At 50.7% G+C, this 72,089-nt stretch overlaps 3 protein-coding genes across 3 annotated transcripts; all 3 read right to left on the reverse strand.

The window, feature by feature from the left end:
* Positions 1–12,160: 12,160 nt before the first annotated feature.
* LOC144737234 (olfactory receptor 8H2-like) lies at positions 12,161–14,364 on the reverse strand. Its single transcript, XM_078619955.1, has 2 exons — positions 13,795–14,364; positions 12,161–12,607 (listed from the first exon to the last, which is right to left on the reverse strand). Exons 1-2 carry the CDS (start codon positions 14,362–14,364, stop codon positions 12,161–12,163), a joined length of 1,017 nt encoding a protein of 338 aa, XP_078476081.1.
* A 42,926-nt stretch (positions 14,365–57,290) lies between these two features.
* LOC144737257 (olfactory receptor 2M3-like) lies at positions 57,291–58,283 on the reverse strand. The gene has a single exon (XM_078619978.1). The coding sequence runs from the start codon at positions 58,281–58,283 to the stop codon at positions 57,291–57,293; it is 993 nt and encodes a 330-aa protein (XP_078476104.1).
* Positions 58,284–69,460: 11,177 nt separating this feature from the next.
* Positions 69,461–70,453, reverse strand: LOC144737267 (olfactory receptor 2M3-like). Its single transcript, XM_078619986.1, has one exon. It carries the CDS (start codon positions 70,451–70,453, stop codon positions 69,461–69,463), a length of 993 nt encoding a protein of 330 aa, XP_078476112.1.
* Between the last annotated feature and the right edge of the window lie 1,636 nt (positions 70,454–72,089).

Consider the following 72,089-nt stretch of genomic DNA (forward strand, 5'->3'; position numbering starts at 1 on the left):
CTGTGACGATCATCAGGCATCGTCAGGGTCGGGATCGAACCCAGAACCTTCCTGTATACCGGTCGAGGAAGTTAACATCTCACCACGGAGTGAGAGAGACACGCAAACTACAAATATACAGCAGGCGTTAGGGTCGAGATCGAACCAACGACCTCCTGTATACTGCGTGAGTCTGTGGGTCTCTGTGTGAGTCTATGGGTCTCTGTGCGAGTCTATGGGTCTCCGTGTGAATCTATGGGTCTCTGTACGATTGTATGTGTCTGGGAGTCTGTGGTTCTCTGTGTGAGTCCGTGGGTCTCTGTGTGAGGCTATGGGTATCTGTGTCAGTCTATATACATTTCGCCGGTGAATGCAAGCAACTGGACAGAATCCTGACAAAAATCGCACCTAACGAAGCTTTTGTTGTTGTTGTTGCTTTGGTTTTTCTTGTTACCGTTGTCACATAACTGTCAACCTAAAAGGTTTACCCCGTATTCGTGTACATGGAAATTGAGTTTTCAGGTCCAAACGGCGTACAGCCGTTCTTCTTTAACACCGTGCAATCCAGAAAACAAGAAAAACAAGTAAAAAAACGCGTGCTTCTCCCTTGTGATGGGACTTTGTAGGATGAATTTTGGGATTTATAAGGGTACGGGGTGACCAATAAGGTCTGAATTGGTCTATATAACGAGAGGCACTGATAAGGGGTTGACAATTGCTGTTGTCACCAGCAACTTGGAATTGTAAATGTCGCGGGTGGGTTTAAACTATCCAAGACGCAATCGGTTCAGTGGGCTGAAGTCGCGACTAAATTGGCCACATGGTTGGATTTTGATTTAAAGCTTTCGTGACAGCAGGAATCCATACTCTTTGATTCTTTCGCTAAAGTCACGTAGGTAAAAAATAAAATAAATCTCGACGTTTCGGGCGCAACACAAGCGTCCATCATTAGGTGGGAAAGCGTGGTCTGCTGCTGAGGCAGAATGTTTAAGACTGTTTGAGAATGTTTAGGACTGTTTGAGTCTGCCTCAGCAACAGACCGTGCTTTCCCACCTGATGACGGATGCTTGTGTTGCGCCCGAAACGTCGAGATTTATTTTATTTTCTACCTACGCGACTTTACCGAAAGAACCAAAGGGTATGGTTGGTTTTACATGACAAACTCCCTCTCCCCTAATTGGTCACGTGTTGGTTTTACTTTAACAAACTCCCCTCTCTCTAATTGGTCACGTGTTGGTTTTACTTTGACAAACTCCCCTCTCTCTAATTGGTCACGTGTTGGTTTTACTTTGACAAACTCCCTCTCTCTAATTGGTCACGTGTTGGTTTTACTTTGACAAACTCCCCTCTCTCTAATTGGTCACGTGTTGGTTTTACTTTGACAAACTCCCTCTCTCTAATTGGTCACGTGTTGGTTTTACTTTGACAAACTCCCCTCTCTCTAATTGGTGACGTGTTGGTTTTACTTTGACAAACTCCCCTCTCTCTAATTGGTGACGTGTTGGTTTTACTTTGACAAACTCCCCTCTCTCTAATTGGTCACGTGTTGGTTTTACTTTAACAAACTCCCCTCTCTCTAATTGGTCACGTGTTGGTTTTACTTTGACAATCTCCCCTCTCTCTAATTGGTCACGTGTTGGTTTTAATTAACAAACTCCCCTCTCTCTAATTGGTCACGTGTTGGTTTTACTTTGACAAACTCCCCTCTCTCTAATTGGTCACGTGTTGGTTTTAATTAACAAACTCCCCTCTCTCTAATTGGTCACGTGTTGGTTTTACTTTGACAATCTCCCCTCTCTCTAATTGGTCACGTGTTGGTTTTACTTTGACAAACTCCCCTCTCTCTAATTGGTCACGTGTTGGTTTTAATTAACAAACTCCCCTCTCTCTAATTGGTGACATGTTGGTTTTACTTTGACAATCTCCCCTCTCTCTAATTGGTCACGTGTTGGTTTTACTTTGACAAACTCCCCTCTCTCTAATTGGTCACGTGTTGGTTTTACTTTGACAATCTCCCTCTCTCTAATTGGTCACGTGTTGGTTTTAATTAACAATCTCCCTCTCTCTAATTGGTCACGTGTTGGTTTTAATTGACAATCTCCCCTCTCTCTAATTGGTGACGTGTTGGTTTTAATTGACAAACTCCCCTCTCTCTAATTGGTCACGTGTTGGTTTTACTTTGACAAACTCCCCTCTCTCTAATTGGTCACGTGTTGGTTTTACTTTGACAATCTCCCTCTCTCTAATTGGTCACGTGTTGGTTTTAATTGACAATCTCCCTCTCTCTAATTGGTCACGTGTTGGTTTTACTTGACAATCTCCCCTCTCTCTAATTGGTCACGTGTTGGTTTTACTTTAACAATCTCCCCTCTCTCTAATTGGTCACGTGTTGGTTTTACTTTAACAAACTCCCTCTCTCTAATTGGTGACATGTTGGTTTTAATTGACAATCTCCCTCTCTCTAATTGGTCACGTGTTGGTTTTACTTTGACAAACTCCCCTCTCTCTAATTGGTCACGTGTTGGTTTTACTTTGACAAACTCCCCTCTCTCTAATTGGTGACATGTTGGTTTTAATTGACAATCTCCCTCTCTCTAATTGGTCACGTGTTGGTTTTACTTTGACAAACTCCCCTCTCTCTAATTGGTCACGTGTTGGAGGGAGGCAAAGACAGATTTCTTTTTTAAATCTCGCTGCGCCCGAGGTGATGTTCGTCGACTTTAGAGAGAGAGAGAGAGAGCGAATCGGTTTGTATGAAGGGGAGGGAGGCAAACACAGGTTCTATTCTTTGTTTCTTTCGGTTAAGTCACGTCTAAAGATAAAATAATAAATTAAAATAATAGCATATTACGACGTTTCGTTGCAATCGAAACGTCGTAATATGCTATTATTTTAATTTATTATTTTATCTTTAGACGTGACTTAACCGAAAGAAACAAAGAATAATTCCTGCAGTCACGAAAGCTCCAAATTTAAGATTAAACACAGGTTTTGTTTGTTGTACACGATAATGAACGCACCAGGAAGTAGGCCTCGGCAAGGTAAGGTAAGTGTACCCTTTTTACCGGGTAAAAGGGTAAAGGTAAAGGTGTCGACATGCCAAGGGGTAAGTGTAAAGGGTAGGATCGTTGCTTTTTACCTTTTACCTTACCTGCTAAAGGGTAAAAGGTAGGGTAGAGTGATTGTATTGTGGTAAGGTAAAAGGTAGGGTAAAGGTAGGCTCGTTGTTTTTACACTTTTACCTTACCTTGCCGAGGCCTACCAGGAAGACACCACACACACACAGACAGGAGTTGGTGGCTCAATGAGACCCAGACAGAAGTTGGTGGGAATCATTGGTACACAGGCAGACGTTGCTAGATTAGTGATACAAAGACAAGTTGGTGGATCATAGAGACACATTCAGAAGTTACTGGATCATAGAGAAATAATACAGTGAGGGAAAAAAGTATTTGATCCCCTGCTGATTTTGTACGTTTGCTCACTGACAAAGAAATGATCAGTCTATAATTTTAATGGTAGGTTTATTTGAACAGTGAGAGACAGAATAACAACATCAACAACAAATCCAGAAAAACGCATGTCAAAAATGTTATAAATTGATTTGCATTTGAATGAGGGAAATAAGTATTTGACCCCCACTCAATCAGAAAGATTTCTGGCTCCAGGTGTCTTTTATACAGATAACGAGCTGAGATTAGGAGCACACTCTTAAAGGGAGTGCTCCTAATCTCAGCTTGTTACCTGTATTAAAGACACCTGTTCACAGAAGCAATCAATCAATCAGATTCCAAACTCTCCACCATGGCCAAGACCAAAGAGCTCTCCAAGGATGTCAGGGGCAAGATTGTAGACCTACACAAGGCTGGAATGGGCTACAAGACCATCGCCAAGCAGCTTGGTGAGAAGGTGACAACATTTGGTGCGATCATTCGCAAATGGAAGAAACACAAAAGAGCTGTCAATCTCCCTCGGCCTGGGGCTCCATGCAAGATCTCACCTCGTGGAGTGGCAATGATCATGAGAACGATAAGGAATCAGCCCAGAACTACACGGGAGGATCTTGTCAATGATCTCAAGGCAGCTTGGACCATAGTCACCAAGAAAACAGTTGGTAACACACTACGCCGTGAAGGATTGAAATCCTGCAGCGCCCGCAAGGTCACCCTGCTCAAGAAAGCACATATACATGCCCGTCTGAAGTTTGCCAATGAACATCTGAATGATTCAGAGGACAACTGGGTGAAAGTGTTGTGGTCAGATGAGACCAAAATGGAGCTCTTGGGCATCAACTCAATTCGCCGTGTTTGGAGGAAGAGGAATGCTGCCTATGACCCCAAGAACACCATCCCCACCGTCAAACATGGAGGTGGAAACATTATGCTTTGGGGGTGTTTTTCTGCTAAGGGGACAGGACAACTTCACTGCATCAAAGGGACGATGGACGGGGTCATGTACCGTCAAATATTGGGTGAGAACCTCCTTCCCTCAGCCAGGGCATTGAAAATGGGTCGTGGATGTGTATTCCAGCATGACAATGACCCAAAACACACGGCCAAGGAAAAGGAGTGGCTCAAGAAGAAGCACATTAAGGTCCTGGAGTGGCCTAGCCAGTCTCCAGACCTTAATCCCATAGAAAATCTGTGGAGGGAGCTGAAGGTTCGAGTTGCCAAACGTCAGCCTCGAAACCTTAATGACTTGGAGAAGATCTGCAAAGAGGAGTGGGACAAAATCCCTCCTGAAATGTGTGCAAACCTGGTGGCCAACTACAAGAAACGGCTGACCTCTGTGATTGCCAACAAGGGTTTTGCCACCAAGTACTAAGTCATGTTTTGCAGAGGGGTCAAATACTTATTTCCCTCATTAAAATGCAAATCAATTTATAACACTTTTGACATGCGCTTTTCTGGATTTTGTTGTTGTTATTCTGTCTCTCACTGTTCAAATACACCTACCATTAAAATTATAGACTGATCATTTCTTTGTCAGTGGGTAAACGTACAAAATCAGCAGGGGATCAAATACTTTTTTCCCTCACTGTAAAGTGTAAGGTCATAGATACAAACATACGTTGTTAGATCATTGAGACACAGGCAGAAGTTGTTTGATCATTGAGACACGGACAGAAGTTGTTAAATCACAGAGACACAGAGAGAAGTCTTTAGATCCTAGAGCCACAGACAAAAATTGGTGTATCATTAAGACCCAGTCAGACTTTGTTAGATCATTGAGACAGACAGAAGTTGGTGGACCATAGAGACACGGACAGACGTTGTTAGATCATTGAGACAGATGAAAGTTGGTGGATAATAGAAACACAGACAGAAGTTGTTGTTGGACCACCACGGATAATGAAATTCCTTACCAGACAACAACAGCCGCAGCAACAACAACAACAACAGCAGCAGCAGTACTCTCTGCTGTTGCTACTGCTGCTGCCTTTTATAAATCTGCCTCCTCCTGCTCCTCCATCCTCATCAACCTCCACCCCCTCCTCCTCCTCATCCCCTTCATTTCCCATCCGCGTCCCGTGAGAGAGAGAGAGAGCGTGAGAGAGGCTCCCTGGGATCAAGGGAGTGGGATGCGTGGGGTCACCTTGGTGGGGTGTGGGGTGGTGGGGGTATGGGGGTGAGAGAGAGAGGGAGGGAGTCTATAGGGGATACTGGGAGATACCACTAAGTGATGATGATGATCCCGAGTGCTGTGCACACCGCCCGCACAGCGGATAATTGCGGCTAATTAGCGTCAATTAGTGGCGTGCAACTGGTCGAGCTATGATGGAGGAGGAGGGAGGGGAGATTGTGAAGGCGGGGAGGGGTAGATCGTAAATTGGTGGTTATTGGGTCCGACCGCTATGTGGGCTGTCCTAGACACCATGCATATAAGTCTGGATGATAGGGAAAAAATAACTAATTCATCTTTCCCTGCTCAATGGACAGGACGTCGAGGGCCTGTGGAATGGCCAGCGATAAGCCCCCAATTTCACACCACTGAGATTTTTTAAAATCTCTGGGGTCACTTGAAGGCGGCACTGGTCAAAGCATAGAACATTAAGAGTGTTGAACGTTTGCGTCCGCGCATTATTGACGCGCGTGACGCCATTACCCCCCGATACCATTTACTGTGCGCTTGCTGACTGAGCATCTCGTCTGGAGTTGTGTATCAGGAACAATGGTGGACACTATTTCGATTTAAAGCTTTCGTGACTGCAGGGATTCATCTTCTTGGTTCTTTCGGTAAAGTCACGTAGAAGGGAAATAATAAAATAATAAAAATAAAACATAATAAAATAATTCTCACGACGTTTCGGCCACAACGCAAGCAGCCGTCCTCAGGTGAAGGTCTGTCGGGGAGACAGCGTCTGAACCTGGTCTTCACTTGAGGACGGCTGCTTGCGTTGTGGCCGAAACGTCGTGAGAATTATTTTATTATGTTTAATTTTTATTATTTTATTATTTCCCTTCTACGTGACTTTACCGAAAGAACCAAGAAGATAAAAAAATCAGTTTAACACGTAGCAGGCTTTCGCGACCAATGTTATTCATAATCAACGTTTTTGGGTTTAGATCGCGTTATTTATAAATGCGTCGTAACCCTCCACCACCCGACACGGCCAATCAGTAAAAATGTGTCACGTTGACAAAAGACAAATAGTTCACTGATTTAGCCCACCGGTGTGTTGAAGCCACAACATTTACAATTTGAGTAGCACGACGTTTCGCTGGTAATTGCATCCAGCTGGCGATTTGCCCGATGATGCTGGATGCAATTACCAGCGAAACGTCGCACTCAAATTGTAAATGTTGTGGTTTCACGCTTCAACACACCGGTGGGCTAAAGCAGTGAACTATTTGTCTTTTGTCAACGTGACACATTTTTACTGATTGGCCGTGTCGGGTGGTGGAGGGTTACGACACACTTACAAATAACGCGATCTAAACCCAAAAACGTTGATTATGAAGAAAAAAAATGGGGGACACATTGCGCACGTTTCTGTGAATACAAGCGTTTTCATTGCCTTTTTAGTTTTCTTTGTTCCTATGATTCCAGAATTATGGGACAATCTGTATATGTATAACTCGCATCATCGGACCTCTTTTCCAGCATCGAAGTGGAACAACTCTGACGACGATGCTTTAAGAGACACTTTTACTTGGACACAGCCACAAATAAAGGACCCTAAGCTCCGTGCCCTGTCTTCCAGCTTGTAACGTCCTCCGAACGTTCACACTCCTCGTCCTCTGTCCCACCTTTTATATTCCTAGGGCCCCTTTTCTCGAACCTTCTTGTCCTTGTTTTTGGTTCTTTCGGTAAAGTCACGTAGAAGGGAAATAATAAAATAAAACAATCAAATTCTCACGCCGTTTCGATTGCAACATAAGCAATCGAAACGTCGTGAGAATTTTATTGTTTCATTTTTATTATTTTATTATTTCCCTTCTACGTGACTTTACCGAAAGAACCAAGAATATGACTCCCTGCAGTCACGAAAGCTTGAAATCTTCTTGTCCTTGTTTTTTTTACCTTCAGCCGATCCCCGTCCTTTGCCTCTGACGGATCATGTCTCTGTTTTCCGATCGATCTCGTTCAAACCATATTCCTCCAATCCAGTGGTGGCTCGTGACATTTCCACGAGGTGGGGCTGTTGCGAGTGACCTCTGAAAAGACGGTGTTCTAAATTAAGAAAAACCTTGTCGTGTTATTTGCCGTCCCGTGAAAGTGATATAAACTGTCTTATCTACCAACGGTGGGCATTTATGAACAATACGACAACAAGACAACAAAGCACTGAAATGATGTCCCCATGACACACCACACAACCCCTTTGACACTTCCAAAAGCCTAGAGTATGTAGGTCGTGACGAATATTTGCACAGTGCCACCTCGCGTTGTGACATCATCATTACAGCCATGGGCGCCTTTTTCACCGTACTGAATGGGTCTCAAACGGCGTGGCTGAAATGCTAGAAGCCAGAGGTCGCAATCGGGTACCCGATACCGAATCTTGATTGGAAGCTTTCGTGACTGCAGGAATCCATAATCATTGGTTCTTTCGGTAAAGTCACGTGGGTAGAAAAAATAATAGATCACGACGTTTCGATCGTTAATTTGGTGTGGTGGGGGGGGGGGCTTTAGGTGGGGTGGGGGGGAAATTAAACTCAGAAAAATCCTCTAACATCTTCAGCTAGCTCGTGCACGACGTCCCTCGGGTGGAGCGGTTCGGTCCGCAAAGTCAAAGTTCAAAGTTCATTTATTAGGTATAGCCCTGTGAGCCATTCGGCTCTTGAATCGGGTGCAACAGCAACAAACCAAAAAACAAAAACATGAACAAAAAAACATCTTAAAGTGACTATGTGCAAACAGAAAATCCAAGAAAAGACAGCAAAATATTGCAGAAAAAATCACCGTACACCAACCCTGTGGAAATATTCCAGTGGGATGCAAGTCAAACAACAACAACAACAACCACAAGACAACTTAGATTAAGGCCATCAGTCTAACTCTGTACTACAACAAACAAACATGGCCAAACCAATTTTTTTTTCGAAAATCACCAAAATAAAGCCATAAAAGCAATGAAACATTTTTCGATTTAAAGCTTTTGTGACTGCAGGGATTCATCTTCTTGGTTCTTTCGGTAAAGTCACGTAGAATGGAAATAATAAAATAATAAAAATAAAACATAATAAAATATTAATTATTTTATTATGTTTTATAAAATAATTTATATTTTATTATGTTTTATAAAATAATTTACATTTTATTATGTTTAATTTTTATTATTTTATTACTTCCATTCTACGTGACTTTACCGACAGAACCAAGAAGAGCAATGAAACAGTGGTCATCGGAACCATGACCGAATTTTCACAATAAACGACGTCAACAACATGTACTACCAAACTCTACAGCCATAGCTGTCTGCATGAGTCACTCCACAACAGCAGGATCATCAGTCGGAGTATCAACATGTTTCAATTCAAGACGCGCACGTGGTCGGTCACTCCAGACTGCAGAAGTCGCAAACGGGTTTTGATTCCATACCCGTAACCGTACCCGGCCGCACCAGGGTCGCAAACGGGTACCCGTACCCCTACCTGGCCGGGTACGGGTAGCCGAGTATCGGGTAGGCTACGGGTATCGGGTACCCGGTTGCGACCTCTGCTCAAGAGTCGGATTGCATCGCACGCGCCTGAGGCTTCCATCAACGGGATGTCTCTCGTGGCGAGCAAATTAAAGCGCTTTGTTCGTCCGCTCCTCCGAGGCTCACGTTACCACCACCGCCGCTGCCTGCTGCCTGCTGTCTTAGCCCTACCTGATGCCCAACAACAGAAACGACATCGCTTGCAATTTTTTTTTAGCACGTGGGGCGCTTTTCCGGCGTCTTTATTTTAACACAATCCCCCTCCCACCTCCCCCCTCCCCACCCGTTGGTTAGTAAAATTAGGGCTCTGGAAAGGGTCACTGCTGCTGTCTGTCAGCTCGATAAGTGTCCGAGATGTTGTCTACCTCGCCGGGCGTGCAGGAGGTCGTGGGTAAAGGTGCTGACTCCCTTATAACCGTGTGTGGACTAATCTCCATCTGTTCCATCTCACTCCGACAGCAGAGTGTGGACTAATCTCCATCTGTTCCATCTCACTCCTACAGCAGAGTGTGGACTAATCTCCATCTGTTCCATCTCACTCCTACAGCAGAGTGTGGACTAATCTCCATCTGTTCCATCTCATTCCTACAGCAGAGTGTGGACTAATCTCCATTTGTTGCATCTCACTCTTACAGCAGAGTGTATGGACTAATCTCCATCTGTTCCATTTTACTCCCATCTACCCGTGGGTGGACTAATCTCCATCTGTTCCATCTCACTCCCTTCTACCCGTGGGTGGACTAATCTCCATCTGTTCTATCTCACTCCTACAGCAGAGTGTGGACTAATCTCCATCTGTTCCATCTCATTCCTACAGCAGAGTGTGGACTAATCTCCATCTGTTCTATCTCACTCCCTTATACCTGTGGGTGGACTAATCTCCATCTGTTCCATCTCACTCCCTTATACCTGTGGGTGGACTAATCTCCATCTGTTCCATCTCACTCTCTTCTATCCGTGGATGGACTAATCTCCATTTGTTCCATCTCACTCCCTTATACCTGTGTGTGGACTAATCTCCATCTGTTCCATCTCACTCCCTTATACCTGTGGGTGGACTAATCTCCATCTGTTCCATCTCACTCCCTTCTACCCGTGGGTGGACTAATCTCCATCTGTTCCATCTCACTCCCTTATACCTGTGGGTGGACTAATCTCCATCTGTTCCATCTCACTTCCTTATACCTGTGGGTGGACTAATCTCCATCTGTTCCATCTCACTCCCTTATACCTGTGGGTGGACTAATTTCCATCTGTTCCATCTCACTCCCTTATACCTGTGGGTGGACTAATCTCCATCTGTTCCATCTCACTCCCTTATACCTGTGGGTGGACTAATTTCCATCTGTTCCATCTCACTCCCTTATACCTGTGGGTGGACTAATCTCCATCTGTTCCATCTCACTATCTTCTACCAGTGGGTGGACTAATCTCCAACCCGACGGAGGCTGCCCTCGACTCGGGCTTCCGTTATCAATAAAAATAATCCACGTCAGGGATGTCGAGTGGCAACGCGGTGCCCCGAACGCCGCCAATACCTTCGACCAATCCGAAATCTCCACTTTGCTCGACAGAACCGCTTTGATATACTACGACAATAATAATAATCATACGCGTGTATATATATAGATCATATAGATGGGTGTGTTTTAATGTGAACACTGAGGAAGCGTACCATACGCGAATCATCGATAATACATCGAATTATGAAATGCGCGTTCACAGAGAACTGAATAAATACGTGAAGTTGACACCGTGACCACAATAGACCGCGTGCTTTGATACAATTGACCACGTGGTTTGATGCAAATGACCACGTGCTTTTATACAGTTGATCACGTGCTTTGATGCAATTGATCACGTGATTTTATGCGAATGATCACGTGCTTTGATACAATTGACCAAGTACTTTGATAATTCAATTCCGTCGATTGCGTGAGAGTGTGTGTGTGTGGTGCAGCAACACCAGTGACGATTATTTGAACCGGTCCTGGGCCTCCCCTAGGTCGACTCAGCCTCAAATGAGTACCTGGTGCGGTGTGTAAACATCGCCACTGGGGAGACAAAGGCGGCCGGGAGTGGTGCTGGTCACTCACTCCCTCATGTACCGTGCCGGCCTTCATAGGTGCTCGCTAACAGCACTTGCCCAAACAGTTTGTTAAGGCTATACGGGGGATCTTTGTTTTTATATCTGTAAATATATTATGTAACACCAGTTGACGATTGTCTGAACCGGTCCTGGGCCTCCCCTAGGTCGGCTCGGCCTCAAATGAGTTCCCGGTGCGATGTGTAAACATCATCGCCACTGGGGGAGACAAAGGCGGTCGGGCGTGGTGCTGGCCACCCACCCACTTTGTCTCAGTTTGTACTGCGTGGGTGAATTGGACGTGTCCTTTGTGCGAGTGAGGTGTGTTTTGTGTATGAGTTCAGGTACTCGTGTGTGTGATGTGTGAGGCATGTATGGTTGGCTACGTGCGGTGCGTGAAGTGTGTGTTGGAGAGAGAAAGGTGAGGGAGCCGCGCGTGTGTGTGCGTGTGTACACACAAGGTGTGTGTACATGTGTGCGACGCCGAGGTGTTAATCCAACGTCGAAGTCGAGCCGTGCCTCTGATGTCACACGATATGAACCTGACGTGTGCAGACGACGCGGTGACGTCACAGTGCAATGGACGATTAATTTGCCCTGCCCCTGGCCCTGCTTGGCCCCGAGCCAGTTTAAGACGTCTTCTTGTGATGCAAAGCGTGCTCATCAGGGTTTGGTTCTGGCACAGCTTAGGCAGACATCCAGTTGAACAAACAACAATCGTACCGTGCTGTCTCGGCTCAGATGTGCCTGTGGGGAGAAAGCAAACAAAGAAAAAACACCCGAACGGTGCTGACTTGGCTCGGATATGCCAGTGGAAAAAAACACCCATACTGTGCTGGCTCGGCTCGGATGTGCCAGTGGGGGGGGGAACACCCAAACCGTGCTAGCTCAGCACGGATGTGCCAGTGGAGAAAAACAACCCACCCGTACCGTGCCGGGTCACGGCACCGCTAGTGCCCTTCGTCGCCTGGCGTCACGGAGTCGCGTCCAAATTTGCAGAACAGGATCCTGAGCATGGCCTTGCGGATCTCTTTGGTCCGCACCCCGTAGATGATGGGGTTGAGCGCCGGCGGGGCGAGGTAGAAGAGCCCTCCGAGGAGTTGGCGAGCGGCGTCCGGGATGGGCAGGTACTTGTCCACGCGATTGTAGGTGACCAGGAAGAGGACGGGAAGGTAGAAGACTGCGAGCACGAGAAGGTGGGTGACGCACGTCTGCATGGCCTTCTGATGGCCCTTGCTGGCCGCCGTGTCCCTGCTCGTTCCGCGGAAGCGGCACTCGTAGATGATGCTCGCGTAAGAGAACGAGACGGCGGCCAGCGACAGGCCCACCGTGGAGGTGGTGAGCACGAGGCCGTACACGTTGTTGGCCGTGCCGTCGCTGCACGCAAAGTTCAGAAGCTGCGCGGGCGGGCGGGCAGATGGGCAGAATCAGAATATGTATTCTACTCGTTCTTAAAGGGCTGGCTGTCTTTGCCAGGCCCAAAAAATAGTTGTTCAGTAAATATAACAATGGATCCCATTTCGATTTAAAGCTTTCGTGACCGCAGAGATTCATCTTCTTGGTTATATCGGTAAAGTCACGTAGAATGGAAGTAATAAAATAATAAAAATAAAAAAACATAATAAAATAATTCTCACGACGTTTCGGCCACAACGCAAGCAGACAGAGTCTTCTCGACAGACCTGTTCTTCACCTGAGGACGGCTGCTTGCGTTGTGGCCAAAACGTCGTGAGAATTATTTTATTATGTTAAATTTTTATTATTTTATTATTTCACTTCTACGTGACTTTACCGAAAGAACCAAGAAGATGAATACCTGCAGTCACGAAAGCTTTAAATCGAAATTTAGTGTTTCCATTGTTTAAGTTGCATGTAGTGTACCATGTACCGTCTGTAATATTTGACAATGAAATCAAGCGTAGCTACTTTTTTTCCTCACTCGCTACAGGTTGCCGATCGCCCGTCCTGGTTACAGCCTTCGGAGCGGTTTCACCGCATAACGTTGGAAGCAGAATTGCGTCGGTGGCGGATAACCGGTCAAGCTTTGCCATTCGGCGCTTTTGCCACCTGGTGGTTGCTCAATGTACCGTGCTGGCACGGCTCGGATGTGCCAGTGGTAAAAAAAAAAACACCCGTACCATGCTGGCACGGCTCGGATGTGCCAGTGGTAGTAAAAAAAAAGACACCCATACCATGCTGGCACAGCTTGATTGTGCCAGTGATAGTAAAAAAAAACACCCGTACCATGCTGGCACGGCTCGAATGTGCCAGTGGTAGTAAAAAAAAAACCACCCGTACCATGCTGGCACGGCTCGGATGTGCCAGTGGTAGTAATAAAAAAACACCCGTACCATCCTGGCACGGCTCGGATGTGCCAGTGGTAGTAAGAAAAAAACACCCGTACCATGCTGGCACGGCTCGAATGTGCCAGTGTAAGAAAAAAAAATACCCGTACCATGCCGGCTTGACTAGGATGTGCCAGTGGAAAAAAATAAAAATCCGAAGTGTGCTGGCTCGGCTCGGAAGTGCCAGTGGAAAGCATCGTTTCCTTTGGGCACACACTCACGCGGACTCCTCCGCTCACCTGCACGTTGTCGCACTGCGCCGCGTACACGGCCTTGGGTCTGTCGCAGTTGTAGAAGTTGAGCCTCGAGGTGAGGATGAGCAGCACGGAGACGAGCAGCGCCGACACGACCACTACGGCCGCGTTGGCCGCGGCCGCACGCCCGTTCGTCACGACCGCGTGGTAGTGCAGCGGCCTGCAGATGGCCGCGTAGCGGTCGAGCGCCATAGCCGTGAGCACGTAGCACTCGAGCGCGCGGTAGAACTGGATGGCGAGCATCTGGGTGATGCACTCGCCCACCGAGATGAAGTTGGGCGCCACCAGGTCGTGCATGATGCGCGGCAGCGTGGCGGAGCAGCCGACGACGTCGCTGATGGCCAGGTTGGCGAGCAGGATGAACATGGGCCTGTGGAGGCGTACGTCGCGGTAGATGGCAGCGCACAGCAGCAGGTTGCCGACGAGCGCCACGGAGTAGAAGAAGAGGACGACAGTGAAGACGAGCGGCCGCGTGCCGGCCGGCTCACGCAGCAGACCGGCGATCAAGATGAGCGTGCTGGAGACGGAAGATGATGAAGATGAGTTCGAGTCCATGGTGGTGGTGATAGAGTTCCACGTACTTAGAGTGGTGGTGGTGAGTGATGGATAAAGAGCAGAGATGCTGGGCGAGGTGGTGGTGGTGGTGATGGTGGTGGTTGGTTGATGGATAAATGTATTATTTTATCTTTATACGTGACTTTACCGAAAGAACCAAAGAGTAATTCCTGCAGTCACGAAAGCTCCAAATTAAGTTTGATTAGCAATGCGTGGTGAGGTGGTGGTGGTGATGATAGGTGGATGGATGGTGGTGATAGTGACGGTAGCGGTCGTTATGGCAACGTTGGTGATGGTGGGATCGTCAGGGGTCTCGTTGGTGGGTGGTGATGGAGATTAGCGAGACGGAGAAAGGTGGTTGCGGTGGTGGTTGTGGTGGTGGTTGTGGTGGTGCTTGTAGTGGTTTTTGTGGGGCAGCTGTCTCTGAGGTGCCCAGACTCACAACACACACTATGATCCTTCGGTCTTCACCACCACTATCATAGTCATCATCGAGGTGCCCAGACTCACAACACACACTATGATCCTTCGGTCTTCACCACCACTATCATAGTCATCATCATCATCATCACCACGGGTCACCTCTCATTGGCTTTCAGAGGGATATTTGGAGAATTCTTCCATTCAATGTCATCCCGAGATGGACATATCTTGTGCACTTTATTCATGTGCCGTGAAGATGGGCAATTGCCCGAAACGTCGCCTAAAAATCCCGTTCCTTTTCAGGTCACGCACCGTGTGATTAATGAAGGGATTGGGTTCTTGACCAACTTGAAAGCTCGCAAAAAAACATCCTCCGAGGTTGGTGAGAAATCTGAATAGAATCAAAAAACCATCATCATCACCATCATCATCATCATCACAATATTTGTTACACGTGGATCACCATCATCATCATTACCATCACAAGATCTGTTACGCGTGGATCACCATCATCATCATCATCATCCCCATCATAAGATCTGTTACACCTGGATCACCATCATCATCATCACCATCATAACGATCACCATCAGAAGATGTTGGTAATTATGATAATGATTTCTGAGCTCAAGATGACGTGGTGAAGGTTGATAATGATTCTCTCAGATCCATCCTTGATGCCTTGGACCCACTTAAATCCGAGGAAATATATACTGATCAATCTGCGCCTTGGTTTCGTGATGGGCTTCACTCCTTGAAGGTAACCGTGCGAAAATTGGAGCGGACTTGAATGAAATCCGGTCTTAGAGTCAATTTGCAGATTTTTAGAAACATCATCAGTCAATTCACGCCTTACACCAGGCTAGGGCGTGTTTCTTCTCAAATCTAATTGCGAACAATGTTCATAACCCAACAGCACTTTTTTGCTGCATTTGATCGGATGATAAAGCCACCATCTCAGCCATCCTCTTCCCAATCCAAAGATAAACGCGATACATTTATCAAATTCTTCTTGGATAGAATGTATAACATCCGACACCGAATTACCCCAATCTTCTTCGCCTGCCCCTATTTCAAAAATTTCCCCGCTATCCCTGAGGACTCTATTATTTTATTTTTTCAAGGTTGCCCTATCAACCATTTCTGGTTTGGTGGCTCAGTCCCGATCCACCTTTTGTTTGCTCGATTCCTTGCCCAACCAAATTAATTCGATAACTTTTCCATTTACTCTGCCCATTTGAAACCAACATTTTTAATCAATCTGTCAACTCTGGAATTGTGCCTTCCACCTTCAAACGTGCAGCTGTCAACCCTCATCGGCCTTGATTCTGAGGTTCCAAATAACATCTCCAACCTACCCTTCCTACCCGCGGTCCTTGAACGCCTGGCTACCTTGCAGTTGAACCACCGTTTGTCCCCTCACGAGTTGGTGGATCCATTCCAGTCTGGGTTCAGAGCCGGACACAGCACACTGAGACAGCTCTGAGTTAAAGCATTGATCCCTGCTGACTATGGCTCACCCAGTATTCTCGCTTTTGCTGGATCCGAGTTCAGCCTTTGACACCGTCGATCGTGACATCTTGGAAAGCATCCATGGGGGTTTCAGGAACTGCTCTTCATTGGTCCAGATCTTATCTAGCTAATCGGGAACAGTTTGAGTCCATGTGAGATTTGAAATCTTCTCCCAGGCACGTGTTCATTTGGCGCTCCTCAGAGTTCAGTTATTGGCCCTATTTTCATTTCCATTCATATGGTCCCACTAGGCAATTTGCTCCGATATCTCGGCCTAAAGTTTCATTGCTATGCGGACGACGCTCAAATGCCTCCATGCTTACTTTGGCGCTGGTTTCCAACGAAAGTTAGTTGCAACAAAACTTCCTCCAATCGAACGGTGTTTCAACGGAGGTGATGCTCAGTGGGTCACCCCGCCAACTTCACAAAGCTGCACCCTTCGACATTACGAGTGACGGTCCCGCAATCAGTTCGGCACAGGGAGTCACACATCTAGTGGGTCATCTGTGATCCCACATTGTCCTTCAAGGCTCTTATTGGAAAAAAAAACATAAATACTTCATTTTTCCATCTTCTGAATATTTCGCGTGTCCGATCTCTTTTCCATGCCTCAGATGCAGAAAAGCTGGCTCATGCCTTCATCTCATCTCGTTATAAACATATTATACGGTCTTAAGAAGGTGCTAATCAATTCGGAGCATGCTCAACATGCAGCGGGCTAGGATGTTAACAAGAACGCTTCCTTCACATCGTATTGCACCCGTTTCGGCCTCCCTGCACTCGCTTCCAGTTTCACATAGAATATAGTTTAAAGTCCCATTGTTAACTTAACAAAGCGGTGAAACCATCTTGCCCCAGCCTATGACATGCTGCACGCTCATATGTCAACCTCAAGGGCCCTAAGATCTGGGCATGATGCTGATCTTCTCTCTGTATTCCCAGGTCAAAGGTTCCGGTCCATGGGTGACCGAGATTTGTCCCCGTGTAGCCCCCGGGCTATGGAATGCTTTTTCACGAGACATCCCTAAGTCTGTGTACATTTTTTTTATTGCACCTTATAACATATTTGTGCGCTTCCGCTTATTTTTTTTGTTAATTGAGTAAACTATTTTTCAAATTGATTTATAATATAACTTTTATGCCGAATGTCTGCTGGTGTTGCTGTGTCGTGTTCTGCGCTTCGAGGTCGTTGATGAAAATCGCTCTATAAATGTAGTAATTATTTTGATTAAGATCTGTAAACGTGAATCACCGCCGTCATCATCACCATCATCACGATCACCATCACAGGTATTGTTACACATGGAACACCATCATCACCATCGTAAGATCTGTAACATGTCAATCACCATCATCATCATCATCACCATCATCACAAGATCTGATGCACGTGGATCACCATGATAAACATCATCACCGTCATCATCACAACATCTGTAACATGTGGATCACCATAATCTCCATCATCATCACAAGATCAGTTACACGTGGATTATCACCATCATCATAACCATCATCACCATCATCATCACAATATATGTAACATGTGGATCACCATCATCATCATCATCACCATCATCATCACCATCACCACAAGATCTGTAACATGTGGATCACCATCATCATCACCATCATGATCACAAGATCTGTTACACGTGGACAACGACCACCATCACCACCACCACCACCACCACCGCAAGATCTCACTCACCCAGCCACTCACCCATTCACTCACCACCTGTGGAACCATTAGGATTCATGCACACAGTCCACATGCCCCCGGCTAAAAGCGTCGGCGTAGTCGCGGTGGGTCACAGCATCGCGCGGTCGCTTGCAGATGCCGCCGCTGCTTCTGCGGCCGTCTGGAACGTTCCTCCCTTCCAATATGGGCAAGCCAGTGGGAGCTGTGTCGTGCCGCTGTTAAGTCACCGTCGTCATCGTCATCTAGATTGACGAAGTAATTTCACTGGAACTCCGATTGGCACGGTTTGGCTTGCACAGGGCTCCAAAGAAGTGCAACACACACACACAGCACGGTTGGCTACGTACGGTGCGAAAGAAGTTCAACACACAATACAAAAAACTACGAGAATGAAAATAATCATAAACGATGATGATTCCTTACCAAGCCAGCAGCATCATCATCATCAGCAGCAGCAGCAGCAGCATCATCATCAGCAGCAGCATCAGCAGCAGCAGCATCATCATCATCAGCAGCAGCAGCAGCTCTGTCTTTTATACTCACCACCTTTTCCTGATCCCCCCCCCCCCTCCTCCCCGAAGCCCAAGTCCCTCGAGTGTCGGGGCCAAGTGAGAGAGCTGATGATGAGTGTGTGTGAGAGTGCGTGTGTGTGTGTGTGGGGGTGTGTGTGTGTGGGGGTGTGTGTGTGTGAGAGTGCGTGTGTGTGTGTGTGGGGGTGTGTGTGTGTGAGGGGGTGGGGGTGTGTGTGTGTGTGTGTGAGGGTATGTGTGTGTGTGTGTGCGTGTGTGTGTGAGAGTGCGTGTGTGTGTGAGGGTGTGTGTGTGGGGGGGTGTGTGTGAGAGTGAGTGTGTGGGTGTGTGAGTGTGGGGGTGTCTGTGTGTGAGTGTGTGAGTGTGTGTACGCGTGTTTGTGTGAGAGTGCGTGTGTGTGTGTGGGTGTGTGTGTGTGTGAGGGGGTGGGTGTGTGTGTGTGTGTGAGGGTATGTGTGTGTGTGGGTGTGTGTGCGTGTGTGTGTGAGAGTGCGTGTGTGTGTGAGGGTGTGTGAGTGGGGGTGTGAGGGTGTGTGTGTGGGGGTGTGTGTGTGAGAGTGCGTGTGTGGGTATGTGTGGGTGTGTGTGTGTGGGGGGGTGTGTGTGAGTGTGTGTACACGTGTGCGTGTGTGTGTGAGAGTGCGTGTGTGTGTGGGGGTGTGTGTGTGTGAGTGTGTGGGGGTGTGTGTGTGTGAGGGTATGTGTGTGTGTGTGCGTGTGTGTGTGAGAGTGCGTGTGTGTGTGTGGGTGTGTGAGGGTGTGTGTGTGGAGGTGTGAGGGTGTGTGTGTGTGGGGTGTGTGTGTGAGAGTGCGTGTGTGGGTATGTGTGGGTGTGTGTGTGGGGGGTGTGTGTGTGAGTGTGTGTACACGTGTGCGTGTGTGTGTGAGAGTGCGTGTGTGTGTGTGGGTGTGTGAGGGTGTGTGTGTGGAGGTGTGAGGGTGTGTGTGTGGGGGTGTGTGTGTGAGTGTGTGTACACGTGTGCGTGTGTGTGTGAGTGCGTGTGTGTGTGTGTGGGTGTGTGTGAGAGTGCGTGTGTGGGTATGTGTGGGTGTGTGTGTGTGGGGGGGGGGTGTGTGAGTGTGTGTACACGTGTGCGTGTGTGTGCGTGTGTGGGTGTGTGTGTGTGGGGGGGTGTGTGTGTGAGTGCGTGTGTGTGTGTGTGGGTGTGTGTACACGTGTGCGTGTGTGTGTGAGTGCGTGTGTGGGTGTGTGTGTGGGGGGGTGTGTGTGTGTGAGGGTATGTGTGTGTGTGTGCGTGTGTGTGTGAGTGCGTGTGTGGGTGTGTGTTTGTGGGGGGGGTGTGTGTGTGAGTGCGTGTGTGTGTGTGTGGGTGTGTGTGTGTGTGGGGTTGTGTGTGAGCGTAGCGGTGGCGACCCAGGTTCGATTCCCGCTCACGGCCAACGCCACCAGTGACGATTATTTTAACCGGTCCTGGGTCTGCCCCTAGATCGACTCAGCCCCAAATGAGTAACCTGATGGCGGTGTGTAGTAAACATCGCCACTGGGGAGACAAAAGCGGCCGGGCGTGGTGCTGGCCACCCACCCCCTCGTGTGCCACAGTGCCGGTAGCCTTCACAGGTAGCACAGCAGTGTCACCATGGCAGGCCAGTTTACCGTGGGAGTTCAGTTCACCACGGAAGTCCAGTTTATCATAGAAGTCCAGTTTACCGTGGGATTTCAGTTTACCATGGGAGTTCAGTTTACCATGGGAGTCATTTTCACCATGGGAGTCCAGTTTATCATGGGAGTTCAGTTTATCATGGAAGTCCAGTTCACCATGGAAGTCCAGTTTATCATGGGAGTTCAGTTTACCGTGGAAGTCCAGTTTATCATGGAAGTCCAGTTTACCATGGAAGTCCAGTTTATCATGGAAGTCCAGTTTATCATGGGAGTTCAGTTTACCGTGGAAGTCCAGTTTATCGTGGGAGTTCAGTTTACCATGGGAGTCCAGTTCACCATGAGAGTCCAGTTTACCATGGAAGTTCAATTTACCATGGAAGTTCAATTTATCATGGGAGTTCAGTTTATCATGGGAGTTCAGTTTATCAGTTAAACATAGAAATGGCACTAGGGAGACAAAGGCAGCCAGGCGTGGTCCTGGCCGCCTACCCCGTACGCACCGTGCCAATCTTTCATACGTGCTGCTACTTGCTAAGAGCACTTGCCCCAACAGTCTGTTAATGTTATACGGGGATCCTTTGTCGTTGTGGTGTGGATAGCCGGGGAGGTACGTGGTGGATGTGTGTATGTGTGTGTGTATGTGTGTGTTTAACCAGGCTGAATTGTGTGAGGAGCTCACAAATCCTTGAAAGATCTGGGCAAAGTCCCATCGGTGAGCTCCTCCGGCAGGCAAGGCTGCGTTGGCTGGGTCACGTAGCCCGCATTCCCAGCCACCGCATGCCTTAACAGCTTTTGTTCGGCCAGATAGAAGGGGCTAAACGGGCGCCTCACGGGCTAGAGAAGAGATGGAGTGATGTGGTACAGGAGGTCGTGGAGCTGAGTGGACTTGCCGATGACTTGTACCAGCGGTGTCAAGATCGGCCTCAGTGGAGGAGGCTCGTGAAGGACGCTACTGGGCAGTTGGAGGCAGTCACCCTCCAACAACAACGGAGGGCGGAGGAGCGACGCTCACAACAACGAGCGGAGCGCCAGGTGGCTAAAGCACAGCAAGTTGGCACAGTAGGGGGCACAGGTGGTGCATCAGCCAGTCATCTCAGTCAGTCGACCCGTGGCATCTGGGTCTGCCCCGTGCCCTCCTGCCAGCGGGCGTTCGACACTTCACGTGGCCTCAAGGTGCACATGGCCTGGCACAAGCGTCGTGGTGACGTCACCGCCACTTAGTGGCGAATGGCGGTTGTTGTGTGTGGGAGATACCCAGTGATGTGTGTGTGTGTGTGTAGAGAAGATATTATGTTAATTATGTGTATATAGCGCCTATTCCAAGGCGCTTTACAGCAATTATACAATTGTACACAGCATGACAACAATTCGAAATAAAGAAATTGGATTATTGTACGTGGTGTCGTTTTGATGCAGCAAAGCAAGGTCGATTGAAAAAGCGGGTTTGGGATAGGGTCTGGTCGTAGTTTTGGGTGGTGGGGGGGGGCACTGAAAGGTGATTATCCAACATTGCATCGGGAAGACAAAGTGGGGGGCGGCGAGTGGCTGGATCCTGGAGTGAGAGAAAGGGGGGCCACGGCGATGGAGTCCACGACAAAGAACGAGCGCCCTCGTCCCGGCTTCGCTTGCCACGAACGCGAAGCTTCACCGTGTGCCCGGCACGCCGACGCGGCGAAGACTTCCCCCGGTGGGAGGGCAAGGAGCTCGAATTCTTCCAATCCTCGGGACTGCTCGAAGCCACGTCGGCTTCCCCGGTGCCGCGACGAAGAACGAGCGGCCTCGTCCCGGCTTCGCTTGTCACGAACGCGAAGCTTTACCGACATGGCAAAGACTTCCCCCGGGTGGTGGGTGGGTGGGGGGGGGGATAAGGAGCTCGAATTCTCCCAATTCTCGGGACCGTTCGAAGCCACGGCGGCTTCCCCGGTGCCGCGAGACGCCTCGGGGAGCCCGCGCGCCCGCGGGAAAGGAGTTGCCTGACGCGCTGGCCTACGGCGGGCGGGGCCGCCAAAAACACGCCGGGTAGTAAGCCCCGTGGTTCGGGGGGGGGGGGTAGGAAAAGTGGGAGCGGCGCATCCGATAAACAAAAAAAACACACAAAGTCGTCGCCAAAATAAGGAGCCGAAAAAATTCTAAAAATGGTGGAGTCCGGGAATGAAGGAGGGGGTTAGAGGAGAGGGAGATAATAAAAATGAAAATAAAAAAACAGTAAAGAAGGAGAAATGTGAACAGTACAGAGAAACTAAAAATTTAAAAAGAGAAAAGCAGAAGAAGAAAAATAAAGAAGAAGAAAAAAAAGAGCGAGGTAGGGGAGGTAAGGGGGATCGCAATAGGGAAAGTAGGGATCGAGCAAAGATGGCTGCTGCTGCCATCTTGTTCTGGAAGGTACCCAATGAGGTGCGTGTGCGTCTGTGTGTGTGTCTGTGTGTACGTGTCTGTGTGTACGTGTCTGTGTGTATGTACGTGTCTGTGTGTATGTGTCTGTGTGTCTGTATGTCTGTATGTGCATGTACGTGTCTGTGTGTGTGAATGTACGTGTCTGTGTGTATGCGTCTGTGTGTACGTGTATGTGTGTGTGTACGGGTCTGTGTGTCTGTATGTACGTGTCTGTGTGTATGCATGTACGTGTCTGTGTGTATGCATGTACGTGTCTATGTATACGTGTCTGTGTATACGTGTCTGTGTGTATGTACGTGTCTGTGTGTATGTACGTGTCTGTGTGTCTGTATGTACGTGTTTGTGTGTGTAAATGTGCGTGTCTGTGTGTATGTGTCTGTGTGTATGTACGTGTCTGTGTGTATGTGTCTGTGTGTATGTACGTGTCTGTGTGTTAGGTGTGTGTATGTACGTGTCTGTGTGTATGTACGTGTCTGTGTGTATATACGTGTCTGTGTGTATGTGTCTGTGTGTATGTACGTGTCTGTGTGTATGTGTCTGTGTGTATGTACGTGTCTGTGTGTATGTACGTGTCTGTGTGTGTGTGTGTGTTTTGGAGATACCCTGTGATGTGTGTGTATGTAAGACGTCTGTGTGTACGTGTCTGTGTGTAGGAGATACCCAGTTAGGTGTGTGCATGTACGTGTCTGTGTGTGTATGTATGTGTGTGGGAGATACCCAGCGAGGTGTGTGCCTTGCGTGGTGATTAGTCATCTGTGTTACCGATCTCCCAATGTGCTGCCCCCCCCCGTCCCCCTCTCTGTGTCCTCACGGGAAATTGAGTGGTGGTGGTGGGGCGTGGTGGTGCAACAGCAGATAACAAATTGGACCACCAGCATCCACTCAGTGCCGCATGAATGGACACGAGTGTCTGTACGTGGGGGTCATTATCGCGACGGTATAAATAGATACGCGCTAGTTGTGTACCTATGTGTGTGTGTGTGTGTCGGTGTGTGTCTGTGTGTGTCTGTGGGGAGCGGTGGTGCAACGGCTAGCGGCTACGCTGCGCTGCGAACCCCAGCCGCCCGAGTTCGATTCCACGCTCACGGCCACCAACACCGCCAGTGACGATTATCTGAACCGGTCTTGGGCCTCCCCTAGGTCGACTCGGCCTCCAATGAGTGGCCTGGTGAGGTGTGTAGCAAAACCATCGCCACTGGGGAGACAAAGACGGCTGGGCGCGGTGCTGGCCAACCACCCCCTCGTGTGCCGTTCTGGCCTTCATAGGTGCTCGCTAACAGCACTTTCCCCAACAGTCTGTTGAGGCTATACAGGGGATATTTGTCTTTGGTGTGTGTGTGTGGTGTGTGCAACCGTGCTATGTGTGTGTGTTGAACTTCTTTCGCACCGTACGTAGCCAACCGTGCTATGTGTGTGTTGAACTTCGTTTGCACCGTACGTAGCCAACCATGCTGTGTGTGTGTGTGTTGAATCAGCTAGCTGGGTAGCCGGCTAGAGGGGACACTGTTTTTCTCGTGTTATCCGTCGAACAATTGAATGTCGGGTTTCAGGTTTAAAAGGCGGGAGACGACATTCGAAAGACATTCAACTGGAATAATGATGATGATGATGAATTAATAAATAACACAGAGACAGCGAAGGGGTGGTAGCTATGAATACAGAATCAATGTCATTCTTTCGCCAGAATATAACTTAAATTCTAAATAATACATTCACATATTTGTTCGTAAACCTCGCCATACATATTATGTTGCCATTTTACTGGCGCATGCACCAGCTGCGGTTTATCCTCCCCTGCGCTCCGCTCGTTGTTGTGAGCGTCGCGCGCTCTCGCCTGCCCTCTGCTGTTGCCGGAGCGGCGACTGACTCCAACTGGCCCTGGAGCCTGCTCAAGGTGCACATAGCCTGGCACTGCCGAGTAGCAGCGTCCTTCACGAGCCTCCTCCTCCACAGAGGCCGACCTTGACACCGCTGGTACCGGTCATCGGCAAGTCCACTCAGCTCCACGTCCTCCTGTACCACATCACTCCATCTCTTCTCTAGCCCGTTCCGCGCCCGTTTAGCCCCCTCTATCAGGCCGAACAAAAAGCTGTTTAGGCAAACGGTGGCTGGGCATGCGGGCTACATGACTCAGCCACACACACACCCCCACACAGACACACCCCCGCACACACCCATACACCACACTTCCCCACACGAATGCCGAATTGTCCTAGTAGCAAAAGTAGCTACATAAGCTACTTTCAAGGGCCCCGCGCTAAACGATTTCAAGCTATCAATTCCGGTTGAGTGAATCTGCACTTGCTCTATTACTATAGTACTATACTGCCTGAAACTTTTATGAACGAATGGGTGTTTAAGGTTAGCGATTTGTCGTATTATCTGGCTTCATAGCAAATGAAAAATACAATTACTTGACTATGAAAGTAAAAAATGTTAATATTAACGTTTTTTTTTAGAGCCCCTTCATAACATATGCTACAGGCCCCGCACTAGCTTAATCCGGCACTGCCCCCCACACACCAAATACAAAGATCCCCCGTATAGCCTTAACAGACTGTAGGGGCAAGTGCTGTTAACGAGCACCTATGAATGCTGGAACGGTACACGAGGGGGTGGGTGGCCAGCACCACGCCCGACCGCCTCCTAGTGGCGATGTTTACACACCGCACCAGGTACTCATTTGAGGCTGAGTCGACCTAGCGGATGCCCGGTTCAGATAATCGTGACTGGTGTTGGCCGTGAGCGGGAATCGAACCCCGTGTCGCCGGGTTCATAGCGCAGCGCGCTAACCGCTGCACCACCGCTCCCCACACAGAGTCACACGCCCATAAACCTCATCCATTCACACTCCACCCTCTCGCCCAACCACTCTGAGATATTTTATTGGGCGGCTAAAGCCCCCAACGAGCTACCGACTCCCCCCCCCTTTTTCCGAAGCGACTAAAGACAACCAGAAATATCATGGGACCTCCTTTGCCAGTACCAAAATATACTAATAGGGTTTTTCCCCTTTTTTTCTGGCAACAAACTGACACCTTTTGCAAGGAATCATGTTTACATTAACCACAATACTTGCAGTCAAATGTTTTTTGGGTTAGATCGCTCGAGTATAAATGTTGTGTCGTAACCCTCTACCACCCCACACGGCCAATTAGTGAGGGATTTGTAAAGTAGTGTAGAGTGTAGTGTAGTGTGTAGTGTAGTGTGTAGTGTAGTGTGTAGTGTAGTGTGTAATGTAGTGTGTAGTGTAGAGTGTAGTGTGTAATGTAGTGTGTAATGTAGTGTGTAGTGTAGAGTGTAGTGTGTAATGTAGTGTATAGTGTAGTGTGTAATGTAGTGTGTCGTGTAGAGTGTAGTGTAGTGTGTCGTGTAGTTTATAGTGTAGAGTATAGTGTGTAGTGTGTAATGTAGTGTGTAGTGTAGTGTGTAGTGTAGTGTATAGTGTGGTGTATAGTGTAGTGTGTAATGTAGTGTGTAGTGTATAGTGTAGTGTATAGTGTCGTGTGTAGTGTAGTGTATAGTGTAGTGTGTAGTGTACTGTGTACTGTGTAGTGTAGTGTGCAGTGTATAGTGTAGTGTATGGTGTATTGTGTAGTGTAGTGTATAGTGTAGTGTATAGTGTGTAGTGTGTAATGTAGTGTGTAATGTAGTGTGTAATGTAGTGTGTAGTGTGTAGTGTAGTGTATAGTGTAGTGTATAGTGTAGTGTGTAATGTAGTGTGTAATGTAGTGTGTAGTGTGTAGTGTAGTGTGTAGTGTAGTGTATAGTGTAGTGTGTAATGGAGTGTGTAATGTAGTGTGTAGTGTAGTGTGTAGTGTAGTGTGTAATGTAGTGTATAGTGTAGTGTATAGTGTAGTGTATAGTGTAGTGTATAGTGTAGTGTATAGTGTAGTGTGTAATGTAGTGTGTAATGTAGTGTGTAGTGCGTAGTGTAGTGTGTAGTGTAGTGTATAGTGTAGTGTGTAATGTAGTGTGTAATGTAGTGTATAGTGTAGTGTGTAGTGTAGTGTATAGTGTAGTGTGTAATGTAGTGTGTAGTGTAGTGTGTAGTGTAGTGTGTAGTGTAGTGTATAGTGTAGTGTGTAATGTAGTGTGTAGTGTAGTGTGTAGTGTAGTGTGTAGTGTAGTGTAGAGTGTAGTGTGTAGTGTAGTGTAGAGTGTAGTGTGTAGTGTAGTGTATAGTGTAGTGTGTAATGTAGTGTGTAGTGTAGTGTGTAGTGTAGTGTGTAGTGTAGTGTAGAGTGTAGTGTGTAGTGTAGTGTGTAATGTAGTGTGTAGTGTAGTGTGTAGTGTAGTGCATAGTGTAGTGTACTACTTCAGCCCACCGGTGTGTTGGAGAGTAAATCCACAACATTTACAATTTGAGCAGTACGACGTTTCGCTGGTAATTCTACATCAACCAGCACCATCGGGCGATTTTCTAGAGTCTGTCACAGGCTACACGCACTAATGGGGATGTCCTTTTGTCTCTGTGTGTGCGTGTGTGGGTGGGTGTGGTGGGAGCGGTGGTGTAGCGGTTAGCGCAACGCTGCACTACGAAACCGGCGGCCAACACCAGTGACGATTCTCTGAACCGGTCCCGGGCCTCCCCTAGGTCGACTCAGCCTCAAATGAGTACCTGGTGCGGTGTGTAAACATCGCCAATGGGGAGACAAAGGCGGCCGGGCGTGGGGAGCTGGACAAGCCCCGCTTTGTACCAGCGTGGACGGCACCCTCGTGTTCATCTTCTGAAGCGCCCGCTCGTCGACGTGGCGTGCGGGATGACCACCACCACCACTGCCACCACCACCACGTGGCATTTCTTTCGTGTTGTGCGCGGTGCACTTAGCTCCACAGCACGTGGATTTTTCGCGTTTATTTGTGTTGCTGGTGACTTTGTGTGTTTCGTATCGGAATCGCCTCCAGTGCTGTTGCTGCTGGCGGCAATAAAAGTTGTTTATAAGTCAAAAGTCTCTCTTTCTCTCTCTGAGCCTAGGGCATGGGTTTCCCGAACACCAAAGACAAATATCCCCCGCATAGCCTGTAACAGACTGTTGGGGCAAGTGCTGTGAGCGAGCAGCAGCGCCTATGAAGGCTAGCGGCACTGTGGCACACAATGGGGTGGGTGGCCAACACCACGCCCGGCCGCCTTTGTCTCCGACGACCGGATCAGATAATCGACCATTTTTTTGGCCGTGAGTTGGAATCGAACTCGGGACACCGGGTTCGCAGCGTAGCACTAACTGCTACACCACCGCTCCCCCAATACCATCGCCACCACCGCCGCTACCACCACCACCACCGCCGCCACCACCACCACCAAGCTCCCGTCTCTCCGCGTATACCAATCTCGTAACAAAAAGAGGTACACTCATTTTTGGAGCATTCTTTAAAGAATTAAACGTCACGAAATATTACAGGAGCATTTGCTTCGCAACGCCTGGACAGGTCCCATATGTATCGTACGTAGCCAACCGTGCAATGTGTGTATGTTGAACTTCTTTCACACCGTACGTTACCAACCGTGCTATGTGTGTGTGTCGAACTTCTTTCACACCGTACGTTAGCAACCGTGCTATGTGTGTGTGTGTCGAACTTCTTTCACACCGTACGTTACCAACCATGCTATGATTGTGTATGTTGAACTTATTTTACACCGTAAGTTACCAACCGTGCTATGTGTGTGTGTGTGTCGAACTTCTTTCGCACCGTACGTAGCCAACCGTGCAAACTGGAAGTGCGGCGCTCGTTACACACACATGGAGAGAGAGAGGGAGAAACGCTGTTCAACTGTCCCGCCGTCCCACGACGCCATTCCCAGGATGCACCTTGCTGCGGAACATCCCGGCGATCGCCCGACGGATCTTCGCCGTGCAGAGGCCGTAGATGATGGGGTTGAGCGCCGGCGGCAGGATGAAATGCGCCAACTGGAAGAACATCTTGATGCCGGTGGGCAGCGACTCGACGCCGATGAATCCCTTGACGAACGAGAAGAGGATCGACGTGTAGTAGACCGAGACCACCAGCAGGTGGCTGCCGCACGTTCGCAGCGCCTTCCGGTAGCCGTCTCGTTTGCAGCACTCGTTGAGGATGAGCGCGTACATGAGGCAGATGAAGCCGGCGGGCAGCACGACGGCGACGGCGAGCATGGCGTAGGAGAAGCGCACCGCGTGCGTCACGTCGCCGCACAGCATGTGCAGCACGCTCAGGGCGTCGCACACGAGCGACGGGTTGACGAGCGGCGCGCACGCGTCCATCGCCAGCAGCAGGTAGATGTTGACTAGGCCGAAGGCGAGGGCCAGGAGCGTCGCGGCGGCGACGGCGGCGAGGGCGCGGGCGTTGGACGCGATGGCGCGGTACCTGAGCGGGCGCACGACGGCCAGGCAGCGGTCCAGGGACATGGCGCTGAGCACGAAGCTCTGGACGCGCGTTGCGAAGTGGACGAAGAACATCTGCGACATCGCCTCGCCGAACGCGATGCGGTTGAGGCCCAGCGCGTTGGCGATGACGCGCGGCAGGCTGGCGGCCGACGAGACCACGTCGGAGGCGGCGATCGCCGCCACGAAGATGAACATGGGGCGGTGGAGGCGGCGCTCGCTCGCGACCGCGAGGCCGATGAGGCCGTTGCCCGTGAAGGAGACGAGGAGGGCGGCGGCGAGGACGGCGACCGCGAGGCACCGAGCGCCCTCCGAGTCGAACACCGGGGGCACCATGAGGACGACCCCCGAGGCGTTGCCGAAGAGAAGCGTCCGCTGGTGGACGAGCGACGTCGCCGTCAAGCTTTTGTCGTTTGGCGGTCGTTGGGTGACCGGTGCGAGAGTGGGGGGGGGGGAGGGGAGGTGGAAGTCAGACAGGTGGGGGAGGGGTGTGGTGGAGACAAAGGGGGTTGGCCGGAACGCATGGATTGTTTTAAATGCTCTCAAAACCTGCTGGGGGGGGGGGGGCTTACGAGTAGCCAGTCGGTGGCAGTGGAGCAAGTGGGTTCTTGACCACCGATTATAATAGCGGAGCTTACGCCGTGAAGGAAAAACTGGCCAGTAGTGGTTGTGGTGGTGGCAGTGGTGATGGGGGTGGGAGTGGAGTTGGTGGTGGTGGTGGAGTTGGTGGTGGTAACGCTGTAGTGAGCAATGCCATGGGGAGAAGTCCAATTTCAATTTGGGTCTTCTCCTCGTGGCGTTTGTAGCCACCACAGTGGCCAATAGGGGCTCTCTGGGTGTGTGCGAGGGGCTGGTAACCCCTCCACCTTCAAAAATATCCCACTAACTTTGTGCCGGTGGCCCCGGATGGACAGGCGTCTATGACGTCTCCTGGCCAAACTCCATTTAGTGGAGGCAGGAGACTGAACTCTTACCCTCGGGGTTCTTCAAAAAACAATGAAGAATCCACTGCGAGTGGCCACGTGGAATGTTCGAGCACTCATTGCGGAGGAGAGGCTGCCACTCCTTTGTCGGGAGCTGGACCGGTACCACCTGCATCTCTGTGACATTCAGGAGGTCGGGTAGACCGACTCTGGCTACTGTCACCATGAGGGGTACATAGGCCTCCATTTGGGGCAGGAGACTGCTAAACAACAGGGAGTGGCTCTTCTTTTGCACAAAATAATGAAAGGGGTGTAGGAGTATGACGGTGAGGTGTAGGAAGCTCTAAGCCCCAGGTGACTGTGGACTCGCTTCCCTATTAACGGGAGACTAGGAATGGGGGTGGTGGTTGCTTATGCCCCCACTGAAGATGAACTTTATTGGAAGGATTCAGGCAAGGCCGATGAGTCAGAAGCCTCCTATGGCCTCATGTCACAGGTGCTAGCCGAAGTGGTCCCTTGGGAGAGAGTCATCCTGTTGGGTGACTTGAATGACCGAGTGGGTCTTGATGCTGGCACCTCGTCGGGAGTGATTGGAAGGCATGGGCCAGATCAGTCAAAGGCTGCGATTCTTTTGTGGAGCCTATGGGCTGTAATTACTAACACGATGTTCCAGCATCGGCGCGCATCCACACAACATCTTGGAAGCACTCTGGGTCCAAGCAAGAACATCTGCTGGACTATATAGTGACGGAACAGCGGATGTGGGCCCATGTCCATGACACAAGGACCTACAATGAAGCTGATCTGCCCACTGACCATCGGCTTGTCATCTATAAGATGCGCCTGTCATTCTTCCACTTCGGCTGTGGGTGTCTATCTAGGACCCCATTCAAACACACCGTGGCCTGGTCTCAGATAGCTGATGAAAGTTGCAAGTGAGAATTTCCTCATTGCATGCAGCTAATGGGAAATGGGCGAGATTTAGGACTGTGGCTCATACAACTGCAAATGATCATTTGGGTACATGGTCCAAAGCTGCCCAGCGAATCTGGCTGATGGAGGAGGTATTCTGGCTGAATGAGATAAAGCGACAGGCACACTCCCAACGTCCACGGCATTCAATTTTGGAGAATGAGGAGGCTTACTGCAGCCTTCACTCGGAGGTTCGGAGCGTCGTGTGGTGCTGCAAGGATGAGTGGTGGTCGCAGGTTACTGAGGGAATGCCTCAGCAGCTTGCGATCACAAATTACTCTTCAATTCCATCAGTAGAGTAACTTGCAGAACCACACCTATCACAAATTTTAGGAGAAAGAGAGACGACCCGATCTCCGACCTTCAGGAACAAATTTGCAGATTTGCTGAGCATTTCTTTGAGGTCTAAGGATGATCCTGCTGAGGCTGCGGTGCCTCAAACATTGGAAGAAGTCGTCACCCCCTGTGAGTGGCTATCTGATGTGATAACTGGTACCAGCAGTATCAAGATCGGCCTCTGTGGAGGAGGCTCGTGTAGGATGCTGCTACTGGGCAGTTAGAGGAAGTCGCCCTCCAGCAACAACGGAGGGCAGAGGAGCGAAGCTCACAACAACAAGCGGAGCCCTGGGTGGCTAAAACACTAGCAAGTTGCCATCGTAGGAGGGGCATAGGTGGTGCATCGACCAGTCATCTCTGTCACTCTATCACGCACCTGAGTTTGTCCCGTGACCTCCTGCCACCGGGCATTTAACACTTCACATCGCCTTAAAGTGCATATGGTCTGGCACAAGCGCTGTGGTGATGTCACCGCCCCTTGGTGGCGAATGGCAATTGTTGTTGGTTGTGGTGGTGGTGGTGCAGGTGGTGTTAGTGGTGGAGGTAGTGGGAGTGGTTGTGGAGGTGGTGGTTGCTACGTTGCTGCTGCTGCTGCACGTGGCTGACTGTGGGGGTCGGTGGATCACACAAGGATGGGTTTGTAGAACTCCCTTCCTACCCGTGGGTGGACGTCGAGGAGGCGTCGTACGCCGGGTTCTGCCAGGTAGAAGGCGGTGCAGCAAGTGGACTAATCTCCATCTGTTCCATCTGTATGGAGGTGGGGGGGGGGGGTGATAGAGCGTTACCCTCTCGTGCAAGGCTATGATTGTCTCCGGGTGCTTCCTCCTCCACACGTGAGTAAGAATATACATGAAGGAGGAGACACATAGAAACTAACCTATACCGTGTATACTCCTTATGAAAAGAAATCACGACGTTTCGATTGCAACACAAGCAATCATCATCAGGTGGGAAAACCACAGCATTATTTTTTGCTCTTGCTGTGGTTTTCCCACCAGATGATGATTGCTTGTGTTGCAATCGAAACGTCGTGATTTATTTTATTTTATCTACCTACGTGACTTTACCGAAAGAACCAAGGAGTATGGATTCCTGCAGTCACGGAAGCTCAAATCTAGATTATGCCGTTCAATTTATTTTACCAGGTAAGGCCCACTGAGCTACTCATCATCATCACGGTGGCTAGGAGATGTTAACTACCTCGCCTGGTGTACAGGAGGTCGTGGGTTCGATCCCAACCCTGACGATGCCTGCTGCTGTATATTTGGAGTTTGCGTGTCTCTCTCTCTCATCATCATCACGGTGGCTAGCAGATGTTAGCTACCTCGCCTGGCATGCAGGAGGTCGTGGGTTCGATCCCGACCCTGACGATGCCTGCTGCTGCTGCTGTATGGGGATTCTGCGTCTCTCTCTCTCTCTCATCATCACGGTGGCTAGGAGATGTTAACGACCTCGCCTGGTACGCAGGAGGTCGTGGGTTCGATCCCGGATCCTGACGATGCCTGCTGCTGCTGCTGTATGTGGAGTCTGCGTCTCTCTCTCATCATCATCACGGTGGCTAGGAGATGTTAATGACCTCGTCTGGTACGCAGGAGGTTGTGGGTTCGATCCCGGATCCTGACGATGCCTGCTGCTGCTGCTGTATGGGGATTCTGCGTCTCTCTCTCTCTCATCATCATCACGGTGGCTAGGATATGTTAATGACCTCGCCTGGTACGCAGGAGGTCGTGGGTTCAATCCCGGACCCTGACGAAGATGCCTGCTGCTGTATATTTGTTTTTGACGCGACTCGTCCACAAGTGATAGCTCAACGAAGTGGTTCATCGGCATCGTGTGGGAATTCACAGCAGCCAAATGCTCTAAACGGATGTTTCAAACATGGAGGGAAAACTCGGGAGACACGCAAACTCCAAATATACAGCAGGCGTCAGGGTCGGGATCGAACCGACTGCCTCCTGTATACCAGGCGAGGTAGTTAACATTTCGCCTCTGTGGCGCCCATAGACTCACAGAGAGACCCATAGACTCACCACACGGAGACACATAGACTTGCAAAGAGGCCCATAGACTCACCAAAAGACCAATACACTTACACGACGAACCATTGTTTGACACAGTCCCATAGACTTACAAAAACATCCATAGATTCACACAGAGACTCACAGACTCACACAGAGACCCGTAGACTCACACAGAAACCCGTAGACTCACACAGAGACCCGTAGACTCACACAGAGACCCGTAGACTCACACAGAGACCTGTAGACTCACACAGAGAGCCATAGATTCACACAGAGTGTAGTGTGTGTAGTGTATAGCATAGTGTGTCCAGCAAAACAAACAGTCTGAGACCAGGAAAAGCACCGGGTAGAGATGATCTCCCAAGTGAAATGGCGAGCGAGGGTGGCGTTTGTGCACAGACTGCCCTACAAGACATCATAATAACTGTCTGGACCACTGGACGAGTTCTGCAGGATTGGAAGGATGCCCTGGTCGTCCCCATCTTTAAGAAAGGGGACCGCACAGACTGTAACAACTACAGGGGCATCTCACTCCTCAGTGTGCCGGGAAAGGTCCTGGCAAGGATCATACAACATCACCGTGCCAGGCACGCTGAGGAGAGGCTTGCGGAGCCCCAATGCGGTTTCTGTCCATCTGCGACAGCAGATGTCTACGGAATTCCAACAAGACCTACATCTCTGCCTCATTGACCTGGTCAAGGCCTATGGTACCATCAGTAGGCCTGGGCTCTGGGTTGTTCTTCATCCTGTTGGAGTCCCCGACTCTCTGCTCACAAGCATTAATAACCTTCATAATGGTGAGTGCGCCAGGGTAAAACTACGTGGCCGGGAGTCGGAGTCATTCCCTGTTCACCTTTTGGGTGCGATAGTGATGTCCTCTGGCTCCCACATTATTTCACATCTATTTAGACCACGTAGTTCATGAAGCCTTCGATGTCTGTACCAAAGTAATTTCCATCTGGTACAGATACAATGGGAAACTGATCTATGCCGGGTGCAGTCAAGGGATGGCTACCTATTTGTCAACCACGTTATGTATGCCGATGATCTGGTGATTGCTGTTCACTCAGAGGAGGAGTTGGAGGTGCTGCTACTGAATCTGGAGCGTGCAATTAAGAGGTGGGGTCACACTATCAACCCCACCAAAAATAAGCACCTGCCTGGGTATTTTTTTTTATCGGACACTCAACCCCTACAACTCCAAATTGGTGATGGGGCAGTTGTGGAGAGAGTGGAGAGTTTCCCATACCTGGGCAGTGTGGTCATGACCAGCGTCGGTTTAACAATAGAAGTCTTACTCAGAGTCAGTTGAGCGGCATTATCTTTTCATCGGCTGCTTAACACTGTGTGGAAGCTACCTGGTCTGTCGCTCAACACGAAGCTTCAGGTTTTCTCAGCCATGGTCATGCCCTCCCTTTTCTACGCTTGCGAAAAGTGGACCCCCCCCCTACGATCCATCCTTGGTTTAACCAGTCTGGATTGTGTGAGGAGCTCAAAAATCATTGAAAGATCTGCACACAGTCACATTGGTGAGCTCCTCCGGCAGGAAAGGCTGCGTTGGCTGGGTCATGTAGCCCGCATTCCTAGTCATCGCATGCCTAAACAGATTTTGTTCAGCCAGATAGAGAAAACTAAACGGGCACGGCACATGCTAGAGAAGAGTGTTGTGGTACAAGAGGACGTGGAGCTGAGTGGATTTGCCGATGATTCGTACCAGAGATCTCAAGATTGGCCTCTGTGGAGGAGGCTCGTGAAGGACGCTACTGGACAGTTGGAGGCAGTCGCCCTCCAACAACAACTGATGGCAGAGGAGCGACGCTCACAACAATTAGCGGAGCGCTGGGTGGTTAAAACACAGCAAGTGGGTCCAGTAGGGGGCACAGGTGGTGCATCAGCCACTCATCTCAGACAGTCGACCCATGGCACCTGGGCCTGCCCCGTGACCTGCCGGCGGGCGTTCGACACTTCACGTGGCCTCAAGGTGCACATAGCCTGGCACAAGCGCCTTAGTGACATCACTGCCACTTAGTGACGAATGGCGGTTGTTGTTGTAGTATATAATGTAGTGTATAGTGTAGTGTATAGTAGTGTAAAGTGTAGTGTATTGTAGTGTATAGTAGTGTATAGTAGTGTATAGTGTAGTGTATAGTAGTGTATAATGTAGTGTATAGTAGTGTAAAGTGTAGTGTATTGTAGTGTATAGTAGTGTATAGTAGTGTATAGTAGTGTATAGTGTAGTGTATAGTAGTGTATAATGTAGTGAATAGTAGTGTATAGTGTAGTGTATAGTGTATAGCGAGTGCTGGGGGCATAACGAAGAGGAAGGACGGAGCCTATGGCAGTGACACAGTGCTGAGGATGTTGAGGTGAGATTTTTGGGGTTTCAACAAGGAAGAGGACGAGGTGGGGGTGAGAAATGAAGACGCGAGAGGAGGACTCGAGGTGGTAGAAATCACGGAGAAGGTGGAAGATGAAAGAGAGAGAGAGGGGGTAGAGAGAGAAAGGGGGGTAGAGAGAGGGGGTAGAGAGAGAAAGGGGGGTAGAGAGAGGGGGTAGAGAGAGAAAGGGGGGTAGAGAGAGGGGGGTAGAGAGAGAAAGGGGGGTAGAGAGAGGGGGGTAGAGAGAGAAAGGGGGGTAGAGAGAGGGGGGTAGAGAGAGAAAGGGGGGTAGAGAGAGGGGGTAGAGAGAGAAAGGGGGGTAGAGAGAGGGGATAGAGAGAGAAAGGGGGGTAGAGAGAGGGGGTAGAGAGAGAAAGGGGGGTAGAGAGAGGGGGTAGAGAGAGAAAGGGGGGTAGAGAGAGGGGGGTAGAGAGAGAAAGGGGGGTAGAGAGAGGGGGGTAGAGAGAGAAAGGGGGGTAGAGAGAGGGGGTAGAGAGAGAAAGGGGGGTAGAGAGAGGGGGGTAGAGAGAGAAAGGGGGGTAGAGAGAGGGGGGTAGAGAGAGAAAGGGGGGTAGAGAGAGGGGGTAGAGAGAGAAAGGGGGGTAGAGAGAGGGGGTAGAGAGAGAAAGGGGGGTAGAGAGAGGGGGTAGAGAGAGAAAGGGGGGTAGAGAGAGGGGGGTAGAGAGAGAAAGGGGGGTAGAGAGAGGGGGGTAGAGAGAGAAAGGGGGGTAGAGAGAGGGGGTAGAGAGAGAAAGGGGGGTTAGAGAGAGGGGGTAGAGAGAGAAAGGGGGGGTAGAGAGAGGGGGGTAGAGAGAGAAAGGGGGGTAGAGAGAGGGGGTAGAGAGAGAAAGGGGGGTAGAGAGAGGGGGGTAGAGAGAGAAAGGGGGGTAGAGAGAGGGGGTAGAGAGAGAAAGGGGGGTAGAGAGAGGGGGTAGAGAGAGAAAGGGGGGTAGAGAGAGGGGGTAGAGAGAGAAAGGGGGGTAGAGAGAGGGGGTAGAGAGAGAAAGGGGGGTAGAGAGAGGGGGTAGAGAGAGAAAGGGGGGTAGAGAGAGGGGGGTAGAGAGAGAAGGGGGGTAGAGAGAGGGGGTGTAGGAGAGAAGGGGGGGTAGAGAGAGGGGGTTTAGAGAAGGGGGGTAGAGAGGGGGGTAGAGTGTGAAGGGGGGTGTTGAGGAGGGGGGTAGTGAGAGAATGGGGGGTTTGAGGAGAGGGGGGTAGAGAGAGAAGGGGGGGTAGAGTGAGGGGGGGGGTAGAGAGAGTTTGGGGGGTAGAGAGAGGGGGGTAGAGAGAGAAGGGGGGGTGGTAGAGAGGGGGTAGTGAGGTTAGGGGGGTGAGAGGGTGGTAGAGAGAGAAGGGGGGTTAGAGAGTGGGGGTAGAGAGAGAAGGGGGGTAGAGAGAGGGGGGTAGAGAGAGAAGGGGGGTAGAGAGAGGGGGTGTGAGGTGTTGGGGGGGTAGAGAGAGAAGGGGGTAGAGAGAGGGGGGTAGAGAGAGGGGGGGTAGAGAGAGGGGGTTGGGTAGAGAGAAGGGGGGTAGAGAGGAGGGGGGTAGAGAGAGAAGGGGGGGTTGAGTTGAGAGAGGGGGGGTTGAGAGAGGGGGGGTAGAGTGAGGGGGGTAGAGAGGGTTTGGGGGGTGTTAGAGGAGGGGGTGAGAGGGGGGGGTAGAGTGTGGTGTGAGAAGGGGGGTAGGTGGGGGTTGTGGGTTAGGGGGGGGTTGGTTGAGGGGGTTGTGTTGAGAGGAAGGGGGGTAGAGAGAGGGGGGTTGAGAGAGAGGGGGGTAGAGAGGGGGTAGAGAGAGAAGGGGGGTAGAGAGGGGGGGTGTTGAGGGAATGGGGGGGGGGTAGAGAGAGGGGGTGAGAGAGAAAGGGGGGTAGAGAGAGGGGGTAGAGAGAGAAAGGGGGGTAGAGAGAGGGGGAAGAGAGAGAAAGGGGGGTAGAGAGAGGGGGGTAGAGAGAGAAAGGGGGGTAGAGAGAGGGGGTAGAGAGAGAAAGGGGGGTAGAGAGAGGGGGGTAGAGAGAGAAAGGGGGGTAGAGAGAGGGGGTAGAGAGAGGGCAGGGGTAAGGAGAGCAGTGCGTGAGATCTTTCGTGAAATATTTCATTCAAAAAGAGGGGGGGGGGGGGGGGTTACATGAAGCAAAGATTTGAAAATAAAGAAAAACGAAATGATGAACATAGAAAAGTGCCGACTACAACGAGCATCTTCTTGTTTCCTCTGATCGTAAAAAAAAAGAGAGACACACACAAACTCCAAATATATGTGTATTTTGAACTTATTTTGCACTGTGCATAGCCAACCTTGCTATGTGTGTGTATATGTTGAACTTCTTTCGCACTGTACGTAGCCAACCTTGCTATGTGTGTGCACAAACATTGACTTTCTTTCGCACCGCACGTAGCCAACCGTGGCTAATCGGAGATGTGGGGGAAGGACAACACACCGAACACAAAAGCGGTTCTAAATCAATGAATTTGTCAATCTTGATGATGAGGATTTAAACGAGAGACGGACACATAGAGGACGTTTAGGTTGTGGATTGGTCACGTTGAGAGACGACGGTGGGGATTGATGCGATGCAGAAGGTGGCGAGCGATGCGAGTGGAAGGACAGAGAGGGAAATGAGGAAGGGGGAAGATGAGTTGTGTGGATGGTGAGGGGGGCGATGTGGGGCGATCTGAGACGGTGGCACAAGACAGGGCGGCGTGGAGAAAGGGCAGCGTAGAGACAGGGCAGCGTGGAGACAGGGCAGCGTGGAGACAGGGCAGCGTGGAGACGGGGCAGCGTGGGGACGGGGCAGCGTGGGGACGGGGCAGCGTGGGGACGGGGCAGCGTGGAGACGGGGCAGCGTGGGGACAGGGCAGCGTGGAGACAGGGCAGCGTGGAGACAGGAAAGCATAGAGACAGGGCAGCGTGGAGACGGGGCAGCGTGGAGACAGGGCAGCGTGGAGACAGGGCAGCGTGGAGACAGGGCAGCGTGGAGACAGGGCAGCGTGGAGACAGGGCAGCGTGGGGACGGGGCAGCGTGGAGACAGGGCAGCGTGGGGACGGGGCAGCGTGGGGACGGGGCAGCGTGGGGACGGGGCAGCGTGGAGACAGGGCAACGTGGAGACGGGGCAGCGTGGAGACAGGGCAGCGTGGGGACGGGGCAGCGTGGGGACGGGGCAGCGTGGAGACAGAGCAGCGTGGATACGGGGCAGCGTGGAGACAGGGCAGCGTGGGGACGGGGCAGCGTGGGGACGGGGCAGCGTGGAGACAGGGCAGCGTGGAGACGGGGCAGCGTGGAGACAGTGCAGCGTGGGGACGGGGCAGCGTGGGGACCGGGCAGCGTGGAGACAGGGCAGCGTGGAGACATGGCGGAGTGGAGACAGGGCAGCGTGGAGACAGGGCAGCGTGGAGACGGGGCAGCGTGGAGACGGGGCAGCGTGGAGACAGGGCAGCGTGGAGACGGGGCAGCGTGGGGACGGGGCAGCGTGGAGACGGGGCAGCGTAGAGACGGGGCAGCGTGGGGACGGGGCAGCGTGGAGAAGATTTGGCAAGGGCAGCGGAACACCCCAGCATGAGTGGGACAAAGGCGTGGAAGAGGAATCAGAACAAGATGGAGTCTTCAATTCGTAAACAAAAATGGCCGATGAGAATGAGCACGTCGGTTTGTGTGCACGTATGTTGAACTTCTTTCACACCGTAACATAGCCGGAAGGGCCAATCGTAGGCGCGGCTTGACTGCCATCTGACGACGATTACTCTGGTATGGGAGGGCCTCGAGGCAGAGTCGGTTATTTCTCTACTACGTGTGGACCGGATGACAAGGGCTCTCCGAGGTAGCTCTGTAATATCTGCTTCCGCAGACTGTTAACGTAGTTCCTGCCAAATGCCGCAGGTGAGCGAGCGGGTGAGTCGTGACAGGTGCGTTACTGACTCTCCGATACACAACGCACTCGCATGTCGAATGCGACAGGTGAGTGGGTGATTTGGTAGGGGCAGGAGAGTGACTGACTCTGCGACTCACAACGCACTGATTTGCCCAATGCCGCAGATGAGTGAGTGAGTCGTGGGCAGGTGTGTGACGGACTCTGTCATATACAACAGACTCACCTGCCGAATGCCACATCTAAGTGAGCCGGTGAGTCGGGACAGGTGCGTGATTGACTCTGCGACACACAACGCACTGATCTGCCCAATGCCACAGATGAGTGAGTGAGTCGTGGGCAGGTGTGTGACGGACTCTGTCATACACAACAGACTCACCTGCCGAATGCCGCATCTAAGTGAGCCGGTGAGTCGGGACAGGTGCGTGATTGACTCTGCGACACACAACGCACTGATCTGCCCAATGCCACAGATGAGTGAGTGAGTCGTGGGCAGGTGTGTGACGGACTCTGTCATACACAACAGACTCACCTGCCGAATGCCGCATCTAAATGAGCCGGTGAGTCGGGACAGGTGCGTGATTGACTCTGCGACACACAACGCACTGATCTGCCCAATGCCGCAGATGAGTGAGTGAGTCGTGGGCAGGTGTGTGACTGACTTTGCGATACACAACAGACTCACCTTCCGAATGCCGCAGCTGAGCAGGTGAGTGAGTTGGAGGCACGTACGTGACTCTCTCTGGCAAATGAGAATTTGAGTCTAAACTATTAACAATTTTTTCTTTACTTAACCAGGTAAAGTCCCATTCAGGTGTACAACTCTTTTTCAGATGCGACCTGGTGACAAATGATATCCAAAACGAAGTGGCGATTCGTCACGTCAAAATGTATGGCAGCCAAATCCTCTAAACGCGTGTTTCTAAATGAGGAGGGATAAAAGAAAAAAATGGAGTATCCGGAGAAAAATCCACGCGACCACGGAGAGAGACACCGCAAACTCAAAATATACAGCAGCCGGCGTCACCATCGGGATCGAACGCATGACCAGGCGAGGTAGCTAACATTTTGCCACCGCGGCGACCAATATTCAACACACTCACCTGCCGAATATCACATGTGAATGGGTGAGTGAGTCGTGGGCAGGTGTGTGAGTGACTCTGCGAGACACCACTCACTCACCTGCCTAACGCCGCAGGTGAATGGGTGAGTGAGTCGTGGGCAGGTGACTAACCCTGCAACACACCACTCACTCACCTGTCGAACGCCACAGGTGATGGGTGAGTGAGTCGTGGGCAGGTGACTAACCCTGCAACACACCACTCACTCACCTGCCTAACGCCGCAGGTGATGGGTGAGTGAGTTGTGGGCAGGTGACTAACCCTGCAACACACCACTCACTCACCTGTCGAACGCCACAGGTGATGGGTGAGTGAGACGTGGGCAGGTGACTAACCCTGCAACACACCACTCTCTCAGCTGCCTAACGCCACAGGTGAGTGGGTGAGTGAGTCGTGAGCAGGTGACTAACCCTGCAACACACCACTCACTCACCTGTCGAACGCCACAGGTGATGGGTGAGTGAGTCGTGAGCAGGTGACTAACCCTGCAACACACCACTCACTCAGCTGCCTAACGCCACAGGTGAGTGGGTGAGTGAGTCGTGGGCAGGTGACTGACTCTACGACACACCGCTCACTCACCTGTCGAATTCCGCAGGTAAATGGGTGAGTGAGTCGTGGGCAGGTGACTGACACTGTGACACACCACCCATTCACCTGTCGAATTCCGCAGGTGAATGGGTGAGTGAGTCGTGAGCAGGTGTGTGATTGACTCTGTGACACACCACTCACTCACCTGTCGAATTCCGCAGCTGAATGGGTGAGTGAGTCGTGAGCAGGTGTGTGATTGATTCTGTGACACACCACTCACTCACCTGTCGAATGCCGCAGGTGAATGGGTGAGTGAGTCGTGAGCAGGTGTGTGATTGACTCTGTAACACACCACTCACTCACCTGTCGAATGCCGCAGGTGAATGGGTGAGTGAGTCGTGGGCAGGTGACTAACCCTGCAACACACCACTCACTCAGCTGCCTAACGCCACAGGTGATGGGTGAGTGAGTCGTGGGCAGGTGACTAACCCTGCAACACACCACTCACTCAGCTGCCTAACGCCACAGGTGAGTGGGTGAGTGAGTCGTGGGCAGGTGACTGACTCTATGACACACCGCTCACTCACCTGTCGAATTCCGCAGGTGAATGGGTGAGTGAGTCGTGGGCAGGTGACTAACCCTGCAACACACCACTCACTCAGCTGCCTAACGCCACAGGTGAGTGGGTGAGTGAGTCGTGGGCAGGTGACTGACTCTACGACACACCGCTCACTCACCTGTCGAATTCCGCAGGTGAATGGTTGAGTGAGTCGTGGGCAGGTGACTGACCCTGTGACACACCACCCATTCACCTGTCGAATTCCGCAGGTGAATGGGTGAGTGAGTCGTGAGCAGGTGTGTGATTGACTCTGTGACACACCACTCACTCACCTGTCGAATTCCGCAGGTGAATGGGTGAGTGAGTCGTGAGCAGGTGTGTTATTGACTCTGTAACACACCACTCACTCACCTGTCGAATTCCGCAGGTGAATGGGTGAGTGAGTCGTGGGCAAGTGTGTGGCTGACTCTGTAACAAACCACTCATTCACCTGTCGAATTCCGCAGGTGAATGGGTGAATGAGTCGTGGGCAGGTGTGTGATTGACTCTGTAACACACCACTCACTCACCTGTCGAATGCCGCAGGTGAATGGGTGAGTGAGTCGTGGGCAGGTGACTAACCCTGCAACACACCACTCACTCAGCTGCCTAACGCCACAGGTGATGGGTGAGTGAGTCGTGGGCAGGTGACTAACCCTGCAACACACCGCTCACTCACCTGTCGAATTCCGCAGGTGAATGGGTGAGTGAGTCGTGGGCAGGTGACTGACCCTGTGACACACCACCCATTCACCTGTCGAATTCCGCAGGTGAATGGGTGAGTGAGTCGTGAGCAGGTGTGTGATTGACTCTGTAACACACCACTCACTCACCTGTCGAATTCCGCAGGTGAATGGGTGAGTGAGTCGTGGGCAAGTGTGTGGCTGACTCTGTAACACACCACTCACTCACCTGTCGAATTCCGCAGGTGAATGGGTGAATGAGTCGTGGGCAGGTGTGTGATTGACTCTGTAACACACCACTCACTCACCTGTCGAATGCCACAGGTGAATGGGTGAGTGAGTCGTGGGCAGGTGACTAACCCTGCAACACACCACTCACTCAGCTGCTTAACGCCACAGGTGATGGGTGAGTCGTGGGCAGGTGACTGACTCTGTGACACACAACTCACTCATCTGCCTAACGCAGCAGGTGAGTGGGTGAGTGAGTCGTGGGTAGGTGACTAACCCTGTGACACACCACTCACTCACCTGCCTAACGCCGCAGGTGAGTGGGTGAGTGAGTCGTGGGCAGGTGACTGACTCTACGACACACCGCTCACTCACCTCTCGAATTCCGCAGGTGAATGGGTGAGTGAGTCGTGAGCAGGTGTGTGATTGACTCTGTAACACACCACTCACTCACCTGTCGAATTCCGCAGGTGAATGGGTGAGTGAGTCGTGGGCAGGTGTGTGGCTGACTCTGTAACACACCACTCACTCACCTGTCGAATTCCGCAGGTGAATGGGTGAGTGACTCGTGGGCAGGTGCGTGAGTGACTCTGCAACACACCATTCACTCACCTGCCTAACGTCACAGGTGAACGGATGAGTGAGTCGTGGGCAGGTGACTGACTGTAACACAAAACTCACTCACCTGTCGAATTCCGCAGGTGAATGGGTGAGTGAGTCGTGAGCAGGTGTGTGATTGACTCTGTAACACACCACTCACTCACCTGTCGAATTCCGCAGGTGAATGGGTGAGTGAGTCGTGGGCAGGTGTGTGGCTGACTCTGTAACACACCACTCACTCACCTGTCGAATTCCGCAGGTGAATGGGTGAGTGACTCGTGGGCAGGTGCGTGAGTGACTCTGCAACACACCATTCACTCACCTGCCTAACGTCACAGGTGAACGGATGAGTGAGTCGTGGGCAGGTGACTGACTCTGTAACACACAACTCACTCATCTGCCTAACGCCGCAGGTGAGTGGGTGAGTGAGTCGTGGGCAGGTGACTGACTCTACGACACACCACTCACTCACCTGTCGAATTCCGCAGGTGAATGGGTGAGTGAGTCGTGGGCAGGTGCGTTGCTGACCCCTGCGACGTACAACCACACACCTCACCTGCCGATTGCCGCGGTTGAGTGAGCAGGTGAGTCGCGGGCAGGTGCTTACCCGACTATTTATCGCTGTCCACACCTCTGAGTCTCGCCTGGGGGAGGGGCTATGGCTGTGGGAGGGGAGGGGAGGGGGGTGAGAGAGGGGGCAGATCAGTTGTCGCCCCCCCCCTCCTCCTCTCCCCCCATCATCCCCCCCCCCTCTGTGTCGTACCTGTGGGAGTGTAACTGCTCGGCATGGGCGGCTGTCATTGGCAACTTGTGAGATCGTGGACTCGGTGGATTCAGTGGCGTCCCACGCGGGAATTGTGGGCCCATACCGGTGGTCAAAGCGTGAGTGTCGGTGTGTGTATGTAGGTGTGTACGCGTGTGTATGTGTGTGTATGTGTGTATGTGTGTGTGTGGGGAGCGGTAGTGTAGCGGTTAGCGCGCTGCGCTATGAACCTGGCGACCCGGGTTCGATTCCCGCTCACGGCTAACACCAGTGACGATTATCTGAACCGGTCCTGGGCCTCCCCTAGGTCGACTCAGCCTTAAATGAGTACCTGGTGCGGTGTGTAAACATCGCCACTGGGGAGACAAAGGCGGTCGGGCGTGGTGCTGGCCACCCACCCCCTCGTGTACCGTTCTGGCCTTCATAGGTGCTCGCTAACAGCACTTGCCCCTACAGTCTGTTAAGGCTATACGGGGGATCTTTGTCTTTGTGTGGGGAGACAAAGGCGGTCGTGTAGCGGTTAGCGCTACGCTGCGCTACAAACCTGGCGACCCGGGCCAACACCAGTGACGATTATCTGAACCGGTCCTGGGCCTCCCCGAGGTCGACTCAGCCTCGAATGAGTACTTAGTGCGGAGTGTAGTAAACATCGCCACTGGGGAGACAAAGGCGGCCGGGCGTGGTGCTGACCACCCACCCCCTCGTGTGCCGTGCCGACCTTCATAGGTGCTTGTTTAACAGCACTTGCTCCAGCAGTCTCTGAAAGGCTATACGGGGATCTTTGTTTTTGTCTTTGGGGTGGAGCGGTGGCGCAGCGGTTAGCACGCTGCCCTGCATACCGAGTTCGATTCCCTCTCACGGCCAACACCAACAGCAGTGGCGATTATCTGAACCGGTCCTGGCCCTCCCCTAGGTCGACTCAGCCTCGAATGAGTAACCTGGTGCGGTGCATAGTAAACATCGCCACTGGGGAAACAAAGGCGGCCGGGCGTGGTGTTGGCCACCCACCTCTTCGTGTGCCGTTCCGGCCTTCATAGGTGCTCGCTAACAGCACTTGCCCCAGCAGTCTCTGAAAGGCTATACGGGGGATCTTTGTCTTTGATTGGTGTCAGCACACCCACGCGCAAGACAACGATCAACCCCGTAAAGCATCCAACAGAGCTGGGTACGTGTGTGGGTACGTGTGTGGGTACGTTGTAGGTTTGTGTGTAGGTACGTGTGTAGGTATGTGTGTCGGTACGCGTGTAGGTACGCGTGTGTGTACGTGTGTGGGTACGTGTGTGGGTACACGTGTGGCAGCTCCTCCGGCATGCAAGGCTGCGTTGGCTGGGTCATGTAGCCCGCATGCCCAGCCACCGCATGCCTAAATAGCTTTTGTTCGGCCGGATCGAGGGGGCTAAACGGGCGCGGCACGGGCTAGAGAAGAGATGGAGTGATGTGGTACAGGAGGACGTGGAGCTGAGTGGACTTGCCTATGACTGGTACCAGCGGTGTCAAGATCGGCCTCTGTGGAGGAGGCTCGTGAAGGACGCTACTGGGCAGTTGGAGGCAGTCGCCCTCCAACAACAACGGAGGGCGGAGGAGCGACGCTCACAACAACGAGCGGAGCGCCGGGTGGCTAAAGCACAGCAAGTTGGTACAGTAGGGGGCACAGGTGGTGCATCAGCCAGTCATCTCGGTCATCTCGGTCAGTCGACCCGTGGCACCTGGGTCTGCCCCGTGACCTCCTGCCAGCGGGCGTTCGACACCTCACGTGGCCTCAAGGTGCACATGGCCTGGCACAAGCGTCGTGGTGACGTCACCGCCACTTAGTGGCGAATGGCGGTTGTTGTTGTTGTGTGTGTGGGTGTGTGCGTCGGTCCGTGTGTGGGTATGTGTGTGGGTACGTACGTGTTTATGTGCGTGGGTGCGTGTGTGGTTAAATGTGTTGTTACGTGTGTGGGTATGTGTGTGGGTACGTGCGTGGCGATGTGCGTGTGTGGGGTGGATAGTTTGGGTCGTGGGATTTGGGTACGTGTTTAAGTATCACCACGGCGCTTGTGTCAGGCTAGGTGCAGGAGGAGGTCACCAGGCAGACCCAGCAGGTGCCATTGGTTGACTGCTGTGCCAGGCTAGGTGCAGGAGGAGGTCACCAGGCAGACCCAGCAGGTGCAATGGGTTGACTACTGTAGCAGGATAGGTGCAGGAGGAGGTCACGGGACAGACCCAGCAGGTGCCATGGGTTGACTGTTGTGCCAGGCTTGGTGCTGGAGGTCACGAGACGGACCCAGCAGTTGCCATGGGTTGACTGCTGTGCCAGGCTGGGTGCAGGAGGTCACGGGACAGACCCAGCAGGTGCCATGGGTTGACTGATGTGCCAAGCTGGGTACAGGAAGTCACGGGACAGACCCAGCAGGTTCCATGGGTTGACTGCTGTGCCAGGCAGGGTGCAGGAGGTCACTGGACAGACCCAGCAGGTACCATGGGTTGACTGCTGTGCCAGGCTTGGTGCAGGAGGTCACGAGACAGACCCAGCAGGTGCCATGGGTTGACTGCTGTGCCAGGCAGGGTGCAGGAGGTCGCCGGACAGACCCAGCAGGTGCAATGGGTTTGACTGACCAACATTATTGGGCAGATGCACCGCCTGTACCCTCTACTGTGTAAACTTTCTGCGTTTTATCCGCCCGGTGATCTGATCATTGATGTGAATGTCGCCCTTCTGCCCTCCGCTGTTATTGGAGGGCGACTGCCTTCAATTGTTAAGACGCAAACAATGCACCGACGTAATGACACGAAAGAAACGAAATATTCCCCGTGTAGCATGAACATATTTTAGGGGGCAAGTGCTGTTAGCGAGCACCTATTAAGGCCGGCACGGGACACGAGGGGATGGCTGGCCAGCGTCACGCCCCACCGCCTTTGTCTCCCTCGTGGTGACGATTTTACGCACCGCACCAGGTGCTCATTTGAGGCTGAGTCGACTTAGTGAAGGCTCAGAACCGCTTCTGATAATCGTCACTGCTCGTGATGGTGGCCGTGAGCGGGACTCGAACTCGGGTCACTCGGTACACAGCGCAGCATGCTAACCGCTGCGCCACCGCTCCCCACAATGACATACACAGACACAACATCACCAGGCCATTTTTATTCACGGTTCATCATCACCAGCACGACCAGCCATGGTCAATCTACTGTTGGATAATAGAGGCCTCCTACCCTCTCGCCACCACCACAGCCACACATCTTCTCATGATCCATCGATGCAGCAACCCAACTGTCGCTCGCACACCCCAGGGCTGTTTTCATTCGCCGCTCCATCTCCCTGCGGGAGTTGCCGTTCCGTCAGACGCGATTTCTCTCAAGGCGGCCTGTGCTATCAATTGGTTCGGGACAGCCGGCTGCGAACGCACCGTATACTGAGTTATATTTTACTCGTATAGTGCTCAGGATGCGTTCTTGATTAACGGGGCGCAATACGGAACAGTGTTACAGGAGGTCGCTATAATGTGGTTCCTATGGAGATGTGTTACCAACAGCGCAATAGGAGGTCGCTATAATGTGGTTCCTATGGAGATGCGTTACCAACAGCGATATAGGAGGTGGCTATAACGTGGTTCCTATGGAGATGCGTTACCAACAGCGCAATAGGAGGTCGCTATAATGTGGTTCCTATGGAGATGCGTTACCAACAGCGCAATAGGAGGTCGCTATAATGTGGTTCCTATGGAGATGCGTTACCAACAGCGCTATAGAAGGTCGCTATAATGTGGTTCCTATGGAGATGCGTTACCAACAGCAATATAGGAGGTGGCTATAACGTGGTTCCTATGGAGATGTGTTACCAACAGCGCAATAGGAGGTCGCTATAATGTGGTTCCTATGGAGATGCGTTACCAACAGCGATGTAGGAGGTCGCTATAATGTGGTTCCTATGGAGATGTGTTACCAACAGCGCAATAGGAGGTCGCTATAATGTGGTTCCTATGGAGATGCGTTACCAGCAGCGATGTAGGAGGTCGCTATAACGTGGTTCCTATGGAGATGTGTTACCAACAGCGCAATAGGAGGTCGCTATAATGTGGTTCCTATGGAGATGCGTTACCAACAGCGATATAGAAGGTCGATATAATGTGGTTCCTATGGAGATGCGTTACCAAACAGCGCTATAGAAGGTCGCTATAATGTGGTTCCTATGGAGATGTGTTACCAACAGCGCAATAGGAGGTCGCTATAATGTGGTTCCTATGGAGATGTGTTACCAACAGCGCAATAGGAGGTCGCTATAATGTGGCTCCTATGGAGATGCGTTACCAACAGCGCAATAGGAGGTCGCTATAACGTGGTTCCTATGGAGATGTGTTACCAACAGCGCAATAGGAGGTCGCTATAACGTGGTTCCTATGGAGATGTGTTACCAACAGCGCAATAGGAGGTCGCTATAACGTGGTTCCTATGGAGATGCGTTACCAACAGCGATGTAGGAGGTCGCTATAACGTGGTTCCTATGGAGATGCGTTACCAACAGCGCAATAGGAGGTCGCTATAATGTGGCTCCTATGGAGATGCGTTACCAGCAGCGATGTAGGAGGTCGCTATAACGTGGTTCCTATGGAGATGCGTTACCAGCAGCGATGTAGGAGGTCGCTATAACGTGGTTCCTATGGAGATGCGTTACCAGCAGCAATATAGGAGGTCGCTATAACGTGGTTCCTATGGAGATGCGTTACCAACAGCGATATAGGAGGTGGCTATAACGTGGTTCCTATGGAGATGCGTTACCAACAGCGATATAGGAGGTGGCTATAACGTGGTTCCTATGGAGATGTGTTACCAACAGCGCAATAGGAGGTCGCTATAACGTGGTTCCTATGGAGATGTGTTACCAACAGCGCAATAGGAGGTCGCTATAACGTGGTTCCTATGGAGATGCGTTACCAACAGCAATGTAGGAGGTCGCTATAATGTGGCTCCTATGGAGATGTGTTACCAACAGCGCAATAGGAGGTCGCTATAACGTGGTTCCTATGGAGATGTGTTACCAACAGCGCAATAGGAGATCGCTATAACGTGGTTCCTATGGAGATGTGTCACCAACAGCGCAATAGGAGGTCGCTATAACGTGGTTCCTATGGAGATGTGTTACCAACAGCGCAATAGGAGGTCGCTATAACGTGGTTCCTATGGAGATGCGTTACCAACAGCGATGTAGGAGGTGGCTATAATGTGGTTCCTATGGAGATGCGTTACCAACAGCGCTATAGGAGGTGGCTATAACGTGGTTCCTATGGAGATGCGTTACCAACAGCGATATAGGAGGTGGCTATAACGTGGTTCCTATGGAGATGCGTTACCAACAGCGCAATAGGAGGTCGCTATAACGTGGTTCCTATGGAGATGCGTTACCAACAGCGATGTAGGAGGTGGCTATAACGTGGTTCCTATGGAGATGCGTTACCAACAGCGCAATAGGAGGTCGCTATAACGTGGTTCCTATGGAGATGCGTTACCAACAGCGCAATAGGAGGTCGCTATAACGTGGTTCCTATGGAGATGCGTCACTGATAGCGCTGTAGGAAACAGTGCTATTAGCGGACAATATAACATGGTTCAATTGAAAATGCATAACAGTCGTCGCTATATATTGTTTTGTGCCTATGAGCAATATATGAGGGCTTCATTTGGTTATCGGTTTTAGCCTTAGTAACGATACTGTACACATGATAAACGTACTAAAGCCACCCACGACTCGCTCACTCACTCATTCACTCACCCACTAGGGCCGTATTATCCAATAGGTCACAGTAGACACTATGCCTCAGTTATTCTTAGGTTTTTTCGGTAAAGTCACGTAGGTAAAAAAAATACATTTCCACCTGAAGACGGAAGCTTGTGTTGCCTCCGAAACGTCGTGATTTTTTTATTTCATTTTTATTTTACATTTTTATTTTACTTTTATTTTAAAAAATTTTACCTACGTGACTTTACCGAAAAAAAAACCTAAGAATATGAATCCTTGCAGTCACGAAAGCTTCAAATCTAGAACTATGCCTCAGGTCTACTCACCCACCCAATCACCCAGCCACCCACTCATGAATTCACCCACTCACTCGCTCACTCATTCACACAATCACTCTCCCACCCAACCACTCATCCACCCACTGTGCCTAGGGCCTACGAAAACTCAAAATGTAACCAAGATTTATTCTTGAATAAATATATTTTATCCTAGCAACGATAGGCACTGTGTATAGACGAAGTAGGCACAGTCGTGTCAATGTCAATCTTTTTTTCTTCATAATGCGAGAGAGAAATTAACATCCGAGAATAACTTTTCGAGATGTTCTTTTTATTTCAACCGTATAAAGTTATCAGCGGTGGCCCGCGAAACAGAAGTGCCCACAAGAACCTTAATCCGGCCCTTTCTCCTAACCTAACCTAACCCGACCCCCCAGTCTTAATCTCGCGTCACCTCCTCTCTCTCTCCAGGGCCACGCCACGCCGCTGGCGCTATGTGACGGTGGGGACCAACCCTGGCCCCGCAGAGCCTCAGCGCGCCGCGTTTGATCCTCTCCATCCTCACGCCGTACACCACGGGGTTGAGCACGAAGGGAGCGGTGCAGAGGAACGCCTGCACCACGGAACGCGCGCCCTGCGCCGACGCGCCAAACGCGACGCTGTTGGCGAGCGACAGCAGAATCGCCGCGTAGAAGATCGCGACGACGATGAGGTGAGTGCCGCACGTCCTCACCGCCTTGCCGATGCCGGTGCCGCGTAAGCCGGGCCTGCGGCACTCGACGAACACGAGCGCGTACGCCGCGGCAATGGCGAGCGCCGGCAGCACCACGGTCAGCGCCGTGATGGCGTAGCTCATGGCCGCGTGCGCGCCGAGGTTTTCGCTGCCACACGACATCGACGCGATGCTCATGAAGTCGCAGAAAGGCGCGCGGATCACGAGCGCGGCCACGCCGCTGCCATTGCCGCCGCGACAGCGGTAACCGAGGCGGGCGACCGTCGCCACATTGGCCGCCACCATCGCGGCCGACGCCAGGGCGGCGGCCGCGGTGGACGCGAGGGCCCCGCGGACTGAGACGAGGGCGCCGTAGCGCAGCGGGTGCACGACGGCCGCGTAGCGGTCGACGGCCATGAGGGCCAGCACGTAACCCTGCGTGCGGATCGATAGGTGGATGAAGGCCATCTGCGCCACGCACTCGGCCAGCGAGACGAAGCCGCCGCCCGCCGCCACGTTCGCCAAGAGGCGCGGCAGGACGGCGGAGGCGGCGGCCACGTCGGTGAGGGCGAGCGCGCCGATGAGGGCGTACATGGGCCGGCAGCGGAGGCCCCGGTCTCGCGCGATGACCGCGACGAGGAGAGCGTTGCCCGCCGTGGCCGCCGCGTACGCGGCAAAGATCGCCGAGAATGCGGCGAATTGGGTGGCGGCCGAGGAGGAGGTGCCGATCGGGGAGAGCATGAGCACGGGGAGGAGGAGGAGCGACTCCGATGGTCCCGGTGTGGCAGTGGCGTTGTCATTGGCGGCGGTGGCGGAGGTGGTGGTGATGAGGCCCGAGTTCATGGTGCTTTGGGTGATCTGAAGAGAGTGGAGTGCAGAAGGTTGTGAAATGAGCTGCTGCTCCTCCAACAACCACCACCACGGGGAGCAATAGATTAGCGTTCCCGTCGCCGCCCCCCCACCCAACCCCCCCTCCCGGCAGTGCTCAGGTACGCCTAGGGTAATGAATGATCCTACAAGCGGTCTAGATTCTAAGAGACGCTTCGTGAGAGAAGAGCCTCAAAGAATCCTCATCAAATTTCGATTTAAAGCTTTCGTGACTGCAGGGATTCATCTTCTTGGTTCTTTCGGTAAAGTAACGTAGAATGGAAATAATAAAATAATAAAATAACAATAATAAAACATAATAAAATACAATTATCACGACGTTTCGGCCACAACGCAAGCAGTCGTCTTCAGGTGAAGAACAGGTCTGTCGGAAAGACAGCGTCTTCCCCTGAGGATGGCTGCTTGCGTTGTGGCCGAAACGTCGTGAGAATTGTATTTTATTGTTTTATTTTTATTATTTTATTATTTCCCTTCTGCGTCACTTTACCGAAACAACCAAGAAGATGAATCCTCATCAAATTCCCTGATCCGAGAAGAAACCGCCCCAAGGTCACACCGCATTCGGACCCGGGCCCTCCGAATCTTCCGACCCAACATCGAAGGCCCTGTCAGCAGCCAAGCCACAGCCTCGCTGAAGTCCTTGCTGCCCAATGCTCCGCCGACATCATTTGCCTGCGAGCAAACCCCACATTGGAACAGAAGTGGCCGGGCCGCTGCTCCACCAAGGGCCACAACCTCCCTGCCCTACTGCCTAGACGCCAAGCATGGCAATGCCACATACGTCTGAAACGGCCACCGCCACCAAGCAACAACCGATCACTTTCTCAGACACCCTAGCAAGTTGGGCGGGTTCCACAATACCCAATAGTCTATTTGCACCCCCCCCCCACTCCCCATCGCCTGTAGTGCGAGCTGGGAAAAGCAAGTCCTGCCCACCCTCCCCCACCCAGCCATCTACGTAGGAGGCACTTTAACAGCCACCATCCAGACTCGGGGCTTTCCATTGCCGGACAGCTGTGTGTGTACTGCGTGTACTGTGTGCGCTACAGGGCAGGCAGCTGTCTCAAACGCACAGACACAAATAAAGACAAAGATCCCCCGAATAGCCCTAACAGATTGTTGGGTCAAGTGTTGTTAGCGAGCACCTATGAAGGCCGGCACGGCACAAAATTGGGGGGTGGCTAACATCATGTCCGGGTCGCCTTTGTCTCATCAGTGGTGATGTTTGCATTCCACACCTGGTACTGATTTGACGCCGAGTCCACCTACGGGAGGCACAAGACCTGTTCTGATAATCGTCACGGGCTGTTGGTGGCCGTGAGCGGGAATCGAACTCGGATGGCTGGGGTTCATAGCGAAGTGCGCTAATCAGTCAACAATAACACCAACCTCCATTCGCCACTAAGTGGCGGTGACGTCACCACGACGCTTATGCCAGGCTAGGTGCACGTTGAGGCCACGTGAAGTGTCGAACTCCCGCTGGCAGGAGTTCATGGGTCAGACCCAGGTGCCATGGGTCGACTGACTGAGATGACTGACCGATGCACCACCTGTGCCCCCTATTGTGCCAAATTGCTGTGTTTTAGCCACCCGGCTATGTGGTGAGTCTGTGGGCCTCTGTATGGCGAGTCTGTGGGTATCTGTGTGGTGAGTCTGCGGGTCTCTGTGTGGTGAGTCTATGGGCCTATGTATGGTGAGTCTGCGGGTATCTGTGTGTTGAGTCTATGGGTCTCGGTGTGGTGAGCCTATGGGTTTTTGTGTGTTGAGTCTATGGGTCTCTGCGTGGCGAGGCTGTGGGTCTCTGCGTGGTGAGTCTGTGGGTCTCTGTGTGGTGATTCTGTGGGCCTCTCTATGGTGAGTCTGCGGGTATCTGTGTGTTGAGTCTATGGGTCTTTGTCTGGTGAGTCTGTGGGCCTCTGTATGGTGAGTCTTCGGGTATCTGTGTGTTGAGACTATGGGTCTCTGTGCGGTGAGTCTGTGGGCCTCTGTATGGTGACTCTTCGGGTATCTGTGTGTTGAGTCTATGGGTATCTGTGTGTTGAGTCTGCGGACCTCTGTGTGGTGAGTCTGTGCGTATCTGTGTGTTGAGTCCATGGGTCTCTGCGTGGCGAGTCTGTGGGTTTCTGTGTGGCGAGTCTGTGGGTCTCTGTGGTGAGTCTGTGGGCCTCTGTGTGGTGAGTCAGCGGGTATCTGTGTGTTGAGTCTGCGGGCCTCTGTGTGGTGAGTCTGCGCGTATCTGTGTGTTGCGTCAATGGGTCTCTGTGTGTTGAGTCTGTGGGTATCTGTGTGGTGAGTCTGCGGGTTTCTGTGTGGTGAGTCTGTGGGCCTCTGTGTGGTGAGTTTATGGGCATCTATGTGGTGAGTCTGTGGGCCTCTGTATGGTGAGTCTTCGGGTATCTGTGTGTTGAGTCTATTTGTCTCTGTGTGTTGAGTCTGCGGGCCTCTGTGTGGTGAGTCTGCGCGTATCTGTGTGTTGAGTCTATGGGTCTCTGTGTGTTGAGTCTATTTGTCTCTGTGTGTTGAGTCTGCGGGCCTCTGTGTGGTGAGTCTGCGCGTATCTGTGTGTTGAGTCTATGGGTCTCTGTGTGGTGAGAAAAACTGCCAACCCCTTATCAGTGCCTACCTTAGTAGAAGAATATGGGGTAAGCCGTGTGGCTTCACAGGTACTCGTTCACTAACGCGTGATCGTGGCTAGGGGAGCCGCGAAATATCACGTGCACACAAAGCTCGAGATGCTCCCACCAGCCCCCCCCCCACCCCACGCGTAGCCTGTAACAGACTTGTAACAGAAAGCTTCAAATCAAGATTCAAATCAAGATTATAACAGACTGTTAGGGGGGTAGCAGTGCTGTGACAGCTAGTAGCAGCACCTCACGAAATCCGGCACGGCGGCACACGAGAGAGTGGCCATCGACCACGCCCGGGCGCCTTTGTCTCCCCTGTGGCGATATTAACTACACACCGCTACTAGTTACTCATGTTGAGGATGAGTCGACCTAGGGGAGGCCCAGTACGGGTTCAGATAATCGGATGGCCGAGTTCATAGCGCAGCGTAGCGCTAACCGGCTACACTACTACTACACACACCAACACGGTGCACACAACATGCTCAGCTGAGTTGAGCTCACCTGGCCTGCCTGTACACTCACCTGTTCGCTCTCATGCACTTATGGGCTCACCTGCGCGCTCGTGTGTTCACGTGCTCACCTGTGTGTTCTTGCACTTACCTGTGCGCTCATGCGTTCGCCTGTGCACTCATGCACTCACCTGCGTATACATGCACTCATGCGCTCACCTGTGCAATCCTGCATGCACCTGCGTGCCCATGCACTCACCTGCACACTAATGCGCTCACCTGTGCACTCATGCGCTCACATGCGTGCTCATGCACTCACCTGCGCAGTCATGCGCTCACCTGCACGCTCATGCACTCAGGCGCTCACCTGTGCACTGTGCACTCATGCACTCATTCTCTTACCTGCACGCTCATGCACTCATGCTCTCACCTGTGCACTCATGCGCTCACCTGCGTGCTCATGCACTCACCTGCGCAGTCATGCGCTCACCTGCACGCTCATGCATCATGCACTCACCTATGCACTGTGCACTCATGCACTCATGCTCTTACCTGCGTGCTCATGCACTCGTGCGCTCACTAGTGTATTCATACACTCATGTGTTTACCTGTGCACTCATGTGCTCACCTGTGCACACATGTGTTTACCTGTGCACACATGCGCTCACTAGTGTGTTCATACATTCATGCACTCACCTGCGCGCGCTCTGAACTCGCTCTCTCTCTCGCACTCTGTCGCGCCAGCTTTATATCTATCATCACTGAGGACTGGCAGAGATTTGTGGGGGGTGGGGTGTGGGTGGGTTGTGGGTGCAGGCAGGGGGGGGGGTTCGGGGTGGGGGGGGGACTTTTGGGGGGTAGTTTTCGCAGATGTAAAATTCCCATCCCTCCAACCCATCACTTCCCCCCCCCCACCACCTCCAAAGATAAAGATCCCCCATGCAGCCTTCGACAGACTGTCGGAGCAAGTGCTGTTTGTTAGTAGCGAGTAGTGTCATGTGACTACCTATGAAGGCCGGCACTGTGGGGGGGATGGGGGGTGGTGAGATGTGGGTGGGTCGGCCAGCACCACGCCCGGCGTTCCACAACCTCCCTCCTAATCCCCACTGACACCACCACCACCACCGCCATCCCCCGGCTCCGCGAAGGGACCGCGTTAATTGCTAGAGAGAGTGGTCACGATTGTCATCATCAACGGCGGAGGTGAAGCTCTAGGGGAGAGGGGGTTGGTGGGGTGATGAGCGGGGTGGGAGGTTGGTGACCGACGATTAAACCCCACGCGTTGATGTGCACGAACGGGCGTCAGCGTTAACGGCGTCGGCAAAAAGTTGACGTGGGTGGCGTTTTCCGTTTTGTTTGTTTGTTTGTTATGAGCGTGCAGAGACGATCATCACCGCCACCACCACCACCATCATCACCACCAAGCATTCGCCGGTATATCCTCTAACAGACTGCTGGGGCAAGTGCTGTTAGCGAGCAGCACCTATGAAGGCCGGCACGACACACCGAGGGGGTGGGTTGCCAACACCACTCCCGGCCGTAATCCCTAGTGGCGATGTTTTACACATCGCTCCAGGTACTCATTTGAGGCTGAGTTGACCTAAGGGAGGCCCAGGACCGGTTCAGATAAACTCCACTGGTGTTGGCCGTGAGCGGGAATCGAACTCGGGTCGCTAACTGCTACACTCGGACAATTGCAGACGACTCACATAAATACACTGGCGCACAAAAGAACGATGATGTCACTTGAAACAAACGCATTGATAACGGAAATATGCCTCTTACCTCAGTGACAGCTCGGCTTTAAACGCACGGGGCAGTGACGTCACGGCTGTCATGTTGCATTGGGGCTGTCTTCCTGGCAACTCATTGGCCGGTGTGGCGGAGCGATGACGTCAAATCGCTAGCAACCACTGATTCGCACTCAGCATTTGCGATCTCGCGAGTACAACTCCGCGCGTTGTGTACACCTGAGCAGTGTCAGAGCCGGCGACAATCACTGCCTGGCGTATTTCCTGTTCTCCGGCACCAGGATATCTCTATACAGAGGCTCCTCAGCCACCTGGTCACCTCCACCGTGTGTACATTTTAACGTGTGTTGTTGTTGTTGTTTTAAGATTCGAGACACGAATCAAACATTCTCTCATATGAAACTCAGTCGCGAATGTGTTTGTCTTCTTTTTTTATTTTACATATAAGCGATACGGAAAAACATTTGTGCCACATTGACACGTACACCACCCGTACACACATTGACGATATATTGTTAAATCACTGGTTTGTGATTTATTATGCGTAATTTGCATACACGACTACGGTTACATTACTTTATGTGCCCAACACAACCTCCTGCCCGTATGCTGAATGCACACATATGAACAAAAACGATTGTGAAATATATGACATAGCTTAGATATCGTACGTATAAATATTTTTGAACATTTAATTTGTCAACCTACTACTGGATGAAGACCTCCTGACACCTTGTCAATCATGGGGCTTGTATAACTTTAGTTTACAATGATTGGCCAGTGTGGGTTAGTGATGGAATGGGTCCGAAAACCAAAAATAATGCCATTGTGATCTTCATGCGGTCACTGGTGACCGAGCTGAGACTATCACCTTGCTACATTTAACAACTGGGATCAATCACCGGTGGCTGTTTAGATTAAAACACATCTCATATCCCGATGTCTTTAATAGTTCAGTGACCTGCGTTCCCCAAACTCTCCGACTTTCCATCCACCACCTTCCTACGGAACTGCCTGATGAAACTGCGCCTTATTTCTGCCGTTCGAAGGCCGTAAATGACAGGGTTCAGCGCGGGCGGGAACACGTACTGCGCCGTCTGGAGGGTGTAGCGCAGCGACCTGGGGAGCGAATTCAGGAACGAGAGGCCACTTGCAAACGAAAAAAAAATGGCGGCGAAGAAAACGGTCACGACCAAGAAGTGAGTGCCGCAAGTCTTCAGCGCTTTCTTCTGGCCACTGCGGAGGCCTGGCTTGCGGCACTCATAGAGGATGAGGGCATACATGAGGACTATCACTAACACAGGAAGCACCATAGTGATGGCCAGCGTTGCTTGGACGTAGGCCACGGCACTGCTCAAGTCCCCGCACGACAAGAACAGGACCACGAGGTAGTCGCAGTATGGAGCGACTATCACCGGCGGCTTGCAGTAGTTGAGGGGGACCACGACGCCGACATTGCCCAGGCACATGAGAACGCACGAGGCCGTCGCGGCCATGAAGGCCACGATGGCCGTGCGGCAGGACATGAGCGAGTGGTACCTGAGTGGGTAGCCAATGGCCAGATAGCGGTCGACGGACATGATGGTGAGGGTGAAGCTCTGCAATCTGATGGCCAGGTGCAGGAAAAACATCTGCGCTATGCACTCGGGCAGGCTGATGTAGTTGAAGGATGCGACATTCTGCATGAACCGGGGCAGGATGCTGAGCGCCGAGATGATGTCGGTGAGCGACAGTGCGGCCATGAGCACGTACATTGCCTTGTGCAGCTGATGATCTCGAAGGATGACGAGGCTCAGGAGGCAGTTGCCCATGAGGGCCGCGGTGAACATGGCCAGGGTGAAGAAAAACACCGCGAACTTGACGATGGGCGGCTCTCGGAATGGGGTCACCATGAGGATGAGGTCGGGCGTGAACAAGGAGAGGTCTGAAGAGGCGTTTGCGGCCATAGCAGGGTGCTATGGGGAGTGGGGGGGAGGTAAGTACAAAGGGAGGGGGTGGGGGTCACAGAGAGAGGTGGTGAATATAACAGAACTCACGCAGCAGTGAGGGCGTTGACGGGACGTGCAACAATTCACCGATTCGAGCGTCTCAAAATCCACGTGATAATCGATTGTTTATTATTCGTGCAAATCATGTGATGGCCGGTGGTCGAGAACAATGAGGGAGCTCGTGGGCACGTGCTGGGTCGATCGTTACGCGAGAGGATGCGTCAAACACTAGGCCTCTCAGTCCACGCGCGCAGGAGCGTGCGTCTCAGATCTCTCCACTGGTCCTTCCGGTTACTCTAGCGCCCCTAGCGGTCATAGATAAAATCAACATTAATTCTTACCACCAAAATACTGACTGTCTTCCATTTAATACCAGACCATACCACAATATTATTAACAACATTAAACAGTAACAACGCAATTAACATGTTATCTCTCATAACAATAACTCACAAATCACGACCGCTCTAGCGAATTAGAGAAACTCTTTGGCATCAACTATTGAGGTATCCATCAGCTAGAAGATGCGAATCAAATGCATTCGCAAGAATCATCATACAGCAAAAGATACATCGGTAACATGTGCCGAATTAAATAGCTTGAAACGCTCACAAATGTATTTGTGAAAACCCCATTCAACGCATCGTACATTCTGTGATAATTAAAGGCTTCAGGGTCTGGCATTATTCTGAATTCATGCCCCTCGTTTTTGGAATCACTTGGCCTCCCGCTTGCATCTACATACCTTCCAGAACCATTGCTGTGTTTGAAGAAAATGCCATGACTAGGCTCGAGGTGAAGCGCTACAATGGGGTTTTGAGTTGGTGTTTCTCGACATCTTAATCTATTTTGAAAGGCACAATTCATCCATAAAACCCCAACACGCCGCTGGCGTGCATGTGAAAGCAAGGGATTAAATGGTACGCTGCAGGGGAAAAAAGGGCCAGAACGAGGAGGGTGAAGGCCAATTTTGAAGTGGTGATTTAAATAATAACTTGCTTTTTACCACCACATTTAGAAACATGCTTTGAGATTGTTCATATTATGCTGCTGCTATAAATGTCTAAATGCACTTTGTTGGGTTATTATTTGTGCTCAGAACGCTCCTGAAAATGCAGGTAATGACTCAGTGGGTTTTGCCTGCTCGATAGGGATGGTTTAGTTGTATTTGTATGTGATTGGGTGATTTGTTTACCTTGCTCATACTTTTAAATACTATCGTGTTTTTCATCATTTATTGTTGTTACGCTCTTACCCCGCACCGCTGCTGGACATCTGTGAAAAAGAGCTTAATCGCCCGTTGGTTTCCTCCTGCAGTGTAAATAAATATTCTGATTATGATCTACACATTGGCAAAAGTCCGATCACTCCAGGAACAGAGGCTTGACCTTAGAGTCCTTACGATAGAGAGGGGGTATACGTTCGCCAATACAACATCGTCAGTGTGAGGTGCTGACAATCATTTGAAACACCAATGGGGTTTGACAGCAGCACGATGATGATGGTGGTGGCGAGTGTTTTCACTCATTGTGTATTGTCAGTGTGGGGGCCACAAGTGTAGCGGCCGCAACTAAACGCCACCAGGGACCCGCCAGTGGGCTCCGTTGGCCTTGCAATGAAGAACACCGCCGTAGAAGAAGGCGATCACAAGATCTCAGGGACCTCGTTGGAGAGCCAACACGGATCCGTTCCTGCAGAAACCGTGGGGCTGACCCATTGAGAGCCTTGTAGCTCAGCTGCATGGATCTGATCGTCCACTCGATGCCTGACTGGTGTCCAATGCGGAGCTAAGGGAGCAGGCGTGGTGAGCGATGGCGGTGATGATGGCGTGTGCTCGCGAAATGGTGCTGCGCCTAAGCACTCTAGCAGCGATCTTTTGGACGAGCCGGAGTTGAAACCAGAACCTCCCTAGGAATCCCAAACAGCGCCGTGTTTAAATTGCTCACCCTGGTCTACAAAACCCTTCATGGTCTTGCTCCGCTGTATCTTGCCACTCTCGTATCTCTCTACACGTGTCGCGTTCTCGCCCTCTGCGTTCTCAATCTTGGCTGTCTCTCTCACTGTTCCTCGCTAACAAGCGCCACGACCTCGCCAACTTCGCCTGTGCTCAGCCGAAGATGGCGGTGTTACAGAACGAGGAAAACGATGCTGGAAGGTGACAATGACGGCTGCTCTGTGAGTCCAGTGTTCATGAGCCTGGAGCACGCGTACCGCACACATGCCGGTGATGTGCGGAGCGTCTTCTTCGAACGCTGGGGAGCCGGACAAGCCCCCCTCTGTACCAGCGTTGACGGCACCCTCGTGTTCACCTTCTGAAGCGCTCGCTCGTCAAAGTGGCGTGCGCGATGACCACCACCACCACTGCCACCATCACCACGTGACTTTAATTTCGTGTTGTGCACGGTGCATTTAGCGCCACAGCGCGTGGATGTATCGTGTTTGTTATTTATGGTGACTTTGTGTATTTCGTATCGGAATCGCCTCCAGTGCTGTTGCTGCTGGCGGCAATAAAAGTTGTTTAAGCGTCAAAAGTCTCTCTGTGCGTGTGTGTCTCTCTATGTGCCTCGTTCTCCTTGTGCTCAATCCACGTTCTCTCTCTCTCTCTTTCTCCCCACCAGCCTCTTCACTTGAACGAACTTCCCCCTTTCGACATTAAGCGGTCACTAGGCTTCCACTCCTTACTCCAAGCTCACTTATTGTTACCCACAGCTAACCTCACCACCCCCCCCCCCCTTAATCCCCCCTTATAGCCACCACCACGGTCACTACTCCATCTTCACATTTTCATTATACGGCTATCACTCATTAATTCGGTGAAGTCACGTAGGTAAAAAATAAAATACAAAATAAATTAAATCACGACGTTTCGGAGGCAACACAAGCTTCCGTCTTCAGGTGGCACCGTCACAGCAAAATGACTGTATTACACTTGTGTGGCCTCCGAAACGTCGTGATTTATTTGATATTTTATTTTTTTACCTACGTGACTTTTACCGAAAAAAAACAAAGAGTATGGACCCTTGCAGTCACGAAAACTTCAAATCTAGAATTATCACTCATTAACCCCATTCATTCAATCCATAAATCATCATTGACTGTTAGAATAATAATTATTTTCATTATTGGGCTATTGCTCATTAACCACATTTATTCAATCAATTCGTCATCATTTACTGTCATCAAAAGAATAATTATTCTCATTATATGGCTATCACTCATGAACCCCATTCATTCAACTCAATAATCATCATTTACTGTCGAAATAGTACTAATTATTATCATTATACGGCTATCACTCATTAACCCATTCATTCAATCCATTCATCATCATCATCACAGATTTTTCACCCATCGTTTCCTCTCTCTTTTTCACGCACCTCATCTACCACCATTACATCCGCACGCTGTTTTTGTACCGTTGTTAATTCTTCGTAAAGCGCCCTTGGTTACGGCGCTATATAAATCCCGTTAAGATAATGGCATGGAAATGGCCCTTATCCAGTAGTGGATTGCCATAGGTGCAGTGATTCGATCTCGCCAACAACCCCCCCCCCCCCCCAGTTGCAGGTAAGAAAGGCATTAATCACGGTATTTTAAATTCGTTATTTCTTTATTTGTTTAACTACTCAGTATGACACGATGGCCGAGAGAACGGAGCGTGGAGTGGACACCGAGAGAGAGAAGGGGGTCAAACAGCGAGAGTGAGGAAAAGGCAACACAACCACGAGGTCGAGCTATTTTTTTGTTTGCCCAAGAACGAAAACATCAGTCGAGAGAGAGCGAGAGAAAGATACATGAAACGGGATTCATCATGGGACCTCATTTGCCAGTACCAAAATATACTAATAGGGTTTTCCCCTTCCCCCCTCCCCCCCTTTTTTTCTGGCAACAAAACTGTCACCTTTTGCAAGGAATCATGCTTACATTAACCACAATACTTGCAGTCAAATGCAAACAAAAAACAATACTCTGATAATTTATGCATTGTCTTTGAAATTGATTGGTCCACACCAGAGACAGCTTTCTTTAGAGCCTAGTTTCATATGGTGTTCGACTAGATGACGGATTCGTAAAAACATTACCAAAAGGGCTGAAATTATGGTGGAACCCACTTTAAAAAGGTCATCCACTAAAAAGCAGAACATAAAAAAACTACATAATGTAACGTTCCTAATGAATTCACTGCTGGATGAAGGGCATGCCTACAGCGTGTCGGTCATAGAGGTTTTGATTTTACCATACGTTACCATGCTGGTCAGTGCCGGTTGGTTAAAGAGGTGTTGAAGACACCTCTCGAACGCAATGTTGGACGCGGTCAGGAATCGAACTCAGGTAGGTGGGGGGAGGGGGTTGGGGGGGGGCTGGGTTCATAGCGCTTCACCGCCACGGCTATAATACGAGAACTTCATTTCCAGTGTCAAAATATAAAAATAGATGTTACCCTTTCTGGCAAAAAAAAACAGGCGTTAAGATATTCTTGGTTCTTTCGGTAAAGTCACGTAGAAGGGAAATAATAAAATAATAAAAATATAAAACAATAAAATTCTCACGACGTTTCGACTGCAACTGTTGTATTGCCAGGAAGGGTAAAACCTATTCCTACTCTTCGGTTCTTTCGGTAAAGTCACGTAGTTAGAAATAAAATAAAACAAATCGCGACTTGTTTTAATTCGTTTTATTTTATTTTATTTCTAACTACGTGACGTTACCGAAAGAACCAATGAGTATGAATAGATTTTACCCTATCTGGCAATACAACAGTTGTGTTAAGATGTTAAATCACCAAAACAGAATCCTTTTTCAAGGACGCCCGTCACCATTAACCACACGTCCGTGTGATGAACATGCAAACCACGGCAATTGTTGCCACGTGATGAGTTTTTGTCGTTCTTATTAATCCGCATCATTGCATTTACTCGCTGCAATGTCGCAGTGCGTGGAGAAACGCTATTGACGAGAGCGGCCGGCAACGCGAGAGAGTAACTAGAGGCAGATCGACCGCTGTCGGGGGGGGGGGGGGGGGGAATGACAGGTTGCGGATTAGCGACGCAGATCGACACGAGACAGATTTGACAGGAGACAGATGGAGATGAGACAGATTCAGAGGAGACAGATTTGACAGGAGACAGTTTGACAGGAGACAGTTTGACTGGAGACAGTTTGACAGGAGACAGTTTGACTGGAGACAGTTTGACAGGGGACAGATTTGACAGTAGACAGTTTGACAGGAGACAGATTTGACAGGAGACAGTTTGACAGGAGACAGTTTGACTGGAGACAGTTTGACAGGGGACAGTTTGACTGGAGACAGTTTGACAGGGGACAGATTTGACAGGAGACAGTTTGACAGGAGACAGATTTGACAGGAGACAGTTTGACTGGAGACAGTTTGACTGGAGACAGATTGACAAGAGACAGATTTGACAGGAGACAGTTTGACTGGAGACAGATTGACAGGACACAGATTTGACAGGAGACAGATTTGACAGGAGACAGTTTGACAGGAGACAGTTTGACTGGAGACAGATTGACAAGAGACAGATTGAGATGAGACAGATTGAGAGGAGACAGATTTGACAGGACACAGATTTGACAGGAGACAGATTGAAAGGAGACAGATTGACAGGCGACGCGTGGATTCCTTCACTGCGGTCGACAAAGTCGATACTTCACCTGCACCCGGGCGATTCCTGTCCCCACGAAACACCAGGCAGCACCAGCAGCAGCAAAGTGAACGTGCAACTGACGAGTCAATCTGCCTCCCGTCAATCTGTCCACCTACCGGTCAACCACCACCCCCTTTTTATATCCTTGACTCGCCCCGAAAATAAACACTGTGCAAAACTCACGTCGCCCTGGGACCAGGTCCCCCCTGCCCCCCTCTTTATCCCTCCACCCCATGACCACCCACCCACCCACTCCACCCACCCCACCCACCCCACTCACTCCACCCCATGCACACCCACCCAACCTCATCCACACCACCCACCCAACCCACACCAACCTACCCCACCCACCCACATCCACCCCACCTCCCCCACCACCCCCACCCCACCCACCCCACCCCATCCTCCCCACCCACCCCACAGACCCCAGGGGAGGGACTAGAATGGCGATGCGGGTAGCGGTGGCTAATTGGCGACATGGACTGAGCCATGGTGGCAAGGCGACCACGTGGCCCCGTTGGGTAATCGAGGTGATGCCGCTGTTGTAGGAGAGGGAATTGATAGTGGGGGGGTGGAAGTGGGGAGAGAGGGGAAGTGGGGGGAGGGGTGGGGGCAAAAGGGGGCTTTGTTTGCGTCACGTAGAGGAACGCGTGGGGGGGAGTGCCCTGGGTTAGAGGGACATCGAGAGAGAGAGAGCCACAGAGAGAGATACACACACAGAGAGAGCCATAGGGAGAGGGACAGGGATAGGTCCACATAAAGAGAGAGAGACACATAGAGACAGAGAAAGACAGATAGAGACAGAGGCACATAGACATACAGAGTGTCCGAGCCTATGGTAATCACTGCCTGGTGTATGATGTGTTCTCTGGTAGCCATGATATCTCAATACGATGCCTCCTTGGCCACCACCACTGTGGATGAATTAGATTGTTTTTTTCCATTTCGTTTCAAGACACGATCACAATTTCTCGCAAATGAACATCAGACGTAAACAAATATTTGACTTAAAGCTTTCGTGACTGCAGGAATTCATATGCTTGGGTCTTTCGGCAAACTAAAGACCCAATAATAAGAACCTCAGACGTGTTTGGGTTTTGACTTTTTATTATTACACACTTTTTACACGCTTGTATTTAACTCTGTTGTATCCTCAAATCTTGTAACTCAATTTTTATCCACTCCCCAATGTGGTATCGACTGCAAACTTGGTATACTTACGTCATAATGATGACAATACTATATTCTATCATTAAAAATATATATATTTTTAAGCGATCTTTTTTATCTTATGTTTCGGCTTGGGTCTAATTATCCACGCTCAACTCACGTTGGCTGTAAATCACCACGGTCCCTTACGTTATGGCAAGCTTCGGGACCACTTCCTGGAGTCGTGGAGTTCTGCCATTACTCGTACGGTACATTTCATTAAAGCGTGTTTTTTAAAAAGTACTTTTAAATATTACTTTTTATTTTTTATATTAGCGAGGGGGTAATCTATTTCTTTGCCAGATTTACATGAACGACACCCACACACACACGTTGACCATGTATTGCTAAACAACTGGCTTGTGATCTACTATGTGTAAGGTGCCTTTATCGACTTATATGGCTTCCCTGTAACGCAGAACGTGAGAGACGCACTTTCGCAAACACAAAGATCCCCCGGATAGCCTGCACAGACTGTTAGGGCAAAGTGCTGTTAGCGAGCAGCACCTATGAAGGACGGCACTGTTGCACACGTGGGGGTGGGTGGCCAGCACCACGCCCGGCCGCCTTTGTCTCCCCAGTGGCGATGTTTACTACACACCCCACCAGGTACTCATTTGTGGCTGAGTCGACCTAAGGGAGGCCCATGACCGGTCCAGATAATCGTCACCGGTGTTGGCCGTGAGCGGGAATCGAACTCGGGTCGCCGGGTTCGTTGTGCAGCGTAGCGCTAACCGCTAAACTACCGCAAACGCACACACACACACATGCACGCACACTTACCCAAACTTGTACACAATCGCTTACACAACGCTCGCCCCACGATCAAGCGGGAAGATCGCTGCACAAGTGCCGAGTGTCCCCCTCTAAGCCGACACCACCAGCATTGAAGATAATCCTTCGATGGACCGACCACTGCATCCGCATCCAGGTGAAGCGCCTTCCCCGTCAGATCCCTTTTCTCCCAGCTCTCCAAAGTGTCAGCGGACGATGGGAGGACAAAGCACGTGGCTCAAGGGCACCCTCGAGCCGTCATAGAAAACGCAGAAAAAATCAGCCTTCAAACACTGGGATGAGGCAGCAGACTGCCGACCGCCTAGGGGTGGCGCCGCTGCATCCACCAGCCCCCGGGCCCACTCCGAGACCCAACGAACTCGATGCCAAAGCGGATCGCAACCAAAAATGGAAAGGTAAAGGAAGCCAACGCCGGCACTGCGGATCAGAGGTCGCAAACGGGTTTTGATTCCTTACCCGTACCCGTACCCGGCCGCACCAGGGTCGCAAACGGGTACCCATACCCGTACCCGGCCGGGTACGGGTACCCGTACGCTACCCGTACCCGTACCCTACCTGAAATGAGTGACAAACGGTTACTCACCGGTGACTCACGGCCTACCCGTACCCGTACCCGGCCGCACCAGGGTCGCAAACGGCTACCCGTACCCGTACCCGGCCGGGTACGGGTAGCCGGGTATCGGGTAGGGTACGGGTATCGGGTACCCGGTTGCGACCTCTGGTGTGGCGCCCCCAATGCCCAACTGGCTTGTGATCTGCTTTGTGTAACGTGCCTTACTCGACGACTACCGCTCCCCTGTAACATAGTGAGAGACGCACTGTTGCAAACACAAAGATCCCCAAAGATCTTCCCATTCAGAATTGGACTCCTCAGCCACGTCAAGAGCCACCACCAAACCTGATGGACGTGATCCTCGAACCCCGAGGGACTGCCTACGACTCGCACCACGCACAGACACGCACTGTCACAAATAGGCGACGAAACGTTTTGCCCCGTAGAGCCGCCTGTTAACAGACTTGTTAGCGAGCCCCAATTGAAACCTGCATTGTACACGACAGGTACAGACGCGTAACGCACACATACAAAAAAAACTCTCGCACGCTGGCACGCAAAATCACATTCACATCACTGACAAATAAACACATTAATACAGCCGCGCGCTTAAGTAACGCAATTTCGACAAAGCAGGTTATATTAATTTACACTTGTTTTCATGTCGCGCACACTATTATTGAAGCAACGCACTCCGGCGCGTTTGGCCATGGTGAAGGGAACGCGCTGCAAGCAAATAGTTCGTCGGGCGGTAAAGTTCAGTAGCGATGCTGCCTGAGGTGCAAGAAGCAAGACAACCACGAGCGAGGGCAGAATCATCTCCTTCTCGCGCGCCATTTTGAAGCTTTTGTCCACGTGAACTTCTTCTTGTGCACAAACTTGTCTCTCAATATATCCGCTAAGCATCTCACTACGTGTTAAACATCTTTTTGTTTTACCTTTTTTTGTTATAAATAGGCTGTTACCATCTTTAATTCACGTATGGGAGTATTGTCAATATGATATGTTACTGTAACCAGTTAAATATGTATTCTTTAATGTGGAGACCCACGAGTCATCTTTCGTATGGATGTAAAGTTGCTTGTCGTCGGCATGTGAATGTGGAGGGGGAAACCGGAGGATCTGGCAACAAGTCCACGTGACCATGGGGAGAACATGCAAACTCCAAATATGTAGGCATCAGGATCGGGATTGACCTCATGAGACCTGCATACCAGACGAGGCAGTTAACATCTCGCGACTGTGGCAACCTAAGCCACCCAGTCACCTCCAGTCGTGGGTAAAATAGGTGCATTTATTTATTTCAACCAAACATTCTCACAAATGAACCTCAGTCGCATTTGCGTTTGTGGTTTGCCTTTTTTTAATTTTGTATATTAGTTACACGGTAAAACATTTTTCCAGATTTACTGATACACCATCCATACACACGTTGAGCCTATACAGTATTGTTAAAACACTATCTTATGATCTGTTATGTGTAAGATGCATACACGACAGTGGCCACGTTACTTCATGTGCCGAACATAACCTCCTACCCTTATTCTGTGTGCACACGTGCGGCATTCCCTCGTTATTCGCGAGAGATACGCTCCAAAGATACTCGTGAAAATCTAATTTTGTGGGTAATTGGCCTACGAAAATCTATCCGAATTCCTGTGAATTAATTCCATTTTCTATTAATTTCTTTGAATAAATACGTAAATAGGCTTTCTCGCCCATCATTTTATCCCATCACTTTAAATCGTTACTTCATTTCATCACTTTCTCGCATCACTTCATCTCATCCCGTTATCCCTCATCAATGTATCACATCACATTCTGTCTCATCAATTTATCTTATGACTTTATCTCTCTAGATTTGAAGCTTTCGTGACTGCAAGGAATCATATTCTTAGGTTTTTTCGGTAAAGTCACGTAGGTAAAACATCAAAATTAATGAAAATAAAATAAAATAAAAATAAAAAAACAAAAATCACGACGTTTCGGAGGCAACACAAGTCACTTGATGCAGCTAATTCGGCTGTGACGGTCCCACCTGATGACGGAGACTTGTGTTGCCTCCGAAACGTCGTGATTTTTTTATTTTTTTTATTTTACTTTCATTAATTTTGATGTTTTACCTACGTGACTTTACCGAAAAAACCTAAGAATACTTTATCTCTCACCAACTCCTCACATCACTTTATCTCTCATCAAGTGATCTCATCACTTTCTCACATCACATTCTCTCGTATCACTTCATCTCGTCACTTTCACTCTCCCTTTCGATGCACTTGTGGTGAGTTCCATATGCTATTTACGCATAGCCTAAATTTCAGATTGCAAGTTTGTGATTAAAGAGGGAATCCATACTCTTTGGCTCTTTCGGTAAAGTCACGTAGGTAGAAAAAATAATAGATCACGACGTTTTGATCGCCACACAAGCAATCGTCTCCCACGTGAAGACGATTGCTTTTGTGGCGATCTAAACGTCGTGATCTATTATTTTTTCTATCTACGTGACTTTACCGAAAGAACCAAAGAGTATGGATTCCTGCAGTAATGAAAGCTTAAAATCAAGCTTAAAGAGGGAATACTTTATGAAAAAAGCGACACTTCAACATCTAAAATCGTTATATTGTACTTTTATATTTTTTTGAATTAAGAGTACATTTTTCAATCAACTACTGGATGAAGACCTCTCGACACCGTGTCAGTTATGGGGCTTGCTTAACTTTGCTTCAAGATCATTGGCCGGTGTTGGTTGGTGATGCAATGGGTGCTGGAACCAAATGTAATGCCGTTGTTATTTTCACGTGGTCACTGGTGACAGAGCTGATACTATTGCCTAGCGACATTTTATAACCAGGTACAATCACCGGTGGCTGTTTGGATTCATAAATATCTCGGATCCCGATATCTTTAATAGTTCAGTGCCCTGCATTCCCCGAGCTCTCTGCATGTCCGCCCACCACCTTTCTACGTAACTGCCTGCTGAAACTGCGCCTAATTTCTGCTGTTCGAAGGCCGTAAATGACAGGGTTCAGCACGGGCGGGAACACGTACTGCGCCGTCTGGAGGGCGTAGTGCAGCGGCCTGGGGAGCGAATCCAGAAACGAGAAGCCGCTGGTGTACGAGAAGAAAATGGCGGAGAAAAAGATGGAGACCACCAAGAAGTGAGTGCCGCAAGTCTTCAGCGCTTTCCTCTGACCGCTGCGGAGTCCTGGCTTTCGGCACTCGTAGAGGATGAGTGCGTACATGAGGATTATCACGCACGGGGGAAGCACCATAATGATGACCAGCGTTGCTTGGGCATAGGCCACGGGACCGCTCACGTCCCCGCATGACAAGAAGAGAACTACGAGGTAGTCGCAGTACGGAGCGACGATAATCGGCGGCTTGCAGTAGTTGAGGGGGACCACGACACTGAAGTTGCCCAGGCACATGAGAACGCACGATGCCATCACGGCAATAAAGGCCACGATGGCCTTGCGGCAGGACATGAGCGAGTGGTACCTGAGTGGGTAGCCAATGGCCAGGTAGCGGTCGACGGACATGATGGTGAGGGTGAAGCTCTGCATTCTGATGGCCAGGTGCAGGAAAAACATCTGCGCCATGCACTCGCGCAGGCTGATGTAGTTGAAGGACGTGACATTCTGCATGAACCGGGGCAGGATGCTGAGTGCCGAGATGATGTCGGTGAGCGAAAGCGTGGCCATGAGCACGTACATTGCCTTGTGCAGCTGATGATCTCGAAGGATGATGAGGCTCAGGAGGCAGTTGCCCATGAGGGCCGCGGTGAACATGGCCAGGGTGAAGAAAAACACCGCGAACTTGACGATGGGCGGCTCTCGAAATGGGGTCGCCATGAGGATGAGGTCGTTCATGACCAAGGAGACGTTTGAAGAGGCGCTTGTTGCCATAGCCGGGTGAGATTCTGGGAGGGGAGGGTGGGGGGAGAGATTGTGGAACGTACAGAAGGGTGGGGAGGAGGGTTCACAGTGAGAGATCGTGAAAATAACAAGACTCGTGCTGCAGTGATGGTGTTGATGGGAAGTGCAATGTATTGACCAATTCACGCATCTCACAATCCATGTGAGAATCGATTATTTATTATTCGTGCACATCATCTGATGGCCACTAGTGGAGAATAACTACATCGTGCCTGCCAAGGGAGGGGAATATGCCGGAGAGAGATCCACCGTGCAGATGGAGCTCATGGGCACGCGATAGGTAGATCATTACAAAGCAGGGTGCATCACACTAAGCCTCTCAGTCGGCATGGTCGTGCATCTGTCCTTCTTGGTTCTTTCGATAAAGTCACGTAGAATGGAAATAATAAAATAATAAAATAAAACATAATAAAATAATTCTCACGCCGTTTCGACCACAACGCAAGCAGCCGTCCTCAGGTGAAGAACAGGTCTATCGGGGAGACAGCGTCTGAATGAGTTTCCCCGACAGACCTGGTCTTCACCTGAGGACGGCTGCTTGCGTTGTGGCCGAAACGTCGTGAGAATTATTTTATGATGTTTTATTTTATTATTTCCATTCTACGTGACTTTACCGAAAGAACCAAAGAGTATGGATCCCTGCAGTCACGAAAACTTCAAATCAAGGTCTTCAGGAAACACACCCGAGGAGGGTGCATTTCTCGACCGATTGCGACTGCGATTCGAACGGTGCACTCGTGGCTTGCACGAAACGAGTCGCCGCTTAATGCAGAACAATTACGGGCTCTGCCGGTTGGAAGCTCGGGTTCGGGCGAAAACTGATTACATGATCAACTTTTTCTAGTTGCATCTAAAGAACCTCGGGCACCATAATCGAGTGCAATATGTCGTTTGATCACCACGTGCCAAATATAGCCAGGTCCTGAAATTGTCACGTCAGGGGCTCTACGAAACATTCGACCACTATTGAATCGTGACATAGCCAAACATGGTGGTGTGCAGCTTAGTATCGACAGGGCTCGAATTATTGCAACTCGCTACTCTACGGGACATCTGACAAATAAAATAAAAAACATTACCAAGCTGCAGCGTGTACAAACATTATCTGGCACGTGTCGTGATGGGTACTGCAAGATTCGACTGTGTCCATCCAGTGCTCGCAGAGTTGCATTGGCTTCCGGTTGCCGAACAATTACATTATAAGGTCGCACTTATTACGTGTGAACTTTTTGCGAACCGTACGTACCCAGACCGTGATATTCGCATGTGCGAGGGAAGGACCAGAAACTAAACAAATAAAGCCATTCTAAAGAAATTAGTTTTTTTTTAATCTAGTAGATGATTTCTTAAAATTCATAGATCCAATGCACCAACCTCACAATAATAATAATACAAAACTCCGATCCAGGTGCCTGCCTTGGCTCCTCCCACCCTCAACCAGTATTTATACAAGGACGGTTTTCTTGGAATATGTCTTAATTGATACAGCAATCGTGCTGTGACGGTTCCACCTGAAGACGGAAGCTTGTGTTGCCTCCGAAACGTCGTGATTTTTATTTTATTTTTATTTTACTTTAATTAATTCTAATTTTAATTTTTTTACCTA

Source organism: Lampetra planeri, chromosome 66 (assembly GCF_965212315.1).
Source record: "Lampetra planeri chromosome 66, kcLamPlan1.2.h2, whole genome shotgun sequence".
Lineage (NCBI taxonomy): Eukaryota > Metazoa > Chordata > Hyperoartia > Petromyzontiformes > Petromyzontidae > Lampetra > Lampetra planeri.

Bases quoted from the DNA above. Each gene is read 5' to 3' on its own strand.
- LOC144737267 (XM_078619986.1), bottom strand. From the start codon at position 70,453: ATGGCAACAAGCGCCTCTTCAAACGTCTCCTTGGTCATGAACGACCTC.
- LOC144737257 (XM_078619978.1), bottom strand. From the start codon at position 58,283: ATGGCCGCAAACGCCTCTTCAGACCTCTCCTTGTTCACGCCCGACCTC.
- LOC144737234 (XM_078619955.1), bottom strand. From the start codon at position 14,364: ATGGACTCGAACTCATCTTCATCATCTTCCGTCTCCAGCACGCTCATC. The intron at 12,608-13,794 runs GTGAGCGGAGGA...CCGCCCGCGCAG, and splicing joins CGCAGTGCGACAACGTGCAG to CTTCTGAACTTTGCGTGCAG.